Source organism: Rhagoletis pomonella, unplaced genomic scaffold, assembly GCF_013731165.1.
Source record: "Rhagoletis pomonella isolate Grant_MI unplaced genomic scaffold, Rhpom_1.0 Rhpom_scaffold_00005, whole genome shotgun sequence".
Lineage (NCBI taxonomy): Eukaryota > Metazoa > Arthropoda > Insecta > Diptera > Tephritidae > Rhagoletis > Rhagoletis pomonella.
Window position 1 is genome coordinate 79,306,389 of NW_023458559.1, and position 72,089 is coordinate 79,378,477.

The following is a 72,089-nucleotide window of genomic DNA, read 5'->3' on the forward strand; positions in this document are numbered from 1 at the left end:
TTCACTACCAGATCCTCGCGGTCTGCTCAGCCGGCAAGCCGTCTGTTCAGGGCCTTCCCCTTTCTAAGCCACCTTATTGCTATTCTCAGCTCATCTTAGTCAAGTGGAGGAACGTGAGTTTAGTCCATATACATTGGTTACGGTTCCTTTCATTCATTCAAAAGCATTGAGATGTGCTAAGTGTACTTTGGACACCTGTTACCAGATTTCCACCTTTCTCCAAGCAAGGAGCAAGCCCCAGCTGTTTTTGCCAGGTCGATAATAAAAAATCGATAAGAACAGATCCATATCAAAAATAAATTTGGATCCTTTCGAAGCGAATAAAACGATTTCTGTGCATAAGATGTAAAATATTTCAAAATTTAGGTAGCGATAAGTAAAATTTCTGAAGAGAAACTTTTGGACTATCTGCTCTGCCGACTCTTATAGCAAATAATTTTATGTCAACTGACTTTGATTGAGGCAGTTGTATAAAGTAAAGAAGAGAGAAAGGCGCGGAATGGCAATGTCGAATAAGAGCATTCGTCTCCAAAGTGTTTCGTGTTGGGAGACCCTAACTATATGTAGAATGCACAACTTTCGTGCTTAATACTAAAATACTTCTCAATTAAAATAAAAATCCACATAAGCTAAGCGACCAAACGTTCATAATCTCAGCTATTTAATCACCCCAATTCCTTTTTCGAGATAAAGGCATTTTATTATCTGATGGAATGTGTTGGTATGTATGTCACAACACATCAACTTCCACTCGAGTATTGCAATGCAACTTCATTGAATGCAATTGCAGTGGGAAGTCATCAATCATTTGCGCAGAACCTCTCTAACATTCTAACACACCGACATGGCTATAAATATTCGAAAATATTGCATAAATAATAAAACAACTTTGTTGTGAAAAAATCTCCCTTTCCACATCAAACCAACTAAATGTCTAACTGACTGACATTTTGACTGATTCGCTCATTAAGCCGTCAACGCGTTGAATCGGGGAGCAAAAGTAGCTGCTGCAGTAATCACAAAAGCAATAGCTAGCAGCAGTGACAGTTACGCATGCGCACGCTGGCGGAAAATGCACATGCAAGCGCGTTTCGAGGCGCATAACCAACTCGAACTGCACTTACTTACATACTTCGCCTTCCATGCTTCTCTTTAACAATTATTCTTACTAAGCTAAAAAAAAAATTCCACGCTTTGACGACGTGCGCTGCACATGCATACATATGTGCGTATGTCTGTATAATTCTCGTAATGCCCACGGCTTTTTTGGTGGTGTGTGCATGCAGTGAATGGGCTGCATAGTGACACAAACGGTTAATTAAATAATTTTGGGTTGACTAATTGAGATGTGTTGGTGTCACATCAAAATGATGGATGCATCCTCATAGCTGTGACTATTTAGTTCGTTTTCCACGTCTGCGTCAAATCGTCCAATCAACACAACAGCATCACTAACCTCGTGAATAGCGGCTTAGGCTTAGAAATATATGCATATGTTTACTATATGTTTGTCTACGTAACACATGTGGATATGTTGTCGTTTTGGTTGATTTTATTTCTTCAATTCCTACGCTTGCATTAATTAGTGCTTCCCTACAGTTCTTGCGGCACAAATGGCGTACAAATTGCATGGCGGAATTGTAGTAATAACTTCTCTATCAACCATTGATCCGCTTAAATGAGATTATTAAGACAGATTAACAACGCTTATAGTTACGTAAAATTCAAATTAATATTTTCATTTCCCACAACTGATCTTTGAAAATTTGTTCTGGAAATAAATATATCATTGGCTGAATTTCTTTATTCATTCTGAACGTTTGGAATAAACTTTTTTGTTTACTTATTCTTTAGAACGTTCCTGATGATATGTTAACGTATATTTCAAACGTATTCTGTTTATTCCGGCTGTGAAATGGGATTATCCGGAATGTATAAAGAAACGCAGCCATTGTTTTATAGAAATAAAGAAACTGATGTTGGTTTCACTGTCAATATTAAATAAAAACCAGAGGAGTATGGACCATATTTGCCATTGGAGTTGGTGTCTAGATGGCAAACAATCCATCGAACCCAGAAGCTTTATTATTTTTGAGCCATGGTTATGCCGAATCTCAACTTGGTCTCGGAAACGAACCTCTATTACGTCATCATCAATTGCGAACTTGTGATCTTCGCTAGCGTTCAGAAGAGTACTGAAACCAAATCACCAATCTTTATTTTACCGGATCTCGTTGCGGTTTTGAAAAGTTCCGTGTATAACGGGACTTTCCGGAAACATTTTCTTGCCAACCAGCATTTTCTCACTCACGTATTTTAATCCCCCTCCTTTCTACTTTGTGGCGGTCTGGAATCCATCGTCATTCGACGTAGAAACGTGAGTTCCGGTTATCAAAGCGTAATGTATTTGGTTATTGGTATTGTAGCGGCACTATTAAGCCGCGCCTATTTCGGTTTATCCATCAGTCGCTATCGTCAAGCTCAACAAACGGTAGGCCCATTAAACGAGCTATTTAGATGGGGGCGGACCCAAGGGAAATGAGTGGGATTGAGTTGACATGCGAAGAGGTGGTTGGTATCGCGCGGAGTTTCCAAATGCCGGACACTCATTGATGATATCAGAGTAGAATCTAGACAAGTAGCTATTGAGACGGCTACATCATCCTGGTCGTAATTGGGCTGAAGTAGCGCGGGTCTCTCGTGGCAGTCAAAGCTCAGATTCTGCGATAAGTGGTAATTGGGCTCCGATCACGGCGTTTATAGGTCGAAAGTCGTGATAGGTGGTGAACGTCGGTACGTCGTCGTGTCCAGTGATTGTTCTATTGAAAATTTCGGTTGTGTGCGCGGAAATTTAAATTAAATTTTCATATTGTTCACCGCCGGAATCGCTATGCCGTTGACGTGAATTCCTAGTTGAAGTCTGACCTTCTTTGTCCAGGTGGTGAAGAGAAGTTACGTTCTGTGTGCTCACTTTTTTTGTCGAGACAGCGACAGCACTTTACGACAAAGTTTCTCTTCTACCGTAAATCCGACAACGAACTTTCGCTGCTTTACACGGCAGCTGTAGTGGACGCTGTAAAGTCCCACATGATAATTACCTTACCACATCTATCACATTTCTTGTATGTATGTGTCAGACCATTCAAAGTACATGTCCTAATAGCATAGTCCTATAACATTTGTCTGATCATCATCAAAAAAAGGGATGATATTCGTCATTTTCTTTGGCACTTTGTCCTACGTCCTCGGTTCATTTCTTAAATGCATACAGGGCGCCGCTTGATCCAATCCAGACGCCGACTTGCAGCCGTACCTCGAAATGGCTCCACCAAATCTACTTCCCGCACTGACCCAAAATTCCGCTCGGGTTGGTCATCGCATTTACAGATGGATTACTCACATTGGCCAGGGTGAGTGAGTATAGTCGTGTAACTTTTACTGGATACCTAGATACACCTTTTACCATATTGTACACCATAATCTCTGTAGTACAGATAAAAAATAATCTCTGACCATTGTAAATGAGTTCTATTCTTTCGAAGCTACCAGAAGGTATTTTGAATGAACTCTGCCGGTATGATCCTGCTTCGATGCCTCACTTGCACATCATTAAAATTATAAGAAAATTTTTTCAAAAGGCCTTGATGCGAGCATATTTGTGCTGTCAAAACAAATTCCCTTCGAGGCGCAATTTTTTAACTTTCGGCAGGTCTAAACAATGAAGCATATTATAGTACCCGCGTTTATATACTGAACCTTTTTTTTACTAGAATTGACGATAAAACGATGATATAGAATTGTTTTCGTAACTATAATATTTAATTCTTCGCAAATTTCAGCACAATAATTAAGGAGTTCTCACACAAGAACCATGTAATCATAATCAACAACAATACCCAAGGCGTATGTGTCAAACATCATTCGTATACATATTTATGAACAAAGGTCGCCGACAGTGCGTCCAATTAAATATATCCAACACATTTTTAACTACCAAAAATTCCCACACCCATTCACTTATCTCCATCACACCGCCATCTGTATACGTTACAAGAATTCGTCGCTCCAAGCGAGCTTACAAACGCTGACACGTACTTACGACAAACTCGCCCGCAGAGTAGACAAGTGGTTACGTGCCACAATGTATGCGGCAAGAATAATTATGGATTATTAATAAAGCAATGTGGAGGTAATGAGTACCAAGTAAGTAGAACAGCGCAAGGAGAGGAGAGGAGAGGAGCGGCGCGGAGCCGAGCGGGTGTAAATAACGCCTGATTACACACGCCAGCCAGCCTTTCGGTGGTCAACAAACGAAAGAAAAAACTCATACAGCATGCTCCACAACGACGTCTGTGACGATGTCCCTCGCCATATCGCTGGACATGCATCTAGTACGCAACTAACTACTGGCAGCAACAGCAGCAGCCAGCGCAACTGCCAAGTGGCAAGTGGCACGTTCAGTAGTGTGGCAGCGAACAAGTACGACAAGTGCTGGCGCATGTTTTGATGGTGGCTGAAAGAAGAGAAGCCGCCACCGTCGTGCAAAGAAATTTTCATATCATCTGCTGGATTAGACGGACATACTACTACAAGAGCGTTAAAGCGTTTGCTTAGCCAGTTAGCAAATGACGGCCTAAACACACTTAGTTCATCTCTACGCCGTGTTTTTTTTTTTTCTTTCGATTTTTGGTTTTTATTAGCATTCTGAGGACAAGCCCCCGGTTGTTCGTGCGTTCATCTAAGGCGCAATTTACACGTCTACAGTACAGCTTGCAGACAGACAAGTGTGTACGAACGCTTTAGATTTAGTGTGTTTAAATATGGTATGCACACCATATCCTGCCTAGCCACAACGCATTGCTTGTCATCGCATGTTGCACGTTTCTTGTTGTCTGCCACTGTGCATACAGTGTTTGCCGCATTCGTTTGTGTCTGTTGCTAGCGGGCCCCTTGGTGTCTAGTTAGTCATAAGAGTGCGGGATTCTGTCGTTTTTTGCAGGCTATTTTTTGTGCTGACCGCAAAAATTAACACAAGTTTTAAATTTTCCAAATGAGTAAGGCAACAAACCGCTAGCGAGTAAGCGACCGGTCCTTCCTACTAACATGGAATACCCATTTATCAGGTGTACTATGTGCATATTCACTTGCATATACTTAAATACGTATGTGCATACAAATACACGTACATTAGTGTTCTGCCATCCCCTTTATCCCGGAGCTACCCACCTGTAAACACTGACGCTCTTACATAGTTGCTGTCATTAAGCTTATTGCAAGTTCAACTTTAGCCGACACCAGCACTTTTTTATTGCAGCGGGTGTTCCGTTGGCCGTTGTGGTCGTGTAATGGTTTCATTCTTATCATTACTTTAATTAATTGCATGATAATTACATGTACACGCATGTACACATGTACGTACTACGTTGCAGTAACAAAATTTTAGTTAAATAAGGCAATCGTTCCAGAATATACAAACGCCTTGTTCAGAAATGCATCAATGCAAAGCATCATCCTAAATATGTTTCGATTCGGCTTTTGAACGGCATATGGGAAACTCCCTTTAGTGATCGCCTTTCCTGAGGATTGGGCAGAGCACATTTAAATTTCAGTCATCGGGCATGCATTCATCTGACCATATTCTGCCTAAGAGTTGATGCATGCACCTTATCAGCTCCTCGCGGCCGTACTTGAATTGCTCGGCTTCCAGGTTGTCAGCTCCAACAGCTTTGTTGTTTTTCAGCAGCGTTATTGCTATACGTACCTAGTCATAGTCAGGCGGTGGAACATCGACTCCATCATCATCGACTGCGGGTTCGGGTTCTTCTTCTCCACAACTTTCCGTGCCCCTACCATTCAATAGGGTGGAAAAGTGTTCCCTTTATAATTTAAGTACCTTCTGGACATCAGTCACTAGGTTGCCATTGTTGTTCTTAAAATCTTACAAGAGTTCGCCCTGGTCTTGAAACATTCCGTTAGCGCCTAACTCTCTGGTAAAATTTTCGGGCGCATTTCCTTTCGGCCAGCATTTCAAGCTCCCTCTTCAGTTCCCTATAGCGGTCCCACATAGCTAGCGTTGAGCCCGATCGCAGCGTGGCCCTGTAGGCGGCATATTTTTTTTTCTGCAGCTTTCTGACACTCCTCAACGTACCAGTTGTTCTTTCGGCCTCGCTGAATTCCGACTACTTCTTCGGCGGCGCTACTTAATGAGCGGAAAATGTGGTTCCACTGCTCGCGTACATATGTCGGTTTGTTGAAGAGTGCTCTGCCACCTCCATATATGTATGTACATATGTATATGAAATGCTTCCTTAAGGACGATTTGAACTCAGTAAGTCATTAAAAGGACAATTTTGTGGCTCTTTTGGAGTATTATTGAGTACTGGCGTTATAAAAACTTTGTAACTGCTTAACATAAAAATACTGCGCTCAAAAAGTTATTAAATTACCATTGATTAGGTTAGGCTTGTACGTATATACATATGTAGGTATATAGGTACGTACGGTATTACATCCAGTTGTAGGATTTCTCCAACATAAATTCAAATACAAATTTGGTTTTTTAATTGACACTTTGCTGCCAGCCGTTGAAGCCATTCCTGACGACAATGTCTTCAAGTAGCCAGTTGTTTTTTGTCAATTACCAACGATTTATAGCCACTAAAAAGCTAATTAGATAAACTTGTAAACTTATTTATTTATTTACATATTTTTAATACGAGTATGCATGCGGTAGGCATGGGAACAAAAAAGTCAAAAAATTTAGCCCCCAATGCTGTGCGGCAAATGCTTGCAGGTTATAGCGAAAGTCACGCTGTTGGAAAGTTGAAAGGAAACCGCGCAGGCACTCTATTGCACACATACCTGTGTATGTATGTATTTATGTATGTACATATGTTACTAAGTAGCAACACACTTGATTTATTGGCACCGTTTTTGGTGGCGATTGTGAAAAATGCATTTCATTATTGACGCGCATTAGCGCATTTAAGTAAGGAAGACACTTATTTCCATATGCCCCTACATATGTACGTATATGCATACCATTTAGTACGTACATGTGTAAATATTTGGCAAAAGTGTCAAGGGGAATCTATTTTGGTGTCATAGTGGCATTCCTTGCTAAATTGTCGCTTGTAAGCGACAGTCACTTTGACGCTCACTTTGACCAAATTTGGAAGGAAATTGAGGAAGAGAATCGCGCTGAACTAGCTATCGTAAATTGATTTATTTTCTTTTCAATTAAAAAGAAAGCATAATTTTATTTGGAATATTTTAGGTGCATTTTGCCACCAATTTCATTATTTACTGTTAGAAATACAATTTATTGTCACCTCTACTGCCGCTTCCACATATAAAGCAACCCAGTTCTAATAGGGCAATTCCTGCCAAGATAACACTGCAGGGATGCCGCAATGACACAACCAAACGCAGAAATACGTAAACATAATTTTAGGTCGTAGATTACGGCCCTGTATACCGTTTCTCTAGATCAGGTAATTTTCGCAAGATATCTTCATTTTAAATTTGCATTGCGAATGAAAAAAATTCAAATTTAAACAGAGAGAAAATTTTAAAATAAAATACTTTTTGGAAATTCTTTTGATTTGTGCTCTTTCACAAAAACCTCACACTAGCAGCGAAGAAAATTGATTGATAAATAAACTAGGAGAGAATGTTACTCATACGCCATGTGTAAACAAATAAATAATGAAGTAATAAATTTGGATGTAAACATTTTGTAAAGAAATTATTACGCATTCTCATTTGACCATTTACAACTTTATTTATCAATTAAATTTCTTCGTTGATAGCTTTATGGTTTTGTAAAAGAACAGGCCTTAACACAAATCAAAAGAATTCCAAAAAATTTTATTTTTAAATTTTTTCCCTGTTAAAGTTTGCAATTTTTTAATTCGCAAAGCAAATTTAAAATGATTTTTTATTGCTTTAAACAGGAAAATATAAATTTTTTTAATTTCATTTAGTTTTTAGAAAACTTATTACTAAAAGGCATACAGAATAGCGTGAAGACCTCTATGCTAACAAGATATCTTTCAATTAGTCTTTCGAAAGATAGAAAAGAGCTTTCAAGATATTTTCCCGAATTTAGAATGGTCATAACTCTAGAATGCATAACGGGATACCCGTGTGTCCATTAGCAATTTCCTGGGGTACCGCACCCATAAGCTTCTGAAGTCGACACCTACGCAAACAAATTTTTATTAAAAATCTTTAAAACCACATTGAAAAATTTTTAGTAGAAATTTAACTGAAAATTAAAATATACAAGTTATTCCGGTCACAAAGGATACGCATACACTTTTTGACCTGTGTTCAAGGCATATTCCAACCTCGGATGCGGACCTCTTCTTTTCTGACGACCATGGCATACGTATAAAAGACTACGAGTGAGACCCCGTCGCAGAATACTGTCGTTCGACTTAGTTGAGAGTTTTCAAGATCTGCACCCGTCATTATAGCAAAATCGTGCTTGGTGATCCCGAAAATTTTCACCACGGAATGTCTGATAACGGGCCGAGACTGATCAACTTCGCTAAGGCCCGAAGTAAGGCTATTAGTTTGGGTTGCTAAAATTCAAAAAATCTCCCTCAAGCCACGTACATTCCGAATGTCAAACATCGACTCGGACGATCTCTTGTTGCAGGGCGGATACGAGCAACCCTTGGTGATGCTTCTTCTTTTTTAATTCACTGTCTATAAAGGCTACTCCTAAAACTGCATTTGCAGGAAACAGACATTTTCCGCGTCAAACATTTCGACATCACTTATATTGGGCCCCTGCTCTTTCCCATCCTCAGATAAAGAATCTTCTCCATAGTCCACAATGGTGTCAAAAAGAGACTGAATATACGCCTCGTCTTCTGCAGCACTCAATATGTAAAAGAAAAGGCATTAAAAATTTTGATTTGTCAAAATATTTCATTATGTTATCCGAATCGACTGTGTACTGAATAAACTTGCCAAACTGCCAGCAAAGCATTTCTCGTAGTTGATTCGATTGTGAATTTTTTCAACTCATGTTTTTCAGAAGGCTCCTCTCTATCGATTTTAACAAAAGTTAATCAAGCTTCCCAAGTTGGGGAAAATAAAGTAACTAGTTGTTTACCAAATTACTTTCTTTATACACAGCTGGTAAGATTATGGAGCGCATTTGGAATCAATAACGATTCAGAAAGGGTAGATTTACATTAGATCCGGCGTCTGCTTTAATCCAGCTTACCAGTCTTGAAATCACCGGATAACTAAGGCGGAGGGTCTGCTGTTGACCAATTATAAGGCTCAATGCACAAAACGCGTTTCAGCTAGAAAAACTGAGCGCAATTGTTGGACAGGACGCATCGCTTGGAAATATCGCAATTTGTTTTTTTTTTCTACCGTTTTTTAAAGTCAGATGGTGAGACGATGAAAGGAAAACCAGTTCAATACCGCATACTTAAAAGTTGTATTTTCTGTATCTTCATTTTAGTGAAATCCTTTACTATACACTCATACATACATATGTATATGCATATCACGTGTCCGAAAGCATTCAACACCCAACTCTTCCGATTTAATGTCAATATTTGGTTTTCATTCAAAAAATGCAACCGCAAACGAAGCAAAATGAAAAAGTATAAAATCATATCAACAAAGAGGTAACAACAAAATCGATTTATCGAAAAAATTATTGCGGAGAAAATCGGCGAAAAAGGTGTTGAAAAAAGAGCAATTTGTTGGCTAACACCTTCTCCTACCTTTTCCCTTTTTTGCGCGCGCAGAATTTGCAGCGATATTGAGGTAATAATGAAGATTGCAAACGGACGGACGGACAGCCGCAACAAATTTGCATGCACTGAAGGTGCAACACAAAAGCCTAGTGGCAGCAATAGCAACCGTGTGGTAAGCAACAATGGTCGACGGCAGTCGCTATACCGAACCCGACAACTGTAACAAAAAATAAAAGTAAATAAATAAGCAAAAAGAGAAGTGAAAAATGGATACAAGTTGACTGAGAAAAAATCTTATTGATAAAATTGAGTGCTGGTTGGGGCAGAGGGTGTAAAAAGTGAAGCACAAATTCATGGTATGAACAGGCAAAATGGAGCAATTGCTGGATGCGTCAGATCGTAGCGGACGTTCATACAGGAATACCTTTGGAATTCGCGCAGTGGTTAGCGGCTTGCAGCTTGGCATCAAGTGTGGCATATTTCTTCTTTAATTTAAAATGATATAAAGCTAAAGGTCAATGCGATGTGAATTAAATTTTATGCGATATGCAAAAAATCATCAGACACAATCGACAGCAAAAACAACAACATGGAAAAGAGTGGCATCTTTGCGGTTTTGGTGAGTACTCGACACAGACCGAAAATCCAATAAAGTTGCAACCGATCGAACCAAAAAAAGAAAATAAAAAAGAAAAAAGCAACATAAAAAGCACCACAACGGTTAAAGCGAAAATTACAACGACAGCAGCAATTGAAAAAGCACAGCCGTTAAGCAGCGCTGAAAAATTACAAAAATAAAATCGATTTTCTCGCACCTTTCTGCTGAGCCACTGAACCTGGGCTGACACGACAGACAAGCTGTGGTTAAATGGCTGGCGGACAGGCTGGTTGGACAAGCGCTGACGCTTAAGGTTGGCTTACCAACGAAGTGCAGTTCCGAATGGACGAGTGAGCAGGACCAGTAGTAGTATGAACATATGTATGTATATGCGATAGAGTATTCAGCTACAAACCTCACTGCCCTTAGTTTAAGGATGCTTTAAGTTATTTTAATGGATCTGGGTACTGTTTATTGGTCCCAAAGGAACCGCTGATGGCTACTTCAGCAGACTTTACTTGGTCAAACCAAAGTGATGGGATGGCTTAAGCAATAGGTCCAATGTATCTTCCCGGCTGTGTGGGAACAGACTGAAGCTTGCAGTAGCTCAGAGATAGAGAGAGTCACATAACAAAAGGTGACAGGTGCGCTTGTCAAAATCGCTGATAATGAAGCACCGGTACCGGACGGAATATTAACATATTTAGCAGCGAGAATTTTCGCGGGTTTGAAAACTGAGACTTGTTCTTCTGCTAAAGCCGGGTAGAAATACTTAATGATCCATCAGCGCATAGGCCCCTCTATATGCTTGACGCCCTAGGAGAAATTTGCGGTCGGCCACAACAATTCCTCGAGCGTCTAGATGAATTTTCCAAGCAAACAGCACGCCAGTCATTTCTCTTCTGTGCCAGCTGATGCCAATTGGAAATGCTACGTGAAGCCAAGTCCTTCTCCACATCGTCGGGCATGCGTTCATCTGACCATATTCTGCTTAAGAGTTGATGCATACACCTTATCAGCTCCTCGCCGCCGTACTTGATTAGACCGGCTGGCAGGCCATCGGTTCCAGCAGCTCTGTTGTTTTTCAGCCGCATACACGCCTTTCCTACATCGTCACAGTCAGGCGGGGGAAAATCTACTCCATTTTCATCGACTGCGGCTTCGAGTTCGTCTTCTTTAGTACTTTCAGCGCTGCTGCCATTCAATAGGGTAGAGAGTACATAATTTAGATACGTTCTGGATATTGGTCGCTGGGTCACCGTGATTGTTCTTACAGGAGTTTGCCCTGGTCTTGAAACCATCCGTAAGTCGCCCAACTTCCTGATAAATTTTTCGGGCATTTTTCCTGTCGGCCAGCATCTCACACTCTACGCACTCACGTATTTCAAATTAAATACGCATCGCTTCCCCCTTCGGTACCGCCTGGCTCACGTTGCGCCATCTAAAATCTAAAGCGTGCCTACCGTCTATCACAACATGATCTATATGGTTTCTCGATTTTAGATCTGGGGACAGCCAGAACACTAGTACTACATTATAAAATGTTTCGCGTCCCGGCGAAGTGGATCAGCCTCAGTCCCTTAATGGAGGCTGAATTTTCCGACAGTGGCGCCAAACATCACTCCCTTGCCCACCTTAGTATTGAAATCGCCATGCACAATTTTGATATGGTGTCGAGGGCAGTGCTCATAATTATGTAGGCTCCAAGAGCCCATAGAGGAGATCCTTCCATCGTGGCATAGGCGCGGATTAGCGAGGTGTTGAAGAATCTCGCTTTGATGCGTATTTTGGCAAGACGAGAACAACAGTACTCTGCGGCAAAGTCTCTCTCCCACCGCAAATCCAACACCGAATTCGCGCTCCTTTACGTGGCAACTATAGTAGACGTCGCAAGGCCTCACGCTAATCTTGCTTTGCCCCGTCCATCGCTTTCTTGGATGGCCGTGACGTTAGCCTTTGTTTCCCAGTAAGGGTCCGGATATTCCAGGTACATACCCTCAAAGGATAGTCCATTATACGTTTGCCGTGGTCGTCATCAAAAGAAAGGGGTCTCATCCGAGGCTTTTTTCATTGAACCGGGTTTAGCGTGGCGGGACCCAAACCCAGCGCATGCAAAGTTTTACGTCTTCTCATTTTAGCTCGCTCCCAAACGAATATTTGTCGATACCTAGAGGATACGTACATCTAAATATCTGGACGTGAGCTGCGATTTGAACTGTTCGCATAAACTCCCAGGTGAATTACAGTCAGAAGCTTTTCCCACTTACTTGGCCTTCTGTAATGATCACTTCTTGAATTATTAGTAGCTGTAAGCGATCATTAGATAACGTTGCAGTGTCTTACATAGGTGTTTAGTATCTTGGTGTGCTCATCGAACACCGAAAAATAGTAGTTGAAGAGGCAGCAGGGATAAACGGGGGCTTATCACCAACTACGCCGAGTACCGGCGATCCACGCGTGAGTAGACGACAGCAAAAATATCAATTACGAAGGACCAAAATGCCTTTTTAAATAAAAAAATGGCTCAGCTTTTAGCAATGGACAGCGAACGAGCCTAGGTTGAGGCGAAAAAAGTGCACGAAGTAACAGCCTTGCAAATGAGTTACCAGCAAGCATGGAGATTTAAGTTACCTCCTTACGTAATTGTTTCTAAGACTAGCGCCTTTACTGATACGCAACAACTCAGTACGAATATTGGACCAAGTGTCGGGCGGCTCACAATAAAAACAATGAATAAAAACTAGCTATGTACAAATCTTTGTCTAAATAAATGGAGTAATTAACAATTATGTGCCAATGCAAACTAAATTAAAAAGCAAATAAACTACGGCAATACAAGCTTAGCGGAATTTAAATTTAAAAAAAAATATACATATATAAAAATTTACAAGCTGTAGCATTAATGTGGTAATTTTACAGCTCCATATATTTAGTACTGGTGTGCTTGCTGTGAAAATAGCCATAACAATTGAAATAAAGATTACAAAAAACATGTCACTTGCAACCGCAAACCACTGCAAACGGGTACGTAGGTAGGTGTTAACTTCAAGGCTAATTTTTGTGCAGTTTTGCGGTTATTTCGCCAAAAGACAACGCAACCAACAACTTCAGGTACAACTGCGCTGCTGTCTTTTGACTACAAATAACCGATTCGACAGATTTCACCCTACACCAGTAAGCACATACATACATACATATGCAAATAAATTTTTGCTACATCGCTGGCAGCGCTATTGCCACCGTTGCAACGCGATTGTGGCGATTGGTGGCTATCTGAGTGTTTTCAGTCAGAAGGTTATAAGCAAGCGCACACACGTACAGCTACATGCAAAAGTGCATAAATATTTTGCCAGTATTTTTTCAGCAGCACAATTGTTGTCAACTTTTTTTTTCAATCTTCTCCTCGAATTATGTTGTTGTGGGTGCGGTTTCGTAGTTACCGCACTCCTGCGCTTTATGCCATTTGGTTGGTCTTGTTGTGCTGCTGTAGCTGTCACTCAATCGCTGTGCAATACGTTTTTTTACGTGTATGTTAGTATAAGCTGTTAAGTCGAATATTACCATTGGCATTTATTATACATAGATATCTTTATCAGTTTGGCAGTTAAAGGTAGACAGTCTGCAGTCTGTTGGCAAGCGCGATTTTTATTGTAAATATTGTTGACCTCAATTACTTTTATATTTATACGAATACATACATACATATGTACATGTGCGGCATAAAATATTGTAAAAGTTAACGAGGTTTAAGAAAATTGAGTTGCAGTTACTTTTTTTTTGGTAATTTTGAACGAAATGGATATGAAGGCGGAAGCAAACTGGATGTTTTGTAACATTAAATATTTACACCAACAAATTCAAATTTAATTGCGATGACGCTGGTTTGGGGCATTTTGTTAGCATGGATGACAAGGCTCTGATGAAAAGTTCCTTTGCCTGGCCACTCAGGGGTGGACAATGAAAGAAAGGGCGCCCACGAACAGAATGGAAGGGCCTGTCTGCATTCGGAATGTACAACTGACGCAACCTCGCAAAGGAGAGAGGCCATTCGCGGCGTTTTTTGGTCTCGGCCCAAACCGACGAAGGGTTGTACAGCCAAACAAGAAGCATTATTGGAAAGCAACCTATTTCTAGATATTTTCTATGCACATAAATGCCACCCGATGCACCAAAACGCTTTCTGAGTTCACATAGAAAGGTGGTGCGCACAGATACTTCAGTACCAATGTAAACAAATTCAGAAATTATTTGTTACTAAGCTTCCATCAAATTAAAGGATCTTATTTTCTGGGTATAAGGGGTAGCTATAAATATTTCTCAATTTCTACTGCCTTGTCTACCCATCGTTTGGCTATCCACATCACTACAAACACTGGAATGAGCACCAGAGCCTTTGGCGATTTCCTCAAAGCATTGCCAAATATCCTGGTGATCTCGCTCTTAAAAAGAAGCTTTCAATATACTAGTTCGGCCTCTTTCGTATGATTCAACTGGTTTCTCCATGCTAACTGATTTACATTTTCGAATTAGTTCATCGTCAATCCAGTTTTCGGCATTTTTGATGTCAGAAAAAAAACTAATTTTGAAACATGGGTAACAAAATATTGCAACAATGAAGAATTACGGGACGATATGTATGCACGCACAGTAGTTCGATCTTCATCAGATTTTTTTTTATAAAAATACATCAAATATTTCAACGTCTAAGAACACAGAAAGCGGCGTACACAAATTTTCGTCTTGAACAAGGTGAAGCTGATCCTGGTTGAGAAGCCATGGGTGAGAAATAATAATTAATAATTTATATGGCTTACGACGATGAGGTTACCTCTACTGATGCTACGGTAGATCCTAACAAGGGCGACGTGAGTTCCAGCAACACGTGTTGGAGGAGTTCGTATATAAGTGAGACCTCACCCTGGCTTCGTCTTATCTGGTTTGCCACTTTACCAACTGTAGAATTTTGAGTTTCCACTCTTTGCCGGATCCAAGATATATTCAGTTCTCTCTGGGCGAAATTCGTCCTGACAGAATTTCCTTCGGGAATTTGAGATGGACAAACTCTAGTCTAGGAAGTTCCAGGAACTACTAAGCTCGCAGGAGGCTCGGTACGCAACAGCGGGCTCTCCGCTTGGAAAAGGTGAACTTGTACCCGATGGATTCCTTAGAAGTCAGGGGTTCAAGCATATGCCTCTTTAACAAAGCAAGCAAAGGTAGCTTACATTCCGATTGCAAGTCTATAAGATTAGATTTGGCATTTATAAATCCGAGATAGAGAAAGCTTAACGAAACTTGTATAGGAAACTCTTCGAAAGCGTAGAAGACTTTCTCTCTATGGGAAATTGTGAGACGAGAGCAGTCGATTAAGCGATGGCCGGGAAGGAATGGGTTAAGTTCTCTTCGATGCGAATTTAAAAAAAAAAGGGCTACTGAAAACGCCGTCGGGATTGGGCAATCGACCCTTTTAAGCCCACGATTCGCCGTGGACTGTAAATAAATCTCCCGAATTTCTGCAATGTAATTGAAGCAGAGGTGGGCGTGAAAAAAGTAATTCCAATAAGAAGGTCATATATTTACTCTGATGGTTAAGCGGTAATTAGTATGAAATGGACACAGTCAAACGCATAAATATGCAAAGAATATGCAAATGTTAAGTGACCTATCTATACTTGGTGTGAAAATCCGGCATAAGTTCGGAATGATGGGAGGGAATTGGAATGTTAAATAAATTTGTTTTAAATTTTTCTTATATTTACTGTTTTTTAGGAATATTTTATTAAAATTAATGTTGTATTTTACTACTAAGAAAAGAGTCTGAATTTGCCTGCCAATGGAGTAAGGTAGGGTAGTTAGCTGTGACTGCCATTGCTAAGTAGGGAAAAACCTAAGGCCAAGATTTGAATGCCCGATGTGAAACCGCATCTATTTAAAGGTTTAAATCTCCCAATTTGCCAAGGTCACTAAAGAAAGGAGACAGTTACAGATAAGATAGAGCACTCCTGTTCCTCCTCGTCCTCCTCCTCCTCCTTCTCATAGTTTTTGCAACTTCAGCAGCATCTATGGTAAGGCACTCCGACCCGTACTGCGTGTTTACCTATACGGCAGTGGCCTGTTAGAGCACCAATTGTATGAGATATATCCGCCCTCTTTAGGCGACCCACGAAGGTTGCATCCATCTCTCGTTCGCGCGGATGTAGATAAATTCTCTTAAAAGCAGCTTGCAAGTGGCGAAGGCACACAATAGCGTTCTTCGCCTGCAAGAATCTGCTTAGTCGTACGCCCCCTCGCAAATTCGTCCGCCATACAGTTACCATCTATAGCCCCATGGCCGGGCACCCAAATTAGGTATAGACTGTTTTGCATAGCCATCTCTTAGAGAAATCGGTGGCAGCCCAGCACAGTTTTTGCTTTATTTGTGACGGAACTCATAGCTTTGATTGTTGTCTGGCTGTTACTAAAGATAAAGCCCTCTTTACTTTTTAAATCAGTGACCCTGCAATCCCGATTCCCATTGCCCTGTCTCTCTTGGCGGAAGTGCAGCAAGAGATACTAGTGGCAGAAAATCCAAAAAGACATTTAAAGCAGTGTTCTTCGGATTGCTCCGCTATCCTTAATAAACCTAAAAATTGTAACACAAGTCCACTGGATTACTGGATTAACAAACTTAACTCCTTTGCCTAAACAATCTTGAAAATACGTCCGCTTTTTGGTTATTAACTCGTTAACAGGGGTTATTTTCCCTTTCAATATCGGTCGCCGAAATACTACCTACTACATACTACATTCGCACATATCTACGAGTACTATTTCATGAGAAATCCAGCAAAAGCATTCATTTGATACAACAATTTTGACAAAAGAGACAAAGATAATAGAAAAAGTGGAGCAGAAACGAGCAATAAAAAGCCTTTGAAAGCAACAAAAAAAATCTTTTTTATTACCAGCCAGCTTTGATGACTCCTGCGTTGAGGCGAGCTAAGCAGAAGGAAGGCATGAAAAGCCAAAGTAAAGTCTATGGGCTGGACTGGCTAACCGCAGATAAACAAAAGGGCTCAAAGAGTAGTTATAGCTCTTGATGTTTCCTACTCGCAGAGCCAACAAGCACACTTACCACGGCCGACGGGCGGCGGGCGGCGACTTATGGTAAGCAAATTTAATTTACTTTCATTTAATACTCTCCGAATGGCGGAAATGGGGTAGCCGAAAAAGAAGGGCGGGCACTCAGTGGCGGCAGAATGGCGATCAACAACGGCCATTCAAGCGAATGAAGTTAACTGAAAAGTAGAGAGCGCATAATTGTAGTATGAAAAGGAATAGAATGAAAACAATGTGGGGAAAAGCAATGAAGAGGCATAGAGCAACAAACATAGGAAATAAACAAATGCACAAATTAATGGTGGTTCTAAATAAAAAGCTTAATGCTGGAAATTTGAAGGGCTTATCTTTTTATGGCACTTTTGAAGGATTTTATTGCGCTGGCGCCCCGTTGGAAAATACTATGCCGCACTGCTGACACACCTCCCACCTTAGCAAAGCATTTTGCTAATTTTATGTGCAGCATAAAAAGGGGCAGATATATATATGTACATATGTATGTATGTATGCTGAATAAGAATGAAAACAAAATATGAATAAAGAGTAATAAAAAATGTGCAATAAAACTAATAAAGTTTTGCTTAAAAAGTAAATAAGAGTTATCATTACCGCCCACGCGTCACACAATTTTTCGCAATGATTTCGTTTTTTTTTCTGCTTGTTGTTGTACCCAATTCACTGGAGTCCCTTTTGTCGCCTTGTCTGTCCTCGTGCAACTTACCAACGGAAGTGGCCACTCAGTTGCATTTGCAACTTACTTCTTGTTGTTCTATTTTCAATTTTATTTCTATTATTTTGTTGTTGAATTTCTTTGCTTTTTTATGAATTTCTCTAATTTTTTTCCTGCATACTTATTTGAGCCTCAATTAAAATGGATAAAAATAAAATAATTTCATTTTTCATTTTATTGCAACTAAAAAAATTCTGAGTTTCATTGCGACAGCCGCTCGGTTGCATCATGTTGCGTTGTGACGATACGCGGCCTACTGCTGTTGTTGCTGTGTTGCTGTTTGTGCGTGGCAGTTAGTGGCCGGTCGGTTAGGGGCTAGTCCATAACCGCAGGCTCGGCCGGAAACCTCATTTAAATTAATTAGTTTTCCTGGCTAACCAAGATTTTTTCCATGGTCATTGTGTGCTTGCGCGGCTTTTTCAACTTTGATTTTTATGCTCTTACGCGCGCGCGCCCTGCCATCCGCTTCGTTTTTTCACCCACTTCGTGTCTATTGCAAAGTATCAGATTTTTACTAGCACATTTTTTATTGCCACAAATCTTCTTAATCCCATTGAATGAATGTACTCATCTTTAGCCGGTTTAACTATTTTTAGAAAATTTTAAATAATTATGTGGAAGGAGCACGCAATTATTAAAGCATCAATAAATTTCAGGAAATTTTATTTAGTTAAAGGTGAGCATTAAATATATGACGGTAAAGGGCTGCGAATCGAAATGTGTATGTGTGCTCCTTAACTTACTCTCAATACGACTTTCAGTTTTGTGTTTACGCTCTCGCTGCTGGCACTTACTGGAAGTGGTGGTGAACGAACATCAAATTTGGATTTCTTATTCCCTCTGGGAACGCACATAATCTTAGTGGAAAGATTTCACTTGTCCCGCCCTGCAGAGAAGTGATAGCCAGCTCCTATTATTCTTCCTCAGAGGATTTTGGGACGTTTTGGTGCGCGACAAACTTACTGGGAGTGATTGTTCTGTTATAGTGACCACAAAAGGCCCAGGTTTCCTTGACGGCTTTTGGAAGTAGCAATTAGAAAGCGTAAAATTTTCTCTTAGACCCAGTCACAGAACAGCAAAGATGTTTGACCAAATAGCTAGTTTGTGCAAATGACCATGTTAAAAATATTATAGTCCGCAAAACGTGCGAGCATTCATTAAGGAATAGGTAAGCATGCATTTTTTTTAATGAAAAAACTCTAAACAAACTTTTGCGGTTAACTACCGAATTTTTTTCGTCGTCAGTCTAGCAACAGTTTCAAACTTTGCGATACAAATAACTGCTTACAGAATAGCACCACTGGATTTCTAAATTGGAGAAAATGTTTTTAGAGGCTTATTAAAAAATATGCGAGTTAAAAGGACCGGAAGTCCATTATTTTAACCGAAAGTCCATTCCAGAAAAAAGTTTCCGACAAAAGTTATGTATTTTTGTTCGCAGAATCCATTTATCGACTGCTGGGTGGAAGGTCGTCTTATCTCGGCAGCCAGTTCGAAAACGCTCTATCGCAAAAAACTTTTCAAGAATGCCCTATTTCAGAATTTTATTGACAAACACTCTATCTCAAAATTTGGTTGAAGAACGCCCTGGGTCAGAATGCGGTTCAACGTGACAGAGAAACTCTGAGGTGTTTTTTGAGGTTAGGAAAAAATCTAGACGTCATGGAGCAAAACGGAGTTGAGATTCGTGTTCAGCGGCCCCAAAAACATATATTAGACTAGGTTTGGTCGAAGGAACCTTTCATCGATTTTTTTTTTGGTGGACCTGTGTAATTTTTTGAAGTAAACATATCTTTAAAATTTCAAATTTCTTTGAAAGAAAATCCAGACGTCAGAGTGAAAAACTAAAAACGCAGTTTTAATATATTTGGCCCATAGTTTCGGGAGTATATCGATTTCTTCGTGGGTTTTGAATTTTTTTCGAAACTATAATGATTGGCTCTAGAATCCATATTCCTTCATCAAATGGCAAGGGCACATCTGCATACATAATTACTTATACCACATTTTACAAACGTATTAAAAATATGTGAGAACTCTATGAAACAATGCCAAGTCCCAGCGCTTGCAGAGGTTACAAACACACACACATTATTCTGCCACATATTACGAGTGGTTTCGATAAGTAAACCACCATTCGTTTCTTCTCCCCACCACTCTGTTTCTGTCATTGTTGCAACACACACGCATTTGGTAATTTAATTTTCGGCGTGATAGCTTTCGTTCCCAGCGCTATTGGAGCCGCTGCACTGCACTATTTTTATGTGAACTCCATTTACTTGATGCAACAATAACAACAATACCAGCCGATACAACAACTTTAATAGCTAAAGCAACAAATGACACCGTATAAATGTAAGCAAGTGTATGCGTCGGCTAAGAGGAGTGTAGTGTTGTTGTTGCAACATAGTGCATTACCAATTTGTTGCCACAATGCTGTGAGCCATAAGCTGCGCGCTGATGCGATGCGTCGAGGGCGTTGCAGGCGTTGCCGAAGTGGCGTAAAAATTTTATTACTTGCGACAGCCCAAACATTGTTGCCACAAATAGTGACAGTAACAGCCGGCAGCAACAACAATGCACACAATATTTTTTTAGAGCAGGAGAAGAGTTGAAAGGGCGAAAAAAATGTTGCAAACACAATAAGGAAATAAATGCAAAATGTACAAATACATATCAGCAAATGGAATAGTACAACACGCACGCACGCGACACAGTCCCCAATAGACAACCGAACGCCCAACGCGGATGTCCACCTTATTCGCGGCGCAAAAACTCATACCAACCAACCATTTCTGTATATAGAGCGCATTGTGCCGCTTGCCACATGCCACGTACGGGGAGCACACGCAAATCGCACGAAGGCGAGTTGAGGTTAAGGTATCTAGATATATATGTATGTATTTACAAGTGTTATGTACATAGGTAACACGACGAAAATTCTCATACGCTTACGCATAACAAAACATATTATCCTGTGGCAGCCGCCGCCTGTGACATTTTATGGCTTTTTGTGGCAACTTGCATGCCACACCACGTATGCATTGATTTGCTGCATGTTTGTGTGTAATTGTGTGTCCTCGAGAAATACTCACTAAATGCGATAGTAATAACAACAAGTAGGTCCAGCTTTGGCAAGGCAAAGTTAAGCAAAGCGAAAAGAAAGACAATAGTAATAACTGCCGCAGAAATGAAATTGGTGTTTTCGCATTGTTGCTGGTGTGGCACATTTGGAGTACGTGATTTCATTACCTCAGCAGATGAAGGGAAATTGTGCAAGGCGGGTGGGGGGAGACTATAGCATAAAACACCGAAATTCTTATTATGTTGCTTTGGACGCGAGCACTTCCACCTCCAACTAGTGTGCGTGCGGTTGTTGCGACTTGCTGCTTGTGCACTTTTTATGGGTTTATAAAAGTTTTTCAGGTAAACCAAGTAACGTCTGCTATAATTTTGACGATGTTTTCTAGGAAATTAAATTAATAGGAAAACAAGAAATTTTATTATCCTGGCGATTTGTAAGGAACCAGGCTGTCTGACTACTTTGGCAAATAAAGGTCTATGCTTTTATGTATGCATGTTGAGCCAACTAAGTAAAATTGAATGCAAAGTAAGTTGACTAAAGGTAAATTATCTAAATACGAACTCGGGAGAATTCCCCGGATATAAATGCGTACAAAAATGTAAGGGAGCGTTTCTCTTCTGTGCCAACTGACGCCAGTTATAAATGCCAAGTGAAGTCACGTCTTTCTCCCCTTGGTGCCATATACCAATACGGACATAATAAGTGACTTACTGGCGTCCCTAAATTGGAGCGCTAAGCGTTGCGTTTCCCATGGTCAACGAGTGTCAGCGCGTGCTATCCCAAATCAACCCGGCCTAGTGTTTGACGTTTTCTCATTTCCTCTCGTTTTTATTCTCGTTTGTTCTTTCACCTTTTTCTTTCCTTCCGTCTTTTGCATCCAACTTCAACACAAAGCTCCATACAAATTGTATTTTGACAGTTGTTTGGCGCTTGACCCGCCAAATTAGGGACGCCAGTTATCGAGTGTGGTTTTCGTATGTCGAGAGAGGACTTTACTCCTAAATTGCCTACTCAGTCCCAAGTAGCACTTGTTGGCAAGAGTGATTCTGCGTTGGATTTCCACACCGACATTATTATCGCTGGTAATGCTGGTTCCCAAGTAAACGAAATGCTCTACTTTCTCGAAATTAAAACTGTTAACAGTCACGTGAGTGCCAACGCGCGAATGTGCTGACTGTTTCTTTAATGACGTTTTGTCCTCGTTGACCACCAGACCCATTGACTTTGCTTCCTTATCCAACTTGGAAAAGGCAGAACAGACTTCACGGTTCTTTATACAGATGATTTCGATATCATCAGCATACAACAGCAATTACATGCTCTCTTAGAAAAAAATGTTCCTGAGAGGTTGAGTTCTATAGCTCTTCTTCTTCTTCTGAAGCCTCGTTTGGAAGAAAACGGCTGGAAGAAGTGTTTCCCAATTCTTGCGGAGCCAAACTCATGGGGTATGTATAGGGGTAAAACCACCCCTGCTTACCATGTAATGGTAGTTTTCAAAAAGGTCAAAAAAACTATGTTTAATACGTGTGCCGGGTATTTAATGTTCGGCTTCGCCTGAACTTAGACTTCTGTACTGGTTTTGAAAATTATCTAAGTCTGCTAGACTTAGGGCCATTGTCTCGACTGCCTATTAAATTTGTCGCTCGCATGCTTATAACAGGAAATCGATAAAAAGTCGATAAAGCAGACCGGTCGTCAATTTTTAGTAGGTAGTTGAGAAAACGGCCCTTACTCAAATAAAAGCTGGAGTGATATCATGTAAGTTTGAACTAAGCAGCAAAACTACCCGGTATTGTAATATTTGTTCTTTATATTGTTTTTATGAATTTCTCAAATATGGCTGAAATTTATAAAAATATGAATCCAATCCCAGTAAAACATTTCCAGTAATTTTATTTTTACTTCACATTAGATCAGAAACCCGCGTTCACCTGCCGATACATTAATGATATTACAGTTTCTCGAATGTAGCCATGCATGCATTTAAGCAACTAAAATTCAACCATTTGCTGTCTGAAAAATAAAATTAAAGCAATTCGTTTAATGACACAAATGCAAATAAATAGCAAGTGGCTGCTAAGCGAAAATGCGCGCACGAGAGTGAGGAAGGGAACAAAGAAATAGTGGCTGCAAAATCAACAAGTTGGCAATGGCATTGGCAGTGATTGCGGTTGCGGCTGTGGCAGTGGCAGTTACCTTCAACCACTGGCCGCTTGCTTGCTGCAACCACTTACACATGTGTGTGTCAATGTTGCATGGCTCTTGCATTTATTTCTGCTTGCGCTGTTTGCTATTTGCTGCTCGCTGTTTTCGATCGACTGTCGATCGTTGTTGACTACTTTGGCATTAAATAAATCACAGATATGCATCTGGAATCATTGTAGCGACAAGATTGCTGTCAACTGATAGAATATTGTAGCAAACACCGATTGCCGCCGAATGCAGAATGGCAAAAACATAGGGAAAGAGTGAATGGAGAGTGAATGGGGTAGTTGCAAGTGCAGATGAAGAAGATGAGCGAGCGCCGCGGCATACAGGTTTAGCAGCGAGCCAGCTATCGATCGGGCTTGCGGCCAATAATGAGCAATGCACGACATACTCGTACATACGTCTTTAGATGAATATGTGCCTTCCATTATCACCGTTAATGTTGCCTTTCTAGCTGCCACCGTTCCATAGGCGCATAAGAGCGCCCGGTCTTTGCCCGGATTGGTATGTATGTATGTATGTTTTACTTACAGATATATTGCTCCTCCTCATCCTCCTCCTCCTACTGAAGCTGTTGGCGATGTCGATGGCGTTGACGATGGCGTTGAAGTTGTTGCTGCTGTCGCCGATTGTGCATCATCTCCGTTTGCTTCTTTCTCTATTTTACACGATCGTTGATCGCTGATGCCATCGCTCAACGCTGATCGTTTGTGTTGCATTAAATATACATATGTAGGTGTACATATGTATGTACATATGTTGGTCGTATGTTGCTTCAAGTTCAACAATTGCCCAACCCTGCACTTTAAGCGTCGTCGTTTGCTTGCTTCTTTGCAGTAGCACTTGTTGTTAGATCAATTTTGTTGTTGTAACATATTTATGGTCGTTAGTCGGTTTCGGCTGACTGGTTGGTGAATATTTGTTGACATTGCATGTGATTTGCAAAACCTGTAGTTATTTGCAAACATGCCAAACATCTTCAACTTGGCTAGACAAGTTTGCTCAAATAAAATATGTTTGGTATCTAAGTGTTGCAATTTTTGTTGCATATTAGTTATAGTTTCTGCTATTTCAAGGGCAATGACAGACGAGACGAGTGAAAACTCTTCTCTGCTTGGTATACATATGCACATGCTTATAAAGATAAATATTTACATATATATAGAAAATAGGAAGTCTTATACATATATACTCTAGTCAATATATACTTCGAGTTACTTATGTAATCTATTAAACTGAGAATCTATCTATACATAGTATAAGGGAAAGTCGAGGTTCTTTGTGCGCACTAATCTCGAAAACTGCTGAACGGATTTGGACGAGATTTTCTGTAATGTACGCTGTATCGACGGGAGAGTGACCTTTTATATTTAGAGTTATAACAGGGTTGCCACCTGTCTAAAAAACTATAAGAACTGCCCCGTTCTTTGGCTTACTACTGAACGGATTTTTACGAGAATTTCTGCAATACAAATATTCTTTATTGACAGGAGAGCGACCTTTGGTATTTAGAATTTCTATAAGGTTGCCACCTGTCTCAAAAATTATAAGATCCGCACCGTTCGTTGCATTAAAAATATGAGATGTCAAACGAAAGGGTTGCCACCTCCTTGAAAAATTACTACATATTTTTTGCGGACAAACTGGTAAGCAACCGTCATATTTGAGAAAAAACATAAGAATTCACCGCAGGTAATTTGATATTAATTTACGATTTCCTCAGAAGTTAAGACAATGAGAATGGAATAGACTTGCTCTAACGAGAAGATAAATAAAGAAAACTCATTTACATGCATTATGCGATCTTTCTTCACAATATTCATTTTTTTTTGTTAGATGCTTTCATCTACGGGAGCCCATTCAGCAGCTCAATTGGCTCAGTAGGTTCACAATAAAATCACTGTGGCTCAGTTGCAACAAATACAGCAAAACAAACAAAACGTACACACGTTGACTCAGTAAAAACAACATTGCATTTGCTCAGCTGTATGCCTGTATCATTGATTTAATAGTTTGGTGTTGAAATATTTTTTAAAATTCCGGGAACTATAATGTTGTAATTGGTATTGACGTTGCTGTAGTTTGGCTCAGTATGTTAAATTTGTTGAGTGCCCCTGCTTTAATCAAGAAATCGTGAGCCAAAATTGTCAAATCAGCTGATGTATTTCCAAAAATTTACGAAAAATTAAATTATTTGCTAAATTATTAGCAAATAGTTGAAGCCAAATTTCTCGAAATTTATACATACTATGTGTAATACTTACGTACGTACGTATACATATGAATAAATTTCGAGAAATTTGGCTTCACCTATTGTTACTGGGATTGCACAGAGAGGTAGACGTAGTATTAATCCTGGGTCGTCCATTTTCAATACCGGCATATCTTGACCCAAAGTGATCCACTAAGTTTCGCTGATGTATCTATTTGAATTTTGCGGAATCATGCCGGCCGTAGGGGCACCTCTAAACACGAACTTATATCAAACCGTCTGAATTGGGAACCGGTTGACATCAAACGAAATTTCTGACAGGGGGAGTTCCCTGTCGCGTGATTTACTTTATCCAAATTTGCAGAAGAGATAATTAAGAGCTTCTGGGCTTAACCGCGCAAGTACAAATTTTTGAAAAAGCATGCAATTGCCTGCGTGTGCCGATAACATCGTCATTATAGGTAAAACCAAACGCAACGTCTGTTCTCCTTTTTCAGGATTAGATACGACTTCGTTTATTAACACATATGTAGTAAAATAATATCGACCTTTTAGCCCAAGAAAAGACTGAGTAGGCAATTGAGGCTTAAATGAAAGAAAGACCCGTCTGTAATTAGTGGTAAACAATTTGTAAAGGCTGTTGGTCTCGGTCCAACCAACAAGCGGTTGTAGTACTATATAATCAGTAGCAGTGAACACAGCTTTGGAGGTTAAAAACATATAGTCGATACTTCGATTTATTTAATTTAAGCGCTCAGTGGGATCCACTGCGTCTGCTAACCAGTAGATGCGGCTGCAAGGGATCGTCTGTTTGGAGCACTTAGGACCCGCCACGTAAATACATCATAAAAGTGAAAAGACTCAAGAAGTGTCGGATAATTGCCTCTCAATTTTGGCAACCTTCGAAAACGGAATTTAGACTACGATTTACGGATATGTATATACCTGGAATGTCTGGATCCACTATAAGGAAGATGCCTCTACACAACTACTTTATGTTGTAGCTAGATACCAGGCCAACACTACCACAGTTCAGGAAGTGCAATAGGCGGGGCATGACTGCACAAATTCAAGCGTGGGACATCTATAACAGTTGCCATGACACGGCGGACAAATTTGGTGTAGGATTTGTGGTTGGGCGGAGACTCCGGCACTGTTTCTACAAATTCGCCCACATCAATGAACGAAATGCCACAATCCGCATAAAGACCCACCAACATCAGCCCATTTGGTGTACATGCCTAACGGAGGAGTAAAACTCTTGCCAACAGGTGCAATATTAAACTCGGTAGGCCATTAAAAACCGGAGTCCTTTCTTGGCGAACAAAAATTGTGCTTCGCAAAGCTTTCATCATGTCCGTCGATTTATATGGCGCAGAAAAATGGACGATGTCGAACAAAGATGAGACGACTTTGAGGGCTTTCGAGAGAACTATCTATGGCTCTGTTCGCGTGGGCGGAGTAACGAACTGTTCGAGCTTTTAAGCGACACGGATATAGTTAAGCGTTGGCGAATTTTTTTGTTCTTCACCCAAACTGATCCATTGCATAAACATAATTAAAAACTTTAAAGGCGTTTCCCCGATTTTTTTTTTAATTTTTGACTTTACTAAGCTTACCCTTTCCGTTAAACTCTTTTTTGAACTCATTTCTTTCATGAAAAATCTAAATTTGTGGACATTCCGATACTACCTAGTCGCTATGGTATTACATATTTCTACCTGTCAATTAGAAAACGACAACACAAATATTTATGTACATCTGACATATTCTAAAAACTTCCCATTCACCTCTAGAGTGAAGAAAATTGAATAAAATAAATATTTCCAATTCATTGATAAATTAATGCATAGGCCTACGAACGATATGAAAAAGCTCCTGAGATACTAGCGTACATGTGTTATTTTCGTTTTAAATGGAAAAATATTCAACATTGTTTAGCAGCATATGCCACACGCATGCCAGTTCCTTTAAAAGGCGCGCACAAACAAACAAACAAGCAAGCAAGCGAGCACACAAATGTTTGCTGTTCCAAATGCACTCTTACAAATTTATTGATGTATGCATGTGTGCATGTATGCGTTACCTATTGGCAAAGAATTGATTTTGCATAAAATTATAGTCCAAGAGCAAGGCGTTGATGTTGGCAAGGAAAAGAGAAGCAGCAAGAATAAGCAAAGAGCTGTGGTGCATCAGCAAAACAAAAAAAAAGTGACAGAAGTGGAAGTATTTATGCATAGCATTTCGAAGGCGACGATGCCTCATCAATATGCGTATCTGCTACTGTGTTGATTGTTCCTGCTGTATGTGCTTGGCTTACCGGGCTTTGTTATTGCTGATGTTGTTGTTGTTGTTGTTGCTATTGCAATTGCTACAATGGCTTGAACAATGCTTGTTGGTAGCAATTAGCAGCAATGTTAACTTTCATGTTAACGAACCAATTTGAAATTTAAATACATACATATGTAGGTATGTATTTATGTACGATTAAACGTGTATGTGTATGTGTGTAGCAGGAAAATAGCGTAATATGTGGCATGTATACGTCACCGGCTGCCACAAGTGCCAAAGCAAAGCTTGGTTGTTGATTTGTTGTTGTTGCTGCTGCTGCAGCCAAAGCCGCCTTGCTGCTCAGCCTAAAAACTGCTTTGAATGCAGGCTGGCCAGCAGCGAGCCGTTAAGCGGTCCATAGACAGGCTGATGAACAACTGCAAGGCCTGCTGGTCAATGAGCCTGTAAAGCGCACAGCAAAATTGGCAGGCCGTCATGTTGGCCATCGCAGCACAACGCAACCCATTCGGTCAATGCCAAGGCCGGCAATGCGAAGCAATCGATAGACTCAACGTCTGGCTATAGGCTTTTTACGATTTTTGCTAGTTATTCACAATTTTTTTCTGGCACTTTGCTTCTGATTTGGTCTGACATTTAGCACACCGGTTGGTTGGTTGGTTGGTTGGTTGGAAACAATAACAGTTCGTTAAAAGCATCTCCATGTTTCTTTATGTTTATGCAGTTTTTCCTTGTACTTATATGCGTTGGTTTTTTTTCAAGTTGTTAAAAGATCCTGCTTGGTATTTTCAGAAAAAAAAAAGTTTGAACAAAAAAATTAAACAAGTATCTTTTAGTTTTTATCCAAAGAGATGAAAAGTACAAGGGCAAGTATAAGTCAAAGCGTATATTTTGAAGGCGTACGTCCAGAGTTCAATCGCTGGTCCGAGAAACATCCAAAACAAACAGCTGTTTTTTAATAGTGTTGCCAGGAAACCTCTAAAAATTTTGTTAGAGCAAGACAAACCCAAGTACCTTTTCGATATCGAGGGACTTTAAATAATATGCCACCGACGCTGTCGTACCGGGTTGGATATTGCCTCTACATAACAGAGGGCGACTAGGGTACCCTGCAGAAGGTGTTATCTTACTGCTTATCTGAATAAACTTCGTCAACAGGTCATGAAGGAGCTGGAAATATGGGCTGTCGTGTAATCGCGTGCTGATGCGTGACACTCATCGTCAGAAGAAGGTTGATCGTAACTTTGTATAATATAATATAATATATATCTTACCCAGGTGCGTTTAATCCTGGAAAATGGAGCTTATCTTGTTCACCAGGCGAAATACATTTCCGAATACCAAACTTCTCCCGATCGGATCAGCTATCCTGGAAGGCAAATATTGAGCACCTGGTGAAAAAGGTATCACTTGCATTGTATGCAAAAATAATCTACTGTGTTATGGGTTGTTGTGGAATTCACTAGAAAAGCCTACATAAAAGTAAAAAACCGCACTTGCTGGAATAATGGATTGCCCTAGGCCACTTCTAATTTAGCGCTTAACCCTTCGTCGCGTTTTTACTAAATTATTTTACGTTGCATGTGCTTATTTTTGATTATTTAACTTTATTAGTAGCTGCTAAAATTTGTGTCAAATAAATGGATTTTATGCGAATGCTTACGTTAATTTCTTTTTCACATCCCTAATTCCGTTCCAGTATTTCCCAGATGTATAAACAATATATATCTATAATTGTCTGTTTATTATGTGTTTTTTAAAAATGTGCCAGTTAGGCTAGGCTATGCCAAGCATCGGGATCAAAAACATTGCGGGTTAAGCTGGCGCAGTTCTTTTAGCTTCGACTTTATACCTACTTAAATAAATTAATCAATGCATAACGAGGTTGTCTGCGATTGGATCATTTGGTAGAGGAGGGCAGAATACCCTGACAGGAACTCTACGTTGTGCTCAAGTAAAGACTCCTAAATAATTTATGCATAATACATATTTCAAATAGAGCTGGGTATCGTAAAGAAGGGGCGTATTGGTGCAATTTTAATTAGAACGGTAAATATTTACCTGACAACCAAGCAGCAATCAGATCTATAGGGTCGCGTATGGTGCGATCGAAATTCGTCGAGAATGACTGAGATCTCTCTCGATCGCTTTTGATTGCTTCGGCTTAAATCAGCCTGATTTGATATCCAGGGAAGAGTAAAATTACCTCAAACCGCATGGCTGCTGAATTTGGTAGATAGGACAACTTTGACATCATCTTTCCTGCCATAAAGGGTAGAGATGATAGGTATAATTTCCGAGCATTGTACATATATGAGGAACCTACGTGGTAGAATTGTGATTAACTCTCTGCAAGTGTCCTTTTCAGGAAGCATTAACTAATAGGACTTGTTGAACAATAAATTCGGTAGCATATTGTCTGTGAGCTTGATGACATAATCCTCAACGATTGGTTTTAAACCATCAAGCGCCCTGGAAGGTCTCTGACGGGCTTGTTGGTAACAGCCATGAGATGTGAGTTACAGTTGAGCCTTTTTTTCAGGGTTATCCCTGGATACTTCGCCTTTTGCGATGACTCAGACTCCGAAATTCCCAGTGGGAGTGCTTTCGTGGGTTTATTGGCCAGAGCACTATATCTCAGCCAGTTCTAAGGCTGCTTGCAATCTTGAGGCAATGCTGTATTCATTGCAGCCCACCGCGAAGACGAGTGGCTTATCTGCATAGCCAAAAGCGTTCAATCCTTTGACTGTTAAGCACAAAATGCTTTGGACTTTCGAATAGTTAAAGAATTAAGACCATTTATACTTTTGTTATTTATTTTTTATTTCTATTTATGGTGAATGTCGTTTTATATTTATTAAAGGCGAAATCGTTTAAGATTTTTTCAGATCCAAAATGTTTATATTTACCGTGTTTGGCAGATATCAATTTTCTGAACCTGAAGTAGTAGTCTCGACCCTGAAAGCCTCCTTACCTACGTGAATCCGCCACTGGTCTCATACTTACATTGATAGCAGGTTTTTTTTTAGAGAAGAATTTCAAATTTCGACTATACAAAGTTGTAAGTGTTCAAAAGCAAGGCACAAAGCGAAAAATGGAGTCGCTCAAAAAAGCGGCACGCAAAAACGGTTAAGTAAAGAGAGACAAAAAAAAAAACAACAGCAACAGAATAAATTTCTAGCGATTGAGTCACATAGAGGCCTACAGCAGCGACCAACAGCCAGGCGCACAGAAAATTGCCAACAATTGATGCTACTACTGCTACAGCAGTCGTCCGTCGAGTAGGCTTTGACTTCACTGCCAATTGCTGCCAATTTGGTTGCCATTGCACTTAACAGTGGTGCCTGCATTTTCTGCAGCTACTCCCCAGCCTCCCTCCCCTTTGTCGCTTTTTTGCTTTGCTGTCGATTACCATGAAATGGGAAATAATGTTGGCTATTGGCAGCTACAACTGTTTGCAACAAAATTGCCAGCAATATGCAAGTAGCAACGATATTGACGGCTTACACAACAACAAAGGCAAGAAAATCGCAATGGCTATAGATGCTGTAGAAGTTGGTGAATTGGTGAGGGGCGAAATTGCTTAAAAGGCAGTAGCAGATGAAAAGAGCAACATTTGCATTTGCATTCCAATGCATTGTTGGCGACTGGATTTTTTATGGACTGCAAAAACAAAAACCCATGAATACCTAGTAGAATATGAGTGTTTGAACAAAAAAGAAACAAATATATAAACAAAGTAAATATTTTTCGTACCTGTGTAAATTTTATTTTGTGAATAAAGTTGCACGATTGCTTGCAACATTTGCTGCATACACGTAGCAAACACGTAGTGTGACTTTGAGTGTTGCGGGGGCGCTAGCTGCCACTCGTAAGTGCTTGTTAAACTGGGTGGAGTCGGTTCTCTCGCAAACACAAGCACACATACATTTGTAGGTGTTTTCGCTCTGCCCCCAACCGAACTAAGATTGGCAGTGATTGTCACCTATGTACAAAACAATGTGCGAACCACGCTGTCAAACCTATTTACATGCACTTGCATTTGCATACCATTTATGTGACGCGTTTCCCACCTTGTGCCATAAACAAGGCTTGCCATTGCCGGCCGAGCTGTGACAATTGCCAGCCACTCTATGCTGATTGATGTTGCAGTTGTTTTAGCTGCTTTTACCACTATCAGACGTCACCGTCAGTTCAAACATTACTTTTATTGTCAACTTGTTTTGTGTGGCAATAAACTTTTCATTTACGACAGATTTGCCTATTAAATTTCCAAAGCCAATATACATAAACTTGGCTTGTTTGGATCAACAAAAACAAGCCAAGGCAATTACTGTCACTTTGCGGCATTAGTGGACATTTTTAATTATGTGTTATTGTATTTTATTTTGCCATTTTTTTAATTTTTATGATATTCACTTAAATAATTAGTTACAGGTTAACTTCCGGGAAAATACTTATTAAATGTGTAGTTCTTTGCTAAAAAAGATGTGTTTCCTCATAACTGCCAAAGATGTCATTGTTCCTTCATATTTGCAAAGCTTTGGTAGGGTAAAATTTTACTCTAACAGATCAATTCTGCGAGTTATCGAAGATTTTGTAACCGGAAAATTGTATTACCAAAAAATGTTACCAGTTCTTGTCACTGCGATTCTAGGTAGATATGTTGGTAATGCAGTTAAAATATTCAGCAATCAGCTATGAAGGATTGTGGAAATTCGGGCATTGCATATTTCACGGTGCAATATTTGGTTACCAGCTTATGAGATGGCAAAAAAATTTTCCGGTTAAAGAATGCGAAAAGGGTTTAAATATTGACAGGAATTTTATTTAGATCAGGTGGAGAAGGACTTGGCATTTCCAATTGGCGTCAGTTGGCACAGAAGAGGAGAGAGTGTGCTGTTTTGGACTCGGGCAAAATCGCTTAGGCTGTTACAGCGTCAGTAATGAAGAGGAAGAACACTCAAATACTCCTTAAGGTCTGTTTGGCCGATATTTGGTTAACATTTACTTTAACTGTTAACTTGAAATGACAGCTTGGTCTTCATCTAATCCTGATTAGTTAAATTCTGGCTACTTGTCCATTGCGAATATTTTAGTAGACAGTTCGCAAAAGGTCATTGGGATCATACAAGAACTGCCATGAACTGAGTTTTTCTCATAATTATTAAAAATGATTCCATTCCGATAACCGATAATATTTATGACAATTTATTTACAACGATTTTGTTAAAACTCTACTATATTGCTGTTATGGTTACAAGTAACCATTTTCACCAGGGTATTTTTTCCACGCTGTTTTCGGCAAGTTATACGAGTTTAAACTGTACGTTTCAGACCTATTTCTTAGAACCAAGCGGTTTCTGAAAGTTTTTGTTTCATGTCACACTTAGGAACCCAAAATTGCTGACCTAATAGAACTTTTTCCTTGCGCTTTGGTGGGAATTATAATTAAATTTTTTTTTTGCAAAAAATTTGCCCTCTCTCAAACCATCAGAATATTGAAGTGTACTCTTTGTGTGGTGTAATGCAGCGGTCGGCATTCTAACACATTCAAACGATTCAATAAGTGAAACTGTGTGCGTTAAATGCACTGCTCAGCTGCCGCTCTTCGTATACGTGTGAAACACACATGTGCTCAGAGAGCGCTGAGTGAGCTATGGCCTGCCGACCACTGGTTTGAGGTACTCAGCGGGATGAAAGCATCCCACCTGTTTAGCTGAGGGAGAGCGGGGGACCAGGTTTAGAGTTGTGATCGAGTTAGAGAATCTAGGGAAAAGCTTTGTTACGAGTGTTTATATATCGAGCTCAATGAGCCCATATGATTTACAGATGCACATCGGGTCAACCACGCACTTCATATGCCTGATATGAGAGATAGAGAGAGAGAGAGAGAGAGAGATGCGGGCAGGCCGATGAAGCGGTAGCGCACGATGTGACCCTTTGACCATGTATCAATTGGGGGACTCCGTTGGAGGAGTAGGCTGCTGTGCGATGAGCTGGGATTTATTCAGGGATGCCTTAGTACAGAGCCCCATTGTGGCTTGTAAGCCGCAGCTTACTACCATACCAAAAATTGCTCCGGGAGTGGAGTGTGAGCGATGCCTAAAGCACCGTGTGATAGCCAAGCTGAGTTAGCGTTGATCATGGCTGAAAATGCCAGCGACCTAACATTTCACTAAGTTCAGCGAAGAGATATTTGAGAATTGCATAAAAAATGCATACTCAATTAAGAACGAGCGAAATACTTTTAAACACTAGTGCGTGTGTATGTTCGCTGCACTTTGTTTTTTGTGGGAGTGCAATACAAGTGCGTGTGTGTGTTCGCTGCAATTGGTTGGCTGGTGAGTATAAATTTAATAATTACATATTATGAATGATATTTCTCCGAGTTAAAATAACTGAATAAGCTTTGATATGTTTGTATCAAATTTTGCATACGCTCCCCTTGTCAATCTAATTTGTTTGACTGGAATTTATCTTCAAAAAAAAGTTTTCATTTGTTTCTTCACATTTCGGCAAAACCACTCTCCTTACCAATGTGTTTTGTCTAAGCTATAAAATTGTTTAACAACTTTCGTTTCATCAATGGCAATATCAATTGATTGATCGCATAAAAGTGACGCCACTCGGTTATGGTTGCGTCTGCTACGCATATGCATATACGTGTATGTGATGTGTATGTGCTTAGTAAAACCATCATAGATGCAACCGCCAATGAAAGTCATTTGAAAGTCAATTGCAAGCAACCAACAATCAGCTTTTGTGGCAAACATTAAAATGACAAATAAAACGTTAACAACACCAATGAGTTTGCGCAAATACTCTTTTATTTGACTGGATTGTAAGTACATACGAGTATAGGTATATGTGCATTTCTAAAAGCAAAAACATATAGAATGTGCATAGAGGAGCAGCACCTCAAGAAAGCAGGTAATGATGGGCAATTGGCACTTGTCGGCTGTGCAACCAAGCATAATTAGCGCCTATAAAGATTGTGCGTGTGTTCTTATAGTATGCGTTCGGGCCATGGCAGGAAATTTTCGCCAACAGCAGCGGCAACAATGCAAGACATACAAAGCAACATTAGCAGCTTATTTTGACTCCAAGCCGTGCAACGCATGCAGTCATGCAACAAATTGTTTATCATTAAAGTGAATTAGTTTTTCAATTTTCAAATGGACGCCAGAAAATAAAGTAGCAGCGAAGTAGTATGTAGCAAAGGAGCTTTGGCTTTTAACGCAGTAACTTTTCAATAAGCACTCTTTATCGCGGTTGCAAGTGTGCTTGCTCCTCGCAATAATGTTGCATGCAACATGCGGCGCTAATGAAAATCATGGACTTATTAAAATGGACGGTATCGATTCTCATAAAAGATTGGTATACAAAGATGTAATAAAAGTGCGGAAAAGGGTGTCACCCATACCCGAGGCCTCTGCATGGATTTATTTGGGAAAGCATTAGAAATAAATCGGTTTGGAGATGGACTGCGCTTAATTTCGGCAATAAAATAAAACTGGTATTTACTCACATATTTTACTTATTTTTTCATTTACTTTCTGAAAATCTTCGGAAACGCTTCTAGAGTGCCATAATTTTAATCCAAAATCTTTACCCAAAATATTTTGCCCCAGTGAAGAGCTGGTCACATACTGCTCACCATCGACTTCATTCCGGATCGAAATATGGTAGCCTGCAGCACCAGGTTCCAGCATAAAAAGATCAACTGGGCTGCGTCGTTGCAACTGAATCTCAAAACCTATTCGATCATGTTGGGATAGACGGAACTATATCCAACTATATTGTTGCAACCAAGATAAGCGCACGCCTTTATACACAAGAAAAGCTCAACTTTGAAAAGCTTCAATCGCAGCAGACAACCAACAGATTCGTCACTTAGATCGCACTAAATATTGTCTCTTAGCGGGCATTAATCAACACACCAGCTCTGCGCGCATTGGAATCACATTTCTCGTTCCCTATGTGCCAATGCTGAGGAGGTTATTTCAGTCAGCCTGCAGAAACCTGAAAAGAAAGATGCTGTCTACAGGGCCACGGAGCGATCGAGAGTTTACAAGAAAAAAAATATTGCATTAAAGAAAAAAGAATAAAGATTTTGAAGTACGAAAACCTTTTCCTGAAGGTTCGGCGATTTGCGAAAGGTTTTAAGACCGGCGTGGGCTCCTGCTAAAATAATACGATTACCTGATGGCAGATGGTTGGAGTACCCTAAAATTTATTGGTGGAACATTTTTCCACCCTTCTGAATGGCAGCAAAAGAGAAGTTGTGGAGAAAGCGAAACGCCGAGCGACCAATCCATGATTACGGAACTGATGTTCCGTTTGCTGGCCATGGGAGATATGAATAGCAAACAGCATAGCTTAGAAATTATTAAACTGCTGAAGCCGATACTCTTCCAGCTAAGCTACTCAAATATGGCGGCGAGGAGCCGGCCACATGCGGAAATTGCGGCGGGATCAGGTTCTGAGTTTGGGCTATACGTTTTTGATTGAGCGTATAGTGTGAAAGGCTAATCCCACCGCCAATAAACCGGTTTGCCCTAATAGTGTGGCTTTGGATTTTGTGAATCCGCCATAGACCAGGTATTCACCATACGCCAAATCATGAAAAATACCTGCGAGAACCGGATCGATACACACCATCATTTTTCGATTTAAAAGCTGTTTTGCCTTTATCCCGCCATGTTTGAATTTGGTATCCCTGCCAAACTAATACGAGTAGGTACACGACAGGGAGTGGCCATGCCTAATTTCTCTAGTCTGATGTATTAGAAAATAATAAGAGCTGCATTATTCGAACATTCACAGTTCTTATTTTGGTCGTGCCGAAATCGCAGACTGCCGCGTTTTGAGAAGGAAAAAGGTCAATAGAAGAATTTTACAATATTAAAACAAAATGTAACGTATGTAAGAAAACAAAACATATTTATTTGATGTAGAAAAGTTAAGAATTTTATTTTTGTTGAAAAATACTTTTTGTTTGTCTATAAATTGGCAGCCTTTGCTGCGATAAAATCGCACAGATGTGTGCGTATTTGCATTTTCGAAGCAGTAACGTCTGCAGCATCAAAATCGGTGGTGCGGATTCGGTGCGACAGAATCGCATAGGTGTGTGGATGCCTTTATTCAAAGGGCACTTGATGTCGCGGTTGTAAGAATTGTATTTTTACGTAAAAATTCGAACAAGCCTTTCACGGACTCAATACTGGTTTTTGTTGGATACGTTTTCGTCTTTAATTCCAAGTTCAATAGTATGCAAGGGTTGCCCCATAACGAGTTTCTGCTTCTCTTCTATCATCAATATCAAACCAATCAAACCGTATCGCAATTTATTCTTTGTGCCTAAGTGTTCCTTTAGAGTGAGAACAGTAACTACAAGCTAACCAAGCAAGCACTAGCCAGGTCTGTTTGCCTATCTAATGCCAAATACCTCTTATAAAAGTTATTTCGGTTACGGTTTAGTAAGTGGCCCAACAATTTCGGGGTATTGCGTCCAGAGGGGTGACCCGACACTTATAGTCTAGGGTCTACACATTATTTTAATACCTACTTTTGTAATTTTTAGCCACTAATTTGTTTAGAAATTCGTTTTGAATATGTCCTTGTTTGTAAAATTCGGAAATTAGCGTACATTTATCACTCCTATTCTCCTTAAAGAAGCCACTTCGCCAATACATTTTTATATTCCCCTTCACTTCGTACTTTATTCGATTAGCTATAACTTTCTTTATTACATTAATTTTAACCAATTTATTAAATAACAACACCTTCAAAATCACGCGTCTACCTTTGGTGGCACATGCAAATTAAATGGCGGCGTTCAGCTGTCAAACTCCAAACAACAAGGATGAGCAACAAAAGAAAACAAGATATAACCCAGCAAGCATAAAGCTTTCCATGGAAAATATGTAATCGAAGGCCGAAAAGTGGTCAGCCCCCATTCTTTGGCAACACAAAAAGGAGAATTCTACTTAGTGAGAGTTATAATACCTAAGTGCGCCTACGCAGAAAGAAGTTCTGCGCTAAAACACTATCATATTACTATTACTATAAAATTTTTACCTGCCGCGTTTTTTTTAATATAAAAATATTTTTAGTGAATTTTTTTTAATAACTCTTATGGCTAACTTTTTTTATACAAAATCGCCTGATAACCAACTTGGGATAATTTCGTCTTTTTTAAATCCCACGATTTCTGTTAGTTGGGTTATATTCCACTTCAAACTGCTCAGTTTGCCTCGATAAATGCCGTTTTTCCTCCATTTTCAGACGGTTCCCTAGGGGTCTGTGTGAGGTCCCGAAAGGGGGCTGATGTTTTTTGTAAAGTGGGGACTGTGCCCTTTCGAATGAGAGTGGGGTTTAGGGTGCCACGCATCCTCTTCCTCCTCTCCCCACCCCCAAAACGGTGGGCCAATAACTAAACATTTCCCGTTATTTCCAATATTAACTTGTGGTTAAACCCTTTTAAGGCTCATGTACATATGTGTGTATGTACATACAGTGCCGGACAAAAGTATTGGCACAGAGAATTTTTCGCAATATCTGAACAGTTTTTTATTCCAATTTATTTTCGATAATTTTTTATAAATATATAGTTCGTCCTACACCAAAAAACATAAAAACTAAATCTCTAAATTTTGTGCATAACTCAGGAAAACTCAATAAATTTGCATGCTTATTTGCAACTTTCTATTCAGATTTTTTAGAAAAATTCTAAGTATGCAGTTTTATAGCCCATTCAAATTTAGTATAACAAAGTGCAAGTTTGAAGTCGCTAGAAAATCGCATTGATTTTTGGTAATTTTTTTTCACGCAAGTTCTTCCATACAAAGTAATTCGACAATTATTTTTTGTATGGAGAAAATGAGCAACACTTTCCACTAAAAAAATTGCCAAAAATCAACGCGATTTTCTAGCGACTTCAAACTTGCACTTTGTTATACTAAATTTGAATGGGCTATAAAACTGCAGACTTAGAATTTTTCTAAAAAATCTGAATAAAAAGTTGCAAATTAGTGTGCAAATTTAATGAATTTTCCTGAGTTTTGCACAAAGTTTAGAGATTTTATTATTATGTTTTCTGGTGTAGAATAAACAATATTTTTATAAAAAATTATCCAAAATAAATAGAATAAAGAACTTTGCATATATTGCGAAAAATTCACTGTGCCAATACTTCTATTCGGCACTGTATGTATGTACGTATGAAGAGCTTCTGTCACTTCGCTGCTTCGCCTGTATTTCCCAATTGGTTTTGTTTTTTTTTTGCCACTACGCCTTTAATTAGCAGACCCGCTCGTTCAGCAATGAGGACGCCCACTCCATATATCCAATTCAAAGTGGCTGCACGTATGCAAAATGTAATCGAATAAATTAAGAAGCGATGGTAAATTGTATAAACATGTTATAAAATTCATATAAAATTTTTTAGTTAATTTCCAATAAATTTGGTATCTTTTTGGGAAGCAAATATGCAGACGGAAGCAAATTAGCCATAACCGTTACTCCAAAGCAATAAAAATAAGCATACCGTCGAGAATGTAGGTAAGAATTTTTCCCACAGCTTTAAAATTTGTACAATTGATTGCACATTTACTTATCTACATATTTGCTTGTTAAAAATTTGATTATCGTGGAACTTAGGATTCGATGAAAATATGATTTTGTCTTTGTTATTTATTTTTAACTAGTTAGTTAGCTACTTTTTTGTTGTAGCACAAAAGCAAACTATGTATTTGTCTTCTACTCTCAAGTAGAATTTTTGAATTTATTATCGAAAATATTTACACCTTCGCTTTGTTCGCTGCTTGTAGTCCGAAAATTAATCCAAATAAATTGGACAGTTGCCTTTTCAAGTCGTTCATTATGCGCATAAAAACATTTCTTAATACTTGTTCTATTTTGAACTTATTTTTCCTTTTGCATCAATAATTCTTTTCTACCTTTTTCTCTCACTCAGCCTAATCCTCCGAGTTGACTCTGTCAACAACTGAGTGCCGCCTGACCGCCTCGCGGCAGTTGGAAAAAATTCTAAGTGGAAAAATTGTATAATTAAATAGTTAAGCGATGCAGGTGTGCCGGCCACTGCTGGTCTTTAGTGGCTCTTCAACGCAGTAACGCCTGGAGAATTACAAAAGTACAAATATGTATAAACGAAATTTTTTTATGTTTCTTATGCAGTTTGTTGTTATTTTTGTCGTTTTGTGATCAACGGTCCCTAGAAAAACTCGACGGCTGCCATTCAAATGCAAATGAATGAGCAAAGTTCGGAAATTCTCAGCGTAACACTGTCATCCTTAGGCCCGGCTAGCTGGCTGGCTGGCTGGCTGGCTGGTCAAAGGGTTAGCTGCGCCATTGAAATAGTTCATAAATTAGTTAAGCAGTGCCATTCACAGTTCCGTTCTCGTTCTCGTTCTCGTTCCCATTCCGATTCCAATTCCCATTACACTGCCCAGCAGTTGAAAAATGCCAAGCTGGCACAAGTTGAGTTAGAATTTTAGCTAAGCCGACCGACCTACGCGTATGTATGTACCTATGCCATAAAAATACAAGAAAAGTAACAACAAACAACTGCATTTACAATAGCAATAAAATAGTGAATGAGAAATACAGAATTGTTTAGGTATAATAAAAAATGTTGAAGGGGTTAATCCTTTTTTTTTGTTTTGCTCAAGCCGTTTATCGCTTAGGCATTCGCCGTTTTTGTTGTCTTTGTATTTGCTTGGCCACATCTCCAAGGGTTTTTCAACACATTCCGGCTGGCAGGAACTTTGATCTTTTGACGATTTAATTTTGTGTGCAACGCACTCCTGCCGGACAGACGCTCTTTGAAAGGTAGGAAAATGCGGGAATAAAAAAAAAAATAAAATAAAAAAAAACTAAGCCGACAATAACAACGGCTAACTCATTAACGGCCAGGTCAGGTCGGTGGCATTGGATACTCGGCCGTTGGCCAGTTACTCGCTTTGTGTGCAATGGCCACTTCAGTTGGTCAGTTATGTAGGTGCTTTTGTGTGCGTGTGTGTATATGCACATGGAATTTATTTAATTCGAAATGTAAGCTGTCAGGTGTTAATTTATGCCAACGCACACATTTGAATAAATATTTAACGCACAACTCATTAAGAATGATCTGGTTTTCCCTCCGGTTTTATGCGCCACTCCAGAATATCAGAATATTGTCCGGCTGAATTTAATTCTACCTTTTTTTGTGTGTGTTTCAATTATTTCAATTTTAAATTGTGCAAAACAAAAAAGGGAACTATTAAGCTTAAGCGACATTTAGGCACATAAACCATTTCTAGGCAAAAAAGTTTTTAATTAAAATATAAATATGCCGCAAATGGATTTATTTAGAAACTACTCGTTTTTTAATTTTTTTTTTTTAAACACTTGTGATAATTAAAAAGTCGAAAACAAAGGCTACGCTTGAAATTTTACTACAACGACTAGCAGATTATTAGCGGCAAATGAGTAAAAACACCGCTGAGGTAACAAAGACATCTCTGCTTTGATGGACCCTTCGTTCATCACAGAGAGTGCAAACAATTCAGCTTTCAGAGAAAATTGATTGCAATAGGCAATTGGGAAGCTGTCAGAACATTTACAAATTTTAAACCTCATCTGACTCCCCATACAAACAGAACTTAACTTATCACCTATCCTACTTCTATAACACTAGTAAACGCATAAAATCCGCGGGAGAGTTGTATGCATTTTTTATATATTTTTTTTAAACCTATAAACGGACGAGTACTTAAAATTTTTTGTATAAATGCATTTAAATAAATTTTAATTAACTGCTAATGAGAATGCGATAGCTAATTTTGATTAATGGCACGGACAATTACAAATACCCCAATACAGTTTCGTGGTGGCATGCACAAACATATGCACAAATACACGTATTATGTATGAATGTATGTATTAGATATGTTTTTATGCTTGTTGAGGGATATTTACTCGGAATTCAGGATCTCTGCGTTAATAAATTATAATGTGGTCACTTGTCGTTGTAAATGCCGACAAATAAATCATTGTCTAGACAAATTGACAAATTTACGGTATAACCACTGAGACATTTATTATACGTTTTGGCGCAATAGGGCTGAGTAGTTGATCTACTCATAACTATGTATTATTTAAAATTTATAGAAATGTATAACTAATTTTTTTTTTTTTGTAATATTTGTATAGCAGTCCTATTTTGGCCATCGACTGAGCGGAAGTGTGTATTGTAGTAGTTGTTGCATATTTTACATTTCAAGCGGGCTAATAAATTAAACAAACATTTAAGAATAAATAAATATAAAAATCATGCGTGCTGTCAAAAAATTACCAAAAAAAAAACATGGTTAAAATTAAAAACACATGCAAAGGGCTTGTGACAATGAATTATAGGGCGCACGCAACACTGCAATTGTGCTTGTAAAATAGTATAGGTGTGTACATTAGGATGGTCCAAAAATGCATGTGAAAAAATAAAGTCGTAATTTTAATGCTCCCAAAAAAATTATACCATTTTTTTTGTTGAAATCAAAAAAAGTTTTTGTACAAAAGAAATAAAAAAAACAAGGGTATATTCGTCGAAATGAAATTTTTCCGATATAGAACAATCCTAGCGGATGAGAGCACTAAAACTACGATTTTAATTTTTTTTTTTACCACCCTAGTGTACATTCTCATGTACATATCCATACATTTGTTGGTGAGGGTGAGTATCCAAGCGAGTTAGTGTGGCCAAGTTGAAAGGTAAATGAATGTGCAATTCGTTCGTTCATGTCGTTCCTTTTCTATTTCCACTGTCTAACTTTTCTAAGGGAAAAATGCGTATCTTAACATAAATATTTGTCCAATTCGTTCAAGTCCCTTCTCTTTTTACTCTCCCCTGCTAGTGCTCATAATTTACAGGTGAATTTATTAACGCGCATGCGTGCGCACATTTTTCTAAACGGCCGTTCCATTTTAATGTCGTTGTTGATTTAATTTTTCTTTATTTTGTGTAATTTGAATTTCCGCATATGTGCGCGATAAGCGGAGAGTTAAAAAAACAAAAAATGCTTTAAGGGGGCGTGTTTGCACATACTCACATGTTACGGTTACGGTGTGAGCTGGCACAGGTGTAGGCCTGGCAAGGAAGGGCGCTGCAATGCGCGTTAACAAGTATGCGTTTTAGCCATAGTACATATTTTTTCAGATAAGATTGTGACTGGTTGCTGGTTGGTTAAATTGTCTTCTCACTTCCTTTTTTAGTGGGCTACGATAGGATGATGGAATAAAGTATACCTACATACATATGTAAAGGGTGTTCCGAATGTTATCTTACATTTTTTTAAGGGTGTAACGGAAGCGCATATTCAGCATAGAGCCCCCAAAACTATTCCTATAGGCCTCATTTTATTGTTAAGAAGTTGTAATCAAACCTTCAAAACTCTTCCTTCGATATATTTTATATCTACTATACTAATTTGAGCTAACATCGTCCATTGTGAAATTTTCGTGTTGCTGTTTAAACTGTTGCAAATCTACATCAATAAATCGAAACAGATTGGTGGGCGCTCAGAGGATTGCTCTCTCAGCACATCGATGCCAAAACCCCATATATATAAACCTTGCAAAGGCAATAGGAACGCACAAAAAGTGTCTCTCCGTTTCTTTTCGAAGAAGGAAGCATAAATGCGGCTGATAGTTTTTGTTTTTGTCGGAACTAACCTGACACAACCCGTACAGTAAAATTGCACTCGAATTATACGTCGTGTACTCTTTCAATTTGTTTTAAATCTACTCGGTGTACGAATACATCGGAGCAGTTCGTTGGGTGTTAAAGAGCTCAGGTGTTCGTATTCGGAGACATCACTGCCAATAGCCTGATACCACAAACAGGCGTGGCAAATCGGTTTGTGCGTTTAAAACTCAGGAATTTATGCCAAGACTGGTCACTTATTCAACAAGCCCACAAGTTATCTGCAGTCCGATATGTTGAATGAAAACGAATACTTAGCAAGACTCTCCGCGTTGAGCCGTCTACAGCCCCTCGAATCCACCCAGTAATTGCAGTACAAAATGTTCATTCAGTTTCTGACGGTGGGAGTGCCATAACTGGTTACGTGCCAAAAAATGGCTGGACTGAGCCTTCTATAACCGAACGGTCAGCTGTATCTTTACCAGATACTCCCGAATAAAAAAAGTGCGTTATGTTTTCTACCGGAATTTAGTCGAGACTTGATTTCCATCCTAGTTTGGAAGTAGTTAGAAGGCTGGCCAATGCCTTGAATGCAGTTCGGCTGACACGTAAACTCCTGCTTCTCCACCTAGTTTCTACAACGTAGTCCATAGCCTTGAGGATGCGATTTAATCGGCTTGAAATACCGAGACGTGTTTCTCTAGAGAGAAGTGAAGATTGTCCTCGTTACTCTAGACATAGACTCCATATCCTGACCCTGCGTCACATTTGGAGCAATCAACAAAGATTCTAGAAGGTGTAACCCCAGACTAAGTATTGGGGTTAAGCCAGCACTGAGCCTCTGGGAACTCAACATTATAGTATCATAGCGGCAAAGGCAACGACAGCGTGCGTCGTATCGACGAAGTCCTTTTTATCTTCGGTTTTTTGTATGAAAAATGCAGGGTACAAGTTTGCCACAATACTTTTAATTATAGTAAACCTTAACAAGTAATAAAATACAGACTCTACTTATTTTTGAAATTTATTTTTATATTTTATAGCAATGGCGATTTCGTCGTCTTATTTAAATACTACGCTTAGTATTAACAAAAAAGTCATGGTTTCTCCATTATAACAAATAAAAAACTTAAGCTATACTTCAATTCGCAACTTAAAAAAAAGAAAACAACGAAAAGAAATTATAAATTTGCGCAAGAGACTTAAAGTTCGACCTTGTGTTCTTCACTAATAAAGTTACTAGCCGCTCTTTCTTTTTGATATGGACAATAGCTAAATAAAAATGTAAATTTTTTTTATATGTATATATTTTTCTAATTCGTATTTTCAATATTTTGAGTTATTTTAAGTACATTTTCTTTAAGAATTGACGGGAGAGTGGAAACATTTAAACGTTGATTTATAAAAGGCTCAACAAGGGCCGAGTGTAGTTGTTTTAAAAACTCGTGTCGGGTAATGTTACCTTTGCCTGCAGCCTCTAGTCCTTATCTAATCAATGTATTGCCCTTAGTTTAGTAAGTAACAAGGATTATTAACGTAAGCTGTAAGCATTAGACATGCATTTGACAAGGATTAGACACATGATACACTTAATATTTGATATTTAGACCATTATATTAGATCAGAGTGCGATAAATATAATATTAGCCTGAATTCTTTGCAAAAAAAAAACACTCTAAAAAAATTAAATGACCCTGTAAGTGTGCTTTCGTCCAGTATCCATATGTTCACCAGCAGCAAAGCCATGAAGTAGGAGTGCGTGTTCGCTTATTCCAGAGACAAGTGCAGCCATTCTTTACATTTTTATGATAATTACTGCCAGTCACACAAATAGAAGCATAGAATTGAAGTAGAATCTTGAGAAAAAAAAACTAGTTACGTACATGAAACAGTTTTCAAGATGCATTTAAGAGATATGCGTACATTGTTCACCTTTTTCGCTTTGCTTTAGCGCCCGCCTGCCTATGGATGTATGTACATATGTATATACGTACACAATAGAACCTAAGTATACGCTTGCAACAGCACCCTGCTATCAGCGCAATCGCATGATTTACATACCAACCAGTTACATACATACATACTACATACATATGTAATGATAAGGTCGCCAAGATTGGCTGCGAACTGAAGCTTACGCCGTCAGTCACTTTTCTAGGCGGTCATTCGTTTGATTTGTGCCTAATTAAATTATACACTCTTGGCCATTGTTATAACTGGGCTGCATTATGAAGCATTGTTGTTATTGCTGTTGTTATCGTTGGTTCTGAAACCATCGAAATGGTGACATAGCACTTTTTTCGATTTGGGAATGCTTTTTAGGGATATACATACACACTGCCGGCAAAAAGTATTGGCACAGCAAATTTTTCACAATATATGCAAGAATTTTTATTATAATATTTTTCCGCCAATTTTTTATAAAAATATGGTTCATTCTAACGGGTGATTTTTTAAGAGCTTGATAACTTTTTTTTAAAAAAAAACGCATAAAATTTGCAAAATCTCATCGGTTCTTTATTTGAAACGTTAGATTGGTCCATGACATTTACTTTTTGAAGATAATTTCATTTAAATGTTGACCGCGGCTGCGTCTTAGGTGGTCCATTCGGAAAGTCCAATTTTGGGCAACTTTTTCGAGCATTTCGGCCGGAATAGCCCGAATTTCTTCGGAAATGTTGTCTTCCAAAGCTGGAATAGTTGCTGGCTTATTTCTGTAGACTTTAGACTTGACGTAGCCCCACAAAAAATAGTCTAAAGGCGTCAAATCGCATGATCTTGGTGGCCAACTTACCGGTCCATTTCTTGAGATGAATTGTTCTCCGAAGTTTTCCCTCAAAATGGCCATAGAATCGCGAGCTGTGTGGCATGTAGCGCCATCTTGTTGAAACCACATGTCAACCAAGTTCAGTTCTTCCATTTTTTGGCAACAAAAAGTTTGTTAGCATCGAACGATAGCGATCGCCATTCACCGTAACGTTGCGTCCAACAGCATCTTTGAAAAAATACGGTCCAATGATTCCACCAGCGTACAAACCACACCAAACAGTGCATTTTTCGGGATGCATGGGCAGTTCTTGAACGGCTTCTGGTTGCTCTTCACTCCAAATGCGGCAATTTTGCTTATTTACGAAGCCATTCAACCAGAAATGAGCCTCATCGCTGAACAAAATTTGTCGATAAAAAAGCGGATTTTCTGCCAACTTTTCTAGGGCCCATTCACTGAAAATTCGACGTTGTGGCAGATCGTTCGGCTTCAGTTCTTGCACGAGCTGTATTTTATACGGTTTTACACCAAGATCTTTGCGTAAAATCTTCCATGTGGTCGAATAACACAAACCCAATTGCTGCGAACGGCGACGAATCGACATTTCACGGTCTTCAGCAACACTCTCAGAAACAGACGCAATATTCTCTTCTGTACGCACTGTACGCATTCGTGTGGTTGGTTTAATGTCCAATAAAGTAAACTGAGTGCGAAACTTGGTCACAATCGCATTAATTGTTTGCTCACTTGGTCGATTATGTAGACCATAAATCGGACGTAAAGCGCGAAACACATTTCGAACCGAACACTGATTTTGGTAATAAAATTCAATGATTTGCAAGCGTTGCTCGTTAGTAAGTCTATTCATGATGAAATTTCAAAGCATACTGAGCATCTTTCTCTTTGACACCATGTCTGAAATCCCACGTGATCTGTCAAATACTAATGCATGAAAATCCTAACCTCAAAAAAATCACCCGTTACAACAAAAAACATAAAAATATAATTCCTAAACTTTGTGCAAAACTCACGAAAATTCAGGAAATTTTTACGCAAATTTTCAACTTTTTAATCAGATTTTTTAGAATTTTTTTTGAGTATGCAGATTTGTAATCCAATCAATTTGATTATAATAAGGTACAAGTTTTAAGTAGCTAGGAATTACCGTTGATTTTTGGAAATTTTTATATGGGAAAGATGCAAAACACCTTCAACAAAAAAAATCTCAAAAATCAATGCGATTTTTGACTAACTCCAAACTTGCATTTAATGAGCCGCAAAACTGCACACTCGAAATAATTCTAAAAAATCTGATTAAAAAGTTGAAAATTTGCATGAAAGTTTGCTGAATTTTCGCGAGTTTTTCAGAACGTTTAGGAATTATATATATATATATTTTTTTTGTAGTAGAACTAACCATATTTTTATAAAAAATTGGCGGAAAAATATTAGAATACAAATTATTGCATATATTGTGAAAAATTTGCTGTTCCGAAACTTTTTGCCGGCAGTGTACATACATGTGTATATGAAAGAATATAAATGTATGCATAACCACCAGTATAAGGAAAGTTATGAATGTCGTGAAAAAATGATGAGTTGCTTCCTGTCACTCGCCTCTCAAGCTGGTTGCTCAACTTTTCTTCTATACGCATATTCATATCCAGTTTTTCTACGCTTTCTCAAGTTATTCACCCATTTTCATTATCATTAAGACTTGTTCTTCGGCTCTGCCGTCATTGTCAGCCCATTTTTTAAGCGTTTGGAATTACATTTGTGCAGCGTGGAAAATTAATTAGAGCCACAGCCAGCCAACAACCAGCGTATCATCAAAAGGCGACCGAAAGCGAGCTAAAAGTAGGAAAACTAAAAATAATAGCAAATTAAATTATTAAAACGTTAATGAAAAGAGGCTTGCAACATTACAACAACAACAGCAAACGCAGAAGAACTGATTGTAGCGGCAAGAAATGTAAAAAATTTTGGTCGTAAAAAAGCAGAAGAAGTGAGGGCGGACATCTCTGTCATAGACAACTACTACTAGCCTAAAAATAATGAAGTAGAAATTCTAAAGCAGCCAAGTAGTTAAAGAAGAAACAACAACAATTGAAAACTAAAAACGTGGCGTTGCAAGTGGCCTTGTTGCATTTGATTAAAGTGTAGCGCCTCTCAAACAAAAGAAATGCAAAATCATTCCAAGCGACAAGAGCAAGCAACCGAAAGAAAGAAATGGGTAGCACACACAAATATACTTACATACATATGTACGTATAGGAATTATTAATTAAATGTTAAACTGGAATAATTTCTTGCATTTTTGGGTGTGTGCGTACAAAATATTCTATTATGCGCGCATTCAAGGTGGTCATCGGTTGTCTTAGCATTTAATTATGTAGATATTTTTTTTTTTTGTTTTGCCTTTATGGTGAGAACAATTTTTCAAAACTGTCCGAAATAGTTATTCACCTTTAAAATTTAGTCGATTCTAGGGAAATTATATGCATGTTCTTGGAATCGTCTAACAAGCCAGAAATGTAGTTTTTTGTCTTCTATTCTGCCGCTTGACAGCTAATTAATTAACCAACGCAGTTTTGATTAGCGCTGCTGAGGAAGAAACTATGATTAACTAATTTTTCTGATTAAATATTTTGCATTATTACTTTATGAATTGAATTGCAGAGATGTTTTTAGTTTGATGAGCCAATATTTCTCTTCTTCTTCTTCGTAGATCAGGGCACATTCTGTAACCTTTGAAGCTTTGTTAGTGAAGGCGATTGCCCTGAAAATCGGATGATTGTTTAAAACGACAATCTTATGTGAGCTGGACAAGAACAAGTAAGTGAAAACATGTACTTTTACAGGGTTGAGTGGGATATTGAACATATTTTGCCAATGGGTACTACGGTGTTCTGTCACAGGAGTGGCTGTGTCCCCTGCGTTACGGCACCCAGAGAAGTGGACGTCCAGGTGTTCAATTCTTTTAAAAGCTGTTTCGGCGGCTACTGACATTTCCAGGAAACCGGGAAGATCAGGGCTTTTCGAAGGGCACCTTCGCACAAAATTTTGATCACGATGCCATCTTTGGCTTCTTTATCTCTTTTTTGAACGCATTGAAGTTGCAATGATATTCTTCCCAATCCTCCGCGGTCTTAGTAAACTTCGCTCTATTGAAAGCCTGCCTAGCTGCTGTCCTAAGCCTTAGTTCCATCGTCCAGCACTTTGTGTGCCGCCTTGGAGGTTTGCTCGCGGGACAGGTTGCTATGTAACATTCATTAAGAGAATTCGCTAGACAAAGGACGGGGGGACGTGTACGGGGGCGCGCTCCAGGCACCAACAGCTTGAAGTCGTTCCAATTGGTCCTGCGAGGATTTCGACATTTTTTTTTTTGAGGTTACTTGAATTCAGTTTTAATTATCGGATTATGCGGACAACTCAAAATTAAAAGAATTAAGAGAAGACTAGATAAGCAGCGTGTTTCGCTGTTGAAAGAAAATATTTAAATATATGCCTATATATATATATGTGTTCTTTACGCAATTCTAATAAACATTTAAACTCTTGCTCATAACAATTTTATTGCATGTCCGTTGGAAAACAACTCAATTGTAAGTCTGGCAAATTATACACAGTTGTTTGTGTGTTTATCTGTCTATAAGTGGCACGTGCATGCAAACTCTCGTATAAATATATGTTGCATGCAACATAAAAATGCCCCATAAAAGCCAACATAAGTACGGTAAACAATAAAAAAAACTAGAAATAGCAACAAAAAAAAAAAAAATGGTGCACCCGCAAAAAAGGCTCACGTTTTAATTGCAATTGATCCTGCTGAGCGGCCAAAATAAAAACAACAGCACAAATATGCAGCAGCACATGAGTAATAAAAAGCACAAAACAATGCCAGTATAGCATGCCACATGCAACATGCAATTAAAATGCGCCAAGCTCATTGCAACAGCCAAAACTAATTATGTGCCATTGGTAATTTGCATCGTTTATTTAATGTCTAAATATATTTATTTACTTGGTATAAGCTAGTATGTACTTACATACTTAAATACATATATGAACAAGTAATTTTTAGCAAAAAAAAAACCGACTTAAAAAAAATATATATATATCTATATATTTCATGATCCAATGATCGGATCAAAATTAGTATGGGACCACCTCTGAGACACTACCTTTCCGTTGCAAAAAGAATTATTGAAATCGGTTGACGTGGTGCAAAGTTATGCGGTAACATACATAAAAAAAAAAAAAAAAATATTCCGACGAACTGATAACCTCCTCCTTTTTTGGAAGTCGGTTAAAAATAACCCCCAAAACTCTATGGTGGACGTGGCATTAAATTAATGCGGTTGCCATTATTTGATGCTTATCAATCAACTGCAAAAACCGTTAAATGCAACACCACATGTGGTCATAACAGAAAAAAAGGAACACAACAACCACGATGCAACAACAACTATAGCCCACAATAATAAAATGTTTTAGGAAATTATGTTTAATTTGCTGCGGTATTTGCTCTTGCTGGAGCTTAAAAAATGGGCGTGGTCGTTGGTTCTGTGGCTAAGCTAACTGCAGTTGAACGAAATGACGCGAAAAGCTCAAACGATGTACATATGTATGTATATGGGAACAGAAGTGCAGCAGGCAGTGCAATGGTGTAATTTATTCGCTCTACGCCATTTAAGGTATCCTCGTAAAAGTAGGTATCCCCTGCAATGTGCCACATGCGACAGCCCAATCTAATAAATTTGCAATTGTTTTGTGGCATTTGCAGCTGATTACTGAATGATTGGAATTTTCAGCTGCTCACTTTTGTGTTTTTGGCTTGAAATAAGTACGCTCTTTCATGTTTAATGAAATTAATGGAATTTAATTTATTTTGGTAATAGAGCCTTATTTAATTAATTTTGGTCTGCCCTAAATGCTTTTGACAAGGGAAAAAATGTGCAGTTGTACATGTACATACATATGTATCGGTAGTCGCAACACAAGCGGTGGTTTAATAAAATTATTTCTAAAAACATTTAAACTTATTTTCAAAAGCTTCTGTTTAGTTTATAGCCGACTTCAAAAAAAGGAGGAAGGTTAGCAATTCATTGCAGTATTTTTTTTTAATGTAAGTTACCGCATACCTTTTGACCACGTGAAGTTGGTATCTCAAGGGTGGTCCCATACTAATATGGTTTAGTTCCGATTATTGGATAATAAAGAAAGTAACATTATTGCTAACCCTATGACGAGCAAAAGGACACCGGTGCCACTTTTACAAATACACTTTTCCAGGAAAAACTGTTCAATCGATTTTTTTTTTTTCAAAAAGGTCTTATTTAGTAGATAATTAATGTAGCTTTCAGATATTAACTTACCTTTACGGGAAGATTCCTCCCTTTACCTGCCAGGCCACCCCAAATTCGAAAAAACTTAATTTTTTCACCTATTTCCTTGTTGCAATACTTCGGCATAAGGTGTAGCTACATATCCAGAACATTCGGATAAGTTGCGGGCAGTCTTTCTCTTTCTAACAAAAGAAACCAAAAAAGTTAGCACACTTAGACCACACCTGAGATCCCCCAATCTGAAGGGACATATATGTCCCATTGGCCGTCAACGGTAAAAAACAATGACATTTAGAATTTTGCAGAGGAGCTGGTTCACTAGGAAAAAAATACATTTTTTTAATTTTTGGAACATATTTTTTTTTGGTAAATTTCAAAACAATTTCGATCATATTTTTAAGGCAAACTGAATTTTTGTAAGAGGCACGGAATGCGTTTGTTCGATGATCCTTGCCTTGTTTTTAGCAAACAACACACCTCTCACATCCCGTTTCACTTTTGCGCTTAGGCCCGTATTTCAGCACTTTTAATGATGCCCTTTTGTGGTCGGTAAAAGAACCAATTAGTTCGGTAGCCTGCTGTGCGAGGAATTCCAATGGAGATATAAAAAAAAAAAACATATTTATTTGACTTGGAGATTTTAAAAATGGCTGCTTCATGATTTTCTTCCTTTGGATTTTACCATATTATCGATTGCCTGACACTTCGTCTCTCTCAGCGCTTCTGCGAAGGCTTTATTCATATGAGCGAATTTTATATGCTCGATCGAACGACGGATCAGCTCAGGATGGCTGTTCAATACTAATAATAAAATTAACTTTCATAAAATAATTTCCAAATACGCCTTTAAACCTACCAGAAGTACTTTCTTCGTCGAATCGATGAGCTGACAACGGGTGTTGTCTACACATACACAAATAAGAACGCACTTCCAAGGATAATTCAGCCAAAGAAGTGGAAAAACAATGCCCTTTTGCTTATTGTATATTTCTGGCTGTTGCTTGATCAATTTCAGCATCTTATCCAATTGAAAACTTCGCGAACAAAACATTCCCGAATTCGTAATATAGATTTGTGAATGTCGAAAGAGTGTAATCATCGTTTGAATTTACCACTTCAAAGTTACTGGCTCAGGTGGCTATGACTTCTTTCGTAAAACTTGTATCTTATCATATCATATCTTTGAATTTCCCAACGGATCAGCAACGGTTGCCAAAGGGCTAAATTTTTATTTGAGCATAGAAGTCGGTTGTATTTATTTCTTATTACTATACTATTACAAAGCCTCGCCTTTCTTCTATTATATATCTGTGCATCCTTTGTCCATAAGTTTTGAATTGGCTTTGCTAAAGCTGATAAGAGTGACTACACCAGCTCCAAAAGCATCAGATTTTCTATCACTATGTCCTTCATGCTGAAATGTCTGGTTGAGTTGCGCGGTTGAGGAACATTTTATCGTACGGCTCTGCAATACCTCCAAGGCCCCAATAGCTTTCTGGCAATGAAAACAGGCCTTTGGTAACCTATGGGGTTTGTCACCTAGAGCAATGGATTTACACCTCCACGATACGACCCATTATCAGTTATATCTATGTTCGTATGGAATGGCAGCTTAAGTCAAAAGGCCGGCTTTAGTATAATATATAGCATTCGCAGCTTACGATAACGAATGACTCACTGGCGTCGAGCCGTTGAATAACTTTTGGCAAATAAACGTGCAAGTAATCGTTCCGATAGTAGCAAGTCAATATTCTTATTAGGTGCCATCAAAAAATTGCTTATAAAGCCAGATTCCCGAAAAAAGCTACTATTCCTTACGAGCACAGATATATACATATGTGGCGTATCAAACTCCTAATTAAAAGCATTGGAAATTTGCTTACCAAACTACGAAGAACGATTGCCTAGGCTGTACCGGAGTTCTCTGTAAAGCTCTTGAGACTGCTAGGGAGCCAGAACAATGCAGATTTAAATTACTTAAATTCCTTATCATATTAAATTACTAGCAACCCGCCCCGGCTTCGCACGGAAATAAAATATAAGGCCTATGTCACTCTCTGGCTCTCTGTATTCGATGTCTATCCCTATCTCGGGTGCGGCGAGCCTCACGCTCTACTGAAGATTATCTCTCTATCTCAGCTCTATATCTATCCCGAAGCTGACTGAGTCGGGCCTCACGTTCCGTTGACGATTCTTCAGAACGTAGTCTTCTGGCGTTCACTGTACTTCGACCTATGTCCGAACGACGACGTCTTCCAGACATGACTTTATAATTTCAGTACAAAATTTACTCAGTTCTATATGTATGATTAACTATGCACAAATTGGCATATTATTAGTATGTGCCGCAGTAAAAAATATGTAAATACTTACCATTTAGAAACAAAAGATAATTACTGATGTAATATCTTCAAAAATTAATTAATTGGATAAGGATAAATGCTGTATTGATTAAAATCGTTTCGAAAATAAGCTATTAGTTGTCGTAAAAAGTAAATGACAAAAAATGTTATTGTGGGTGTAGTCGTTGGAATCGATAGCAAATTTAACGCGCTCCGAATCAATAAAAACTATTCAAAAACTGTATTTTAATTATGTGCGATTTATTAATATAGAACGTGAACGCGGTTTATTTCGCTGAAAAAACACTCACAACTAAAAATTTTTCAAATTTGGGTTTTCTGTATAAAAACCCTCAATGCAATGGAATTCAGTACGGCAATAAAGACATGAATTGAAAATACATACATAACTACATACGTCCGAAATTTAATTATGCGAGAGATTCGTACATATGTACTTACATACATACGTACCGAGTTCTTTCACCATACGATCTAATTCAACATGAATGAGGTGGGGTGAGATTCCCGCATAACTTCTAATGTTTCATTCGGTTGACAGCGAACAAACACACAAACAGTTTTTTTTTGGAAAAAGTGCTGCTTTTGTTTAAACAATTTTGGTTAAATAAGATATCAATCAACTATTTTTTTGATGCAGAACGAAAGTAAATATTTCAAAGTTTAACTTCAAGTAAGTTTCATTTTAATCGGTGGATTCTTTTATGATTTATGGCTGTGTAAACAAAAAATTTATGGGTTTTTACCACATTTTGTCCGATTGCCACGCCCCCTTTATATATTTCTTCACACTATAATGACATAAACCTTCCTCTTCAACCAATCTATCTATTAAAAAAACCGCATCAAAATCCGTTGCTTAGTTTTCAAGATTTAAGCATTTAAGGGGACATAGGGACAGAAAAAGTGACTTTGTTTTATAATATGTAGTGATTTAGTACTAGTGTAATACCTATGTAGTGCGGAGAAAATTGCTGGAGGCAATGGCAAAGGTTAGAACGTCACCTTTACCTTTGCTGAAGATACTTTCCACAGTTTAGTTCTCTGGGACTGGGTGCTGCCCGAACCCCAATAATTAGCCCAGACTTAGACGTTGTAGAATCTCTACCGCTAGCTTCAAAACTGACACAGCTTAAGGATGTGGAGTCTATATCGAAGATAACGGGGACAGCATCCTTTCCTCTATACCCAAATATGTCTCGGTATTTGTCCTACCGTCGGGCATCGAAGCCGTTGTCAGTAACCCGTCCCTCACCAATAACTGGGAGGCACAATCTGAGCATTTGCTTTCATTGAGCAGATGTGACTGTAGACAACGGTTGGGATTGCTGACTGGTCACTTCACGTGGCACAAAAACCTCACTTTGATTGACATACATGGCGACCCCATTGGATATTGGATATTGGATGCCGCAAGCGCATACAAATTTTGCAAACCCTGTGGATTTAAAACGGTATAATAGCTGGTAGTTCCGACAAAAACAATTATAGCATTTGGTTTGGGGAAGGGGTCATCAAAGTAGGACCTATTTGAAAACAAAACCGAAAGCGCTCCTCACAGAGGTCAACGGAAGAAATCTCCTTCGTCTTAACTACAGCTATGGCACCATTGAGCTCCCCTTACTCAGAGAAGCCTAATAACAAGGCGCTGACGAAAGTAAAAATAACCGTAAGGGCTGTATCGAAAACAATAAGCGTTGTTCCTATTAAGATTACTGCAGATATACACAAAGCCAATTTTATATCCAGCGGTAAGAGCAAGAACTTCGCAATTGAACACTTTTCTAAAGCCACCTGCCAGTTGCGACCGGCCTTGCCGAGAAAGGAGGATCAGTAGTTGAATGATAGCAAAGGATGAAAATGCAGAATGTCGAGATACCAGTAAAAGTTAAAAGCAGTGTTTTCAATAAAGTAAGGCAACCCAGGCCCGATAATGCTTGTTGCTCTTTTGAAGGTTTTAGAAGACCGAGATATTCTACAAAGATAAGGAAAGATTGAGCATCTTCGAACTTTAAATAGGATCCAAGCGTTTAATCAAAGCACAGCCGCGCAAATTTGAAGTGATCAATACTGAGCAAACACATCGAAGTGATAGTCTTGCTTCCCAATAACGTAAGCTTATACATTACAATGCGAAACGACAAGCAGGTTAACTATTTTTGTATGATTTCTAGAAAATCAATACTTACAAAATCGACACTAAAAAGTAATTTTAGCGACAATCGTGGAAGGTGAAGAGCTAATAAGCATAAGTTTGGTTCAAGTACAACGGTGGAAGCCTTTCTCTTACTTCGCATCGAGTTTTTCAGAATGATAAATCTTTGAACTTTGTTGGACTCCAGAAATTAAATCGAATTACGAGTATTTTGTGGGAAACTTTTTGATGTCAAAATTTGCCGATTTCTGTCAAATCGTGAATGAAATTAGAAAAAGTTGTTTCCATCTTTTGATAACTTCCCGATCATCGAGCCCAAAAGCCGTCGAATAAGAACTATTATAACCTAACGATTCGTCAGCAGCCCTATTTCAAATAAATTAATTCAACATACAAATGCCATTTGTATCCGCCTCTAACTTGGATACAAACCATTCGTTCAATCATGCAAATAATGCTCACAGATATTTGTACATAAATACAAAACAGCATAGTCATCTCACACCTACACACGCGTACACAAATGTCCACATATCCCTTTGTCATTTATTACCATGTTATTACTCACAACATTCATAAATAATCTGCACAAATTAAATGAAATCACGCGCTGCGAACTGTGACACTTCTCGTCCTCGCGTCCCGAGAGACAGGCCCCACCCTAACGGGCAACACAATCAGCGCAAAGTGTTAGATATGCAAAAGTTTGAATACTAAATATTTCCCCAACTCATAGACACACTTATATGCATGCATACATTTGTATGTACATTGTTTACATACATACAAAAATTCAATTGTGTTTATTGCATTTGAAGCTCTTTCGCAAAATTCGCGGGCCTTTGTTGCTTGCCAGTCAGCATGTCCAAAAAATGTCAAAAATGGCGGATTGTTGTGTTAATCAAAGTGACATTTTCGGCCCGAAACGACGACGACGACGACGACGACAACGACATGGTGGCAAAATTATATGCATATGTGTGCGTGTATAAATATATTTATGTAAGTAAATAAATTTCATTAAAAAGGCACTGGAGTTGAACGCAACAAAGGCTGCAAAAATAAGTAAACAATGACAACGGAGCCAACATTAACACCAAGAGTAATACCATTAGCACTTTCGGTGGCCAAACTCATAAAACTTCTTGCGCTGTCACAAAAATATAGCAATTGTCAAAATGCTTTGGTCTGTATGGCCACCGATTGAATATACATACATACATATGGCCTACGAACGCAAAGGCTGACGCGCAACGCGTGAAATATGAATCATCGCTCCAGACAGTCATTTCGACAGGGTGCATTGGGGACAAATGGGGGCCCTAATGTATTACATTTCAATTCAATTTATAAGCATTTTGATTCTTTTGTAGAGATAACAGGTTATTTAGGACAAGTTAGAAAATTTAAAATAGTGCATGCAATTCATTGTTTAGTCAATTTTTTGTCTACATGTCCAGAATTTGTGCGAGAACATTTAATATGCCATTATATGATCCGATTAATATCAAAGTGGAAGCTTAAATTACACAGGTCTATTAAAAAAAAGCGTGTCTGCATATTGAATCAAACCGCTATATCTCTATGTTATTCGACGCGCTGAATGCGAATCCGAGGTCTGTTAGCCTCCATCATGTCATACTCAAGGTCATTTGAAGGTCAAGTAGGGAAAATGTCATTGAATAAATCTGTAAATTCAATACAATTCTTCTGAATTTGACTTTGAGATGGCTTTGGCATGACCTCTAGATAACCTTGAAGAAACTAGGGGACCCCACATTCGGACAACACCACCCTGTGTATATGAATTTTTATCTTTATCGAATAAATGTTTCCCTTTTTGACCTTCAAATGACCTCGGAATCGCATAAGGCGCATCGAATAACCTAGGAATATAGAGGTTTGGTTAAGGAGACTCCCAGTAATAAAACCCAATTGTTTATTAAACCAATTTTACATAGTAACTTTATTTTATAGGTCCGTCAAAAACCCCAGAAAATGCAATGGCGGGGGGGGGGGGACCGATAAAATAACTTTAGTATCCAAAAATAGTTAAATAAACAATTTAGTAGTATTACTGGGAGGCTTCTGAAGAAAAGCAGAGTTTTCCGATCGAAAAATATTGACTTTCATGAATTCTGTCTCATTTCTACGCAAAGTTGTTTTTTTCTCAGATAAAATACGTGGAAAACTTTGAGCGCTTTGAGCGATCTCTAAATATTTTTTGATTTCAAATTAAAAAATTCGGGGTATTTTTTCTATATACATATGTAGAACAATCCTAGGGGGTGAGAGCATTAAAATTCCGGATTTATTTTTACTGGACCACCCTAGTGCACATACCATACAAAATTTTCCTCTATATGCAAGTGGGTATCTGTATTATAAATTTTCCAATAAGGCAGCGAAGATCATGAAGAACCTTTCACGTATCATTAATGGTGTAAATCATCAAGTTTGGGATACTACGTATTAGATATAGCTGCCATATAACTGATTGTTCGGGTAAGAGGGTTTGCATTAAACTCCTTCATTTTAAATAACGAAATCGTAAAATTTTGCGAGCAATTATGAGAAAATCATAAAGATCGGTGTCCCATAAGGTGTTTCCCCCATGTAACTAATTGTTCAGATATGAGCGTTTGTGCTATATGGAAATCTTTTATTTAAACTCTTGAAATTTTCTAAGCTTATAGTTTATAGCTTCCATACAACTGATTGTTCAGATAAGAGGGTTTGCTTTAAAACTCCTTAATTTAGATAGCTAAACCCCTGAAATCTTTAATCCTATCAGTCGTAAAATCCCAACTTCTATAAAGTGTATCTCCAATACCACTTATTGTTCAGATAGGAATTTTTGTCTGATTAGAAATATACTAAAAAGTTAAGAATACATTTTCTTTTATTGATGAAAGCCATGAAAAAAACTTCGTTATAGCCGAAGACAGCACTTTCCTTACTTGTTTATTTACATTTAAATACTTTCCAAAAAATTTATTGGATAACTCTTCTTTATTAACTCGAAGCGCGAAAGAATTCAGAAAACTCCTAACGATTGCTATTTATGTTTAAAGTACTACAAACAACTGGAATCTCAGTTCGAAGAGACGCGCTATGCTGAGATGCCCAATTCGAAATATTATGGCATAAAATATTGTTTCTTTCGAGAACTGAACGCCCATTATTGCTCCCATATGTATGTATGTATGTGCATTTCTATTTCAAAAGCAATAACATTTGGTATAATTAAATTTTTTTATTTAGCTCACTCCCATGACGTTTGTTGAACCAATAACTACCGCTAAGAAAGCCTCACTGACCTTCTTTACAGCCACAGTTCCATATGCAAGATATTTTATTGCTTGTCTGCCCACCTCGTTCATTTTTCCAACCCTTCCATTGATCGCTATGCGTCATTAAACGCGTTCAGGTTAAGCCGCCGCATCTGCCATGGCTAAGTCGCCGCATCTGCACTCATTTCATGGCTATTAAAATACATACCAAATAGCATAACAGCTATATACATACATAAGTAAGCGGATCCGCTACGGCGACGGACAGGCTACAGGCGCTGCGCCTGTGGGTCTCGAGGCGCCTTTTCGTGAACTACCAAACAGAAATCGGTATTATTTTACAGCATGCTTTTGTTGTAATTATAGTTTCTCACCGACAGTTTTCAAGGGTCAACATTTTATTATAAACGCATATGTATGTATGTATGTAAACCATAACATTTTATAGGCATAGGCGCAGGCAGCCAGGTTGCAGTCGACTACTTGGCACAATAACATCCGCTTACACAAAGGTAAACGTAAATAAACAACAATAATAAAGGTAAAAAATAAGCAAAATGAATTTAATGATGTCACAGTTGAAATAAAAAAGCAATAAAATGTCAAAAGTTATTGAATTTACGTTAGGACAACAGGTCCGCGCAGCGACTAGTTGGAATTTTTCTCTTCCACTTTTTTCACTGCTCTGCAAACCGTTGGCTCCGCATAGCCGTGAACTTACATACAAACATACATACATACATATTAAGAGGTATGTACGAGGGCATATGTATGTACACCTAAGCGTACATTTTATTTAGAATATTGCACTGCAGAGACAAGTTGCCCGCCTAGTAAATTTATTGAAAGCGTTTAGACGCTCAACACTCCGCTCAGCGCACATAAAATGCATCAAGATATGCTTTAATTAAATTGCCGTCCTTTGTACAACTTTTCCGTCCTTTCACCTTCCGATCCGTTCTGTTTGGTCGGCTTGTCGTATCCATTAGTAGTAAAGAGTTTTATTTGGCAGGATCTTAAATTGCAAAGAAGGTTCTTTTTAGCCACTAAGGCTTTGGGATTAAAAAGGCAAAAACAAGCGAGAGATTCTTACGAAATTAATTTTATGCAAATATTTTCCATTCGATCGCTCATAAAAATGTTATACTTATCCTCATTAAGTGTTCTTGTGTTAAGTTAATAATATATGTATGTACATATATTAGACTGACCAGAAAAAATTTAAAGTGCTTTTTTTCTGAGGCTTATTCCATTATGGCTAGAAACCATCCACTGAAAATTTGGCGCAAAAACATTTACATTTAGGGGTCTCGCGTGGACGTTTTGTGCCTCCTCCTCAAGTACTTAAAATTACTCGTCCTTAAATCCGTGCGCACACTAAATACCTGGGAGATTTAAAATTTTTTAAGATCACTTGAACACGCTGGGTAAGTCACTTTGAGATATTAATGGAAAGTATTAAAAAAAAAACAGAAAATTGGCTTTCAAAGTTGATTATTGAAGATAATTATAGCCACATTTTTGACAAGCAAACTGAGTCGTCGCATTCTACGTCATTTAGGTTCATTACTTCTAGAGATATTAGTAAATTACTGAACCTAAGGAGCAAAATGACTACGAGGACGAAGAGTAGTCCTACGAGCGCCTGGATAAGCATACGAACGTCATGGCCGCTATAAATTGGATGGGAAAGTTCAATATTTGTTAACCCTTCTGTAATGTTTTGGGTCATTTTGACCCAATGATATAGAAATTAGACAACCTTAGGAAAAAGCGATATGTCAATATGAATTCAGTTAATATTTCATTTATCACATGCATACACTTTATCGGCAAGGCCTTCGGAAAATTCCCTCCAGACTCACTGCCTTATTTCGCCCATTTAATGATTTATTAATTTTAATCTAATATGTAGATATATAAACACTATATATAATTTGCATATAATTATTTATAAGTAAGCTCGAATGTTTGCACCTAATATTCAAGAGACTAAGCAACATTCACGCCACTATCAGCGCTCATCTATATAGGTATATACGAAAGTATTCAATATCGAGAGGAGGTGGTGGTGGTGGTGGTGGTGATGGCCACGGCAGCGGTTGCTTGTGTGATGACGTTCAATTCGATTATGTGCCGCACGCGCAGCAAATTGACTTGTGGTCAACAGTGACACAGCCATGCAGATACTAACATGTGATTAAACTAAGCATGCATGTGTTAGCCATACAATGTGCACATAATCATTGTATTGAATGTACATATGTATGTACGTTTGCCACAAAACACTAAGCAAAATGAATTTTGCGGATTTGCGGGCAACTTGACAGCCAATGCTTATGAATATGACGATAGCAGTGCGAGCTATTAAATGGCAACTCAATGCCACACTTAATGTGCAGATAATTATCAGTATGTTTGTATGTAGTAGTATTGAGCACACATAATTGTACTTATACACACATGTACATAACTAAAATTCATATTAATGCATTAACGAATGTACGTGGCAAAATGATGTGGTAACCTGGCCCTTCTACTCGCACTCCTACTTTAGAAACATAACAGCCTAAGTACATATATCTAATCATATTTGTATTATATTGATTGAGTTTCAGTGGTTTGTTGTCATTGTGGCTTTAGCTCATGGCGTCACAGCTGCCACTGTTGCTCTTGTTTTGTCGGTTGTGATGGTCTAATGCTATTACCGCTTGAACCCTGCTACATTCTGTGGAGTGCGCATATAGGCGTAGATGTGACCAGTGGTCAAGACTGCAGTAAATACAGCCATAATCTGGCAGCGACTAGCAAACGAAATGTCAGTCGAACTATTCTGTGATTTCCTTCACCTCTAGCACCTAAAAGTGGCCACAAACTTCATTACGGTCCCAAGGTATTATTTGTGTTTGTGCAAATTAGTAGATATATATTCATAGGTACATACATATGTACATTAGGATGGCCCTTAGTTAAATGGAGAGTTAGGTCAATCAAAAACGATTTAGAGGTGGCTGAAAGCGCTCAAAGTTTCCCATGTATTTTATATGGCGAAAAAAAACTATTTTTCGTAGAAATTGTATGGAATCCTTGAAAAGTAATATTTTTCAATCGGCAAACCCTGTTTCTCGAGTCTTTCCAAGCCAATGGAAGAAGGCGAAGCTGGTGCTTATAACCAAGGGACCCAAACTCTCCTTCAGCGTGCCGGCCACACTGCATGTTAGACACAGCAGGCAAGATAATGGAGAGTCTGCTCAAAATACGCTTCATGTCAGCCATAGAAAACGAGGGAGGCTTTTCACCTCGACAACATGGCTTTAGGAAGGGACACTGAACTATATGAGAAATGAGTGAAGTAGTCTAGGCGGTACATAAAGCTTGCCAGCAGGCGCGGCCAATAGTGCTGCTAGTCACACTCGACGTCAAGAACGCCTTGGAACGTTCATTCAAGGTTCCAAAATACTTTCTAGATATCAGTCGGGACTACCACAGAGACCGTTGGCTGTTGTACGACACAACGCAAGATCAGAGAACGAGAAGTATAACCGGCGGAGCTGAACAGGGGTCTGTACTTGGCCCGAACCTATGGAACAACACGCATGACAGTCTGTTGCGCACGGAAATGCCGGAGAGTGCAAGCAACATCCAGCTAGCGCAGCTCAAGCTGAACCAGGTTATGCGCGGCATCAGAAATATGGGCCGACGCATTCCAAGTCAAAAAATACCGGATTCAAATGTCTTAGGTCCAGCGCATTGGGCACCACGCATTGCTTCTACATACCGTACAGTGTCCGTAGACGCGGTTCTAGTTATCTCTAGCGTCATGCCAACTGAGCTAATTGCTCACGAGCTAAAAGAGATTTACAATCTCCGTGCCGAGATAGGCCGAGCACCTGCCGAGGCAAGGGCACGCGAGTAACTAATCCAGTAGTGGCAACAAAACTGGAACGCGAGCACAAAAGGTCGGTGGACGCACAGACGCTTGATAGCCGACCTTCAGACATGGTTGAAAAGACTGCACGGAGAAGTCGATTTCTCCCTTACGCAATTCCGCACCGGTCATCGTTACTTTCGAGAATATCTTCATAGGATAGTAAGGGTGGACTCGAAAACGTCGCACATTCACACACTCGAATAACATAATTGTGGTAATTATCTCCAGTACAGACAAGTGGGAAGCAGTTGCGAGATACGTGAAATTCGTACTCCGCTGCAAATGAGAAGACGGATGTCTACTGAGGACACCCAAATGAAACGCCCCTACAAGAGAGCAACCCCGAGGCTCTAGCAGCGCGCTCCTACATCTGAAGACATGCATATGAAGAATTGCGTTGCCAGATGCGGAATTCTTGCGCGGGCGGTGCGAATTTGGCTTTTAGTGGGTAGTACACACTCGGGGAAACTAGTACAGAGACTAGCGCCCCCGGCCAGAGAATAAAGCATTTCCCCTCGTACGAACAAAAAAAAATACAAAATTAATAATATTAATTAATCAATATTACTTAATATTAAGCTTAATCGTAATCTTAGTCTTAGTTGTAATTTTAAAACTAATCCTTATCTTAATCGTGCCCAACAGCGCCCGCTATAATTCTCGCTTCTTTTGTCGCTTCTTCGTTTCATCGCAGTTTGAATTGCTGCCCAACGGTTCCTGCCGCTTTTTAGGTTCATCCGGGTTTTGGACTTACAGCCAACCAAGCGCAAATCATATTCACTTAAAAAATGGAAAATAAATTCTTGGAACCACTATCAGTTTTGTAACAACGGTTTTATTTGTAAATTATTATTGCCACTTAAACGCAAAATTTATGATTGTTGCACTTGCTTGCGGCTGTGCCACTGCTGACCACATGCAAAGATGTCCACTACTTGCAGCAGCGCTAGGGAATGCGCTCTAGTGTGGAAAAGCTTATTTTAGCTTAGCGTAATCGCCGCTAACGAAGCAGCACTTTATTTAAATTATTATTTTTTCTTCTTTTAACTATCGAAGTTAAGTCAAAGCAGCACAACAACAATGGCAAACAATCATATTCAAATAAAGTAATGCTACAAATCGACTTAGAATTTCTAACATGCAACCCAATAAAATCGCCCGCATTTTGTTTGCGAATTTTTTTTTTTTATTTTGTTACACAAGTAGATATACATATATATATTTAGTTTTATTGTTTAGAGAGCAGTTGCAGTGGGCAACTTGGTTCTCAAGACTTCCCCAGCCAATCTCCGGGCAAACATGGGAAACGCGTCATGCCTTTGGCTGTGAGTATTTAGTTGCTGACTATTGTCGCCGCTCGTCGTCGTTACAGTGTCCGTTCACATTGTCATCGTGATTTGAATCCTGATAAATGGCGCTCGTGTCTGACGCGGGCACTCGCCGCGCGCTAGCCCGCCAAATAAAATGTAGCACGAACACATTCAGGCATATCTACTTAAGTGCATATGTACACAAGTATTCGCGCGGCTATTCAAATAAAAGTATAAACAAATTCAAATTGCAATCCGCCGCAACCTTTCCGCACACCAATTCGCATAAGCCGTCCATGGGAGCGCTCAATGAAGGTGTGCAGATTTGGCTTACACGACGAATGTCGCACTGCTGCCGGCGACCGCCGCATTGATGGTGGCGCGTGTTGCATGGTTCTACCTTGGCTGCTGGCGGAAGCTGTGTGCGCAAATGTCATTGCAGCTACATACGTACGTACCTATTGCATGTTCAGCTTTTTGTGCACTACAATATATGTACATATGTATGCAGGTACATATATCTCCTACATAGTGATTTTTATGCGCCAGCAGTTGCACAAAATCGCGTTAGAAATTTATTTTTATTGGTTTAACGCTGCACACTCCATCGCCATCGCTATCGTCACCTTTTGCGCCACCGCCGCCGTCGCAATGACCGTGATTGCTTCAGTCGTGTCAACATAATTAATTCTAACAAATTTCGCACAAAATCTATTGGTCGCAGTGCGCTCGTAATTCATGTGAGCTCTTTTGTAACCGGTCGCTGTGTTGCAGCACTCACATATACACAGGGTGGGCCAAATAAGAACTACCAATGTTAAACACATACAACTTCGTTATTTTTTAATAAGGTTGTTATTTTCTCTCTGCATGTTATAGTTAATCTCTTGGAAAATCATAATGGATACTTACAGTGTACAACAACGCATTAAAATTATCGAATTTTTCTATTCTTGTCAACGATCAATTTTTTAGGTAATGTTTTGATGTCGGATGAAGCGCATTTCCATTTAAGTGGTTATGTCAACAAGCCAAACTGCAGATTGTGGGGCTCTGAAAATCAAAGGGCAACATACCAGCACCAGATGCACTGTTTGCTGCGGTGTTATGGCCGAAAAAGTTATCGGCCCATATTTCTTCGAGAATGAGTAGGAAACGCCACAAAAGATTGCTATGCCTTCTTACAAAACAATGATTGACAACTTTTTGCGGCCAACGGCAGAGCAGCATCCTAATTTGTGATTCGAATAAGATGGAGCGACTGCGCACACTGCTAGGCAAACTATGGACCTGCTGCATGGCCCACCCTGTACATAGTCAGTTATTTTGTTACGGGCTTTCATTGACTTCCACTATTGACCTCAAACTAATGCCAAAGCCAATAAGCCAGGTATTATACATTTGTAAGTATGTATGTACTGAGAAGTTAGTTAGAGTAAGTCACTTGGCCGGCCTTTTGCGGTTAATGCCTCTATTCGTGGCGCTGCGTTGGAAAATAGATTTAGTTAAGCTTTGCATTTAACCCGCATTTCTTTGATTTGATATTTTTATTTTATTGCCGCTGCGAATAAGAATTGAAGCTGGAATTTAGTTCATGAAAAAATGCGGAAATGTGTAGTTCAAAAGGTTATATGTACTCACACTTTTTTGGCTTTATTTCACAGACTTACTCATAGGGGAGTATTAACTTCGTAATTAACCTGAAGGCATAAGACTGGTACTTGGAATATTACCTGCGTTATTACTATTGTATGTATGGACACGAGCGGTAGTCTTAGAATGAGGTTGCTATATAGAGATTTTTTGGAGCAAACCTGAGAGAACCGCATTTAAATTCTGCGCGTGATTGTTAAGACCTTTTTTTTTGTATTTCTGGCGTCGTACTTTTGCTGTTCGGTTGGCTTTTTCTGGCGAGTAAACGATTGGTGAATGTCAAAAGGAACAACCACACCCTGCATCACCAGGAGTGGGTCTGGTGGGTGAGTGTTGCACAGCCTTGGGTCACATCAGATATAGAGCGAGCTTTGGTGGGCCACTTTGACATGTTTGGTTCATGGATCCACTAAACTCATCTACGTTCAACAGTACTTGCAGCTACAAACGGCATCTGTTTTCCACTCCACTCTAAATCCTGCCTTACAAAATGTAAAGCTCTCGCACTCCATTTCTTCTTCGTACCAATTCGAACAAGTTTCGAATCCTGGTTAAACACACACCGTAAAAGTGTTTTCTAATGGTGGTCGTGCCGTCGGTAGGCAACTCCGGGCACATTGCTTACATGGTTGAGCAGCTTACATTCCAATGCACTCGCGATCGGCTCATTTGAAGGCACAAACTGCTCAAAGCTAATCAATATTTTCTCTGTACAAATGTGGTTGATTTTTATTAAAAAATTCTAAACATACGCACATACTCTATATAAATGCAGATTTTCTTAAAAATAAATTTACCTACAAAGGTAAACTGTTTCCTTCATAAATATTTGACCGATCAGCTGAGCCCCAATGCGCCATTAAAGCTAATAATTTCCTAGCGCTCCTTGGCGTCGAAGGGCATAATTGGAAATGTAAGCGGAATTGAAAAAAAAAAACATATTTACTGTAGGATGTAACATTGCATTCTACAAGGTTCACGACATGCAACGAAGGTCGGCGGAAGTTGCAGCTTGCGGTGGCATGTGCTTAGTTCACAGCCACACTTAGATATGTATGTATGCAGTTTCCTCACCTCCGTTTTTCTTTTATTGCCGATATTTGCAACTTCTCTCATTACCTCGTTTGCACTTACATGCATGTATATATGTAAAATGAGATCTCAATTTATTTTATTGCTTGTAATTTATGTCTTGCAATCAATATGCGTTCACTATTGTTTATGGAAATTAAGTTTTTACGCTCGAATAGAACGCCAAAAGGAAATAGGTACTCGTGAAAGGGGAATTGTAAATAACTACAATTGAAATTACAAATACAAATTACATGCGTGTGGAAAGGATAGAGGAAATTGAATAATGTATCTTCTTTATAGGTGAATCGGATATACTAAATACGAGTAGATTGGTAAGGTGGAAATTTATTTTAGTAATGTGTACATATGCATATGTATGTATATCGCTATGTGAAAATGTGTATTTGCGTACGTATGTAAATATATTCTATTTATAAAATCCTGGTGTAAATGGACTCGTAATTATTTTCCTCCTAAACAGTTCGATCGAGTTCGATGGAGTCACCTCGGAAGATATAAGCTTTGACTGGTTCAAGTAGTTGACGTTGGTGGTGAGATATTCACATTTATAACGGTGCTCACCGCCCGATTTTACTTCTTTCATATGTTGGCATATGTTGGCTATAATCAATAAAATATTTGATCGCTAATTTTTTTAAAACAATTTTTTACCAAACAAACACTTTAGTTCAAGTAGTAAATAATAAATGTCCTAGACCACACGTCCACCCGATCTAAAATTGAGGAAAAGGGTTTTTATTGGAAAAAGCTGGAATATGAACTACCAAGTTGCGGATGCTCTACGTGGTTGTCGTTGTAACAGCATATAAATTCACCAAAGAGTTTCTGGGGAGTGTTGCTGGAGTGACAGTCCTTGGCCAGATATAAATCTGGGTCGTTCCGGTTACGTAGACCCGACTGTCTTGGGAACGGGGAGTGTTCTATCTCTTGGCGGTATTACGGACTACCGGTTTCGAACGGAACTGGGCTAAACAGACCTGAAGCGCTATTTATTTAATTGGATATACATTTAGTAGCAGTAGTGGGGTGTTTGTATGAAACTTTTTCCTGAAACCCACTTTAACCCACTTAGTTATTGTGAGACCTAGGCTATAAGCTACAGCTACAGCTACAGCTAGATCTGTTCGGTGGACCGTAAAATGGAGCGGCAAAGCCTTCGTAGCCGCTATTCAAAGACTAGATTTTGAAAGTTTAAAATAATATGCTTTCAAATTAGGCAATTCTTAGACTACAAAATCCTTTATTTACTGCCTTTACTTCCCTCCTTAAGCAACGAAATAAGTTCAACGGTCATTTTGTAATACGACAATGTTTAATAACACCGGTTGCACAAGACTTTTAGTTCGCAAAGCATGAATAATGGCTGAAAGCGGTTTTAATATCTGCAAGCTTGTATGTACATATGACAATACTCACAAAATCAGTTTTCACATGCACTTTGCTAAATGTTAGATACTTAAGTCCCCTGGGAATTGCAGCTTAAAATATGCGTTTCGCTTAAATATCCGTCAATGTTTGAGCTAAGTGCATATGCAAATGTTAATTTATGTTTATTGAAAACATCGCACCATTTTGCCTAAGCAAATTTTATTGGCCATAGCCTTAGACTAGGTGCGTATTAACGGTGCATAAAAATTCAAGCACCTATGGTGGAAAGCATAAAAATCATGGAAAACAGCATGTGTCGACCACCAGAAGCATTTTAAAGCGACATTAAAAATTCGAAATAAAAAAAAACAACAATTGAAGACAAACAGGAAAATTTAATCAAACCATATGCCACAATACCCACATCGATCGACCAGCATAGCCAACACCGGCGCAATTATCATCATACGCAAGCAACATGTGGTAAAGCGACAGATATAAATTTTTCATCAATCGCTTTTTTCACCAATGCCATCAACACCAAACTCCTATCATCAAGAGATAAGGATCTGGCGATGAAGTATCGAAACGACAAAATTAAAAAGATTGGGAATGCGCGGATCAATGAGTCGGAGCAGCTTATAGGCACACAAGACTTACGCTTTCATGAAGACAAAAAAAAAATAAAAATAAAAATAAAAATAACCTCGCAACACTTCTGGTGGTCCGTTGCAGAGGCGGCAAGGCTTTGCCACTTCACATTTGGATGGCGCTGCCGCGCTGATTGCTGTGCCCAGCCTGGCTGTCGTACATACCCTGTATGGGCACAGTTGGGTTGCATTTTAATTGAATTCAAATTGACTGTGTTTCGAGAATAAAACTGCCGCAAGGAATAAAAGGAAGTCAATGCAAAGGAACATAAAAAGCAGGCAAATATGTACATCTGTTTGTGTGTAGAAGGAGAGCCATACGGACAGCCACACATACGGACAGAAAAATCGTTTCATGGAATTTATGTGGAATTTTAAAAGCCTGACACACTAAAATGTCAAACGGAACGAGCATGTGGGCTCACAACAGCCACCAAAAGGCAATTTTTACATACATCCAAACATGGATGCACTTCACTACACTACACATACAACATAGTATGCCAGACAGAGCGGCTAGAAAAGAGTTAAACAAATCCATTGAGGGACATGTGAAAAAATAGTAACATTGAGTACTTTTTGTTGTAAGAATTCAGGCTGAGAGACATTTAGACAGTATGTCGCGTCTGTATGTAGGTACATTTAACTTTAGAACACCTACATAATAACAAACATATGTATGTATGTATGCATGTACATGTGCGTGCACAAATACAATGTCGCGCCTGCGCAGACGCGTTGGAGTCACATACGCGGCCATTCTATCGTAGGTTATCCTTTATGCGCTACAATGTGGCCATTTAGATTTAGATAACGCACTCATACATTGATACACACAGAAACTTAGCGGCATTAAACTAAATTATAGTACGCATAAATTCAGTTTGTTGGCAAACAAATGTTAGTAAGAGTGGAATATCTGGTTAGGTAAAAAGTGTGCACGGGGTTAAATTAAATTAGGTTCTAGTAGGCACTATATAATATCAAAGTCAAACATGTGACGCATATTTTAGTGCTGTCCCTTGGAACATAAATTTATTTAAGTTCGTTAACTTTGTAAGGATATTGTCGCTGATATCTTGTCTAGTGAAGGCAGTTGTTAAACTTACGCTAGTGGTGTGTAGCTGAAGTCAAATACAAGGCCTTATTTTGCGATTTTTAATCACAAAAGCACACTCTCGATTTTAATAATTTTCCTACCGTCCACGATCGATATCTGGATCCAGCCTGTTTTCCAAAGCCCCGGAGCACAAAACATTTATGAGCCTAACCGGTGTTAAATAAGTATCTTCCTTTTTTAATTGTTGACCTTTATTTTACTGACAAATATACAAGGTGACGCTGGAGTGAAATTAAAAGGTGGTTCTAAGATTCGTTCAGCCATGACTTTGAATTCGAAATACTTACCCTACTTCACCACACATTAGCTTTAATTAGCTAGTGCAAACTAAAAGTTCCCTATCCCTAGGGCAAAATCTGAAAATTTACATTTTATAGGTACCTCCAGATGCCCAAATATTGTAAATTTGAAAAGAACTTAGGCAGACGAATTCCTTATTCTAAGAGGCTCTACCGCAAAATGTCACCAAAGACTTATCAGCACAAGGCAAAGCCAACCTATATTTTCCGTAGACAAGGAAAACAGTGAATTCCGGTGCGCTATCATCCATCCTTTGCTATGTTTCCCTGATGCAAGTTCCTTTAGTGCCCCCGGCTTCTAGTTGATAGCAACCTGCCTGTTGAGGAACAGTCTCTGCATTATATTACACAACAGCCTGCCATACTGTCAATTACAGATGCTTGGCACAAATTTAGGGGGTTAGTTAAAAATATGTGCACTGTTTTACCGTATAGGTAAAGGGTTACGTTCAATACTACTATACTGACCTAGGACCTGTTTAATTTGAAATGCCTTCCCGCTTTGCTGTAAGTACTTAAGCTATTGCATTATAAAATATTTATTGCTTTAAATCATTAATGTGAGAAAACGTTTGGCAATGCCAAGCAGTGCCGAAAATATTCGCCTGACTTAATCGTTTTCGGATTTAAATTTAACACTTTTGTGATTTATAACACCACATTAGAGTCATGTAACTCAATCTAATTGACATGCATCCTAAATGGCACGTGCAGGAAATGCAGTTTAGTGAAATGCAATACTCTTTACCACCACGCAAAAGAAAGTAATGTGTTAGAAATATTAATGAATAGTAGCAGATAGAAAATAGCATACGGAATACACACAAAAAAATAGTTTCTATAGCGCACGCATTTATCGATTTTGAAGAAACTCTCAAACAGAAAATATGAACTAAAAAAACACACTAAAATGAATAATAGGTGTGTTCCACACGAGCACGCGGGTATCTAGCGGGAGAGTAACTTATTTTTACGCTCTAATTACCGAAACAGCCCGGAAAGCGTGTGAAACAAACCTAATATGAGCAGATATACGCAGATATAGCGTTATTGCGCTTTCTGAGAAACTGGCGATTTTGGGAACGACCC